We start from the raw sequence: 65,308 nt of genomic DNA, 5'->3' as shown, positions 1-65,308 counted from the left end.
TTTGGACACATTTTGAACACTCTTCAGTAAGAATCAGCTCACGTCCTTCACCAACAGCATGTCAGAATTCGCCTTCATGCCTCTTTCAATGAAAAAGAGTCTCATTTATGTGATACACAGTGTGTAAGGATAACAAAAGTTATGCTTATATTTCATTTCAGATTGTTCGTTTGGAACTTGTAGCACCATTTGATTTTTCACTGAAATACCTGCCATTAATTTATTCAGACAAACAACCTGGTTGAGTATCGTTTGCATGGAATGACATCCTGTATATGTTGTGTATCCTTTGCACGTAGTTACATCCTGAAATTTGTGACACATAGATACCCAATTCAGGGTACCTCTATGAACTAAAATATAGTATTACACTGTTGATATATTGCAAAATATGAACATAATAATATTAAATTAATGTATTTTAAACATAATATATCGTTATATATTTTCTGTGTATTGCTTTTTGTATGTTTGCCTTCCTCTGTACTGTTCTGGCAGGCATGTATTGCAGCTTTACATAGTCCTGAGCTGTTATGGGATGAGTATCTCTGACAATTCCTTGCTATCAACTTCCCCCTAAAGCAGAACTCTGCTGTTTTTTTTTCTCAAAATATCTGGAATTTGTTTAGATGTACACAAAGTAATTGAGAATGATTTGATGAGCAGAATCAGAATTGCTCACATTGCTGGTGATAGGAACTAGACATCTGAAGCATTTAAAGCCTCACAACAAGTTTTTTACACTAAGATAAACTTTTGGCCTAAAATGTACTAGGAGCCATTCATGGTGGAGAGGTACATGCTGGCTGTTCTAAGGCAAAATAGTCCCCATAGAAAACTTATTTTTTCAGATTTATTTTACTATTAAGATCATTACATGACACATGTTGGTTCACCGGTCATTTTAGATATTAAATAAAATGACTACATTCATGTTGTGGAAGTTAAATAAACATCTATCAAAGTTCCCTTTATGTTCATTGGATTTGGTAATTTTGTTATTTTGCTGTGTGCTTTCACTGTTTCATTATACACCAGTCTCAGTGGCAAACAATCATGCCCAAGACACAGGATCTTTCTTACTGGAAAGCTAAAACATATCCGTGCATAAATTTAGCATGTATAGGATATTAACAAATCTATGCACAGTTAGGCAACATTAACTTAAAAACAGCAGTCATTTATGTTTTTATAGCACAAAAAAGAAAATCTCTTCAGAAGACTTCAAATAAGTCCTCCTCGCAAATCTTGTGTCAATTTGCCATCCAGGTTTTACAGAATGTGTGATTTAAACGTCAAATAATTTCCTTGCATTTAAAATGAGTTATAAAGCACAGAACATGAAAAACATTCTATTTTAAAATTATATTGATGTCCCTATTAATTAAAATCTTAATAATCTCGCTTAATTATTATGACAAGAGTAATAAGTAGTGATAAATAGTAAAAAGAAGTAATAAGAAGAAGTAGTAGTAGTAGTAGTAGTAGTAAGAGTAGTAGCAGTAGTAATAAAAGTAGTAGTAGCAGAAGCAGTAAAAGTAGTAGTAGTAGCAGTAGTGGAAGTAGTACCAGAAACAGTAAAAGTAGTAGTAGTAGCAGTAGAAGTAACAGTACAAGTAGTAGTAAAAGTAGTAGCAGTAGTAGTAAAAGTGGTAGTAGCAGTAATAGTCACAGTAATAGTAGTAGCAGTAATAGTGGCAGTAATAGTAGTAGCAGTAGTAATAAAAGTAGTAGTAGCAGTAGTAAAAGTAATAGTAGTAGCAGTAGTAGTAAAAGTAATAGTAGTAGCAGTAGTAGTAAATGTAGTAGCAGTAATAGTGACAGTAATAGTAGTAGCAGTAGTAGTAAAAGTAGTAGTAGCAGTAGCAGTAAAAGTACTCGTAGTAGCAGTAGTAGTAAAAGTAAATAGTAGCAGTAGTAGTAAAAGTAGTAGTAGTAGCAGTAGTAGTAAAAGTAATAGTAATAGCAGTAGTAGTAAAAGTAGTAGTAGTAGCAGTAGTAGTAAAAGTAGTAGTAGTAGCGGTATTAGAAAAGTGATAGTAGTAGTAAAAGTAATAGTAGTAGCAGTAGTAGTAAAGGTAGTAGTAGTAGCAGTAGTAGTAAAAGTAATAGTAGTAGCAGTAGTAGTAAAGGTAGTAGTAGTAAAAGTAATAGTAGTAGCAGTAGTAGTAGTAAAAGTAATAGTAGCAGTAGTAGTAAAAGTGATAGTAGTAGCAGTAGTAGTAAAAGTAGTAGTAAAAGTAATAGTAGTAGCAGTAGTACTAAAACTAGTAGCAGTAGTAGTATATTAGTGGTATATAAAGTATATCGTAGTAATATAAAAATAATATATTTACAAAAACATTTATTTTATAGCTATTTTAAAACAAATATATTTTATAACAAATGCATGTATCAGTACTGTCCATTCACAAACAATTAGAGTGACTGACCCCAAAAAGGGAAATAAATCCAAAGAATGCAGTGATGCAGAATAAATTTCAAAATTAGTTACTTTGTTGTTTCTTCTCCCAAAATTACTATATACTTTTAACTAACAGTAATTTCCCTAGAGTGAAACAAAGCCTACAGCTATTTACATTAGTTAGATTAACTTTTTATTTTATTGAGTAACAATTCAAATCTGTTTTCAATATGAGGCATGTATTAGAAAACAATGATAAATGGCAAACTAATGATTAATATATATATATATATATATATATATATATATATATATATATATATATCTATATATATATATATAATTATATATAATATATATATATATATATATATATATATATATAGATAGATAGATAGATAGATGGATAGATATAAAATACATATATTTTTTTTGGTGAAATATATATATATTATATATATTCAAACAAGTATAAATAATGATAGCTTGCTTATTTACTACTACAGCTTCATCCAAAATGGCATCATAATTGAGCAGCATTTATCCCACAAAAACAAACTGACCAAACAACTTATCAGATTTGAGATGGAAATTTCAGTCTACCCCTTAAAAAAAGTGAAAAAAAATTAGGGGGACATTTATTGACAACATGCTGCATTAAGAATATATGAGCAGCCTTGAACACCATTTTAGAGTTGCCAGTTTATGACGTACGTTATAGGTTTACAGTTACTGACTATAGTCCACCTGTCGCTGCACAATATATCAGCCACCGTCTACTCTGTCCATCAATGCCAAGAGAACACCACTGACCAGATATTACTAGAGTGGTGGATCATTCTCAGCGTAGAAGTCACACTGACATGGAAATGTGTATCAGTGTCACAGCTCGGTTGAGAATAGACCACCACCCAAAAATATACAACAGATAAGCTACAAGTGTACATACTGCATGTAAAAGCCTCAGCAACTCCTCTGTGTCTGATACAATCATACCAGTGCAATACTCACTATCATGCCACCATGATGGAGGCAATGTTGTGCTGAGAATGGTCCGCCACCCAAATAATATTCGGTCAGCAGTGGACACGTTCCATTGATGGACGACATAGAGGGGGGTCAATAAAAGTATGCTGGTTGGACAGATGGGTGACTGAGTAGGTGGTTCTGAAAAACTGGACACTCAGTGTATCTTGTGTTCATGAAACCTAATTTCTGTTCTTGTATTCTTAACAGAATATTATCAAAAGTCGACTTATATTTTTTTTAGTTCAACATTCTAAATATAGTTTGTTGAACAAGATTTAACTGAACACAAATCAGTGTATTGCCTAATGGCTCCTCCCACCAATTTACACGGGATTTAGACAATCCGTTTTCTACACTAACAAAAATTTGGTTTAGCGCGTTTTTTAATGCGCCTTACTGCCATTTGTTTGGTTGTTGTTCAAAGCAGCCATATTACAGCATGTGTGTTTCCAAAAGAGATTATTGCTGCTTTATCGGCAGGATTTCCAGAGCTGTGGTGAGAGGTTGATCTGAGTTGAACCAGAATGGCCATATAAACCACACTTATTATACAGACCAACCAAGAGGGCACTTGTACAGTCTGGGGGTGAAGGGCAGGGACTAAAACCCTCCTTTAGGTGCCTATGCCTGCATATGCCTGCAGGCGGGGTGAGTTCATTCCACTTAAAAAACACTGCACATTAAACCAGCTGAAAAAGATGTACATGCACTGTTGCCTTTTGTTTCTAAGTAGGTCGAATTCTTTATGAAAGAAAATCTTCCCACTCATAGAAACAGTAAAAATCACAAAAAAATATATCAATTAAATGACACCAATAACAAAGCAGATTATTCCAGTTCAGGAAAAACTGTCAGCACCTCAGGCATGATCCAGTTACATGTTGGCCAGTATTGTTGCCAGATTGGGTGGATTTTGGTTGGATTTGGCAGGGAAAAAGTGCTTTGGCAGGTGGATCAAATTTGGGCTGGTATGTTATTATTTTTGGTGAGTTTTAAAAAAAATTATATGTAATCATTAACTAATTATATAACTAATTATTAACTAATCTAAATCCAATCAGTTATCATAGCTTCGATTGACAGATATTTTAGAACAGATTATCTAGTACACTCTGCATTACTGACTGTACAGAGTTCTATAGTTGGAAACTGGAATGGCCCATGATCAGTTCAGCATAGCCTATGAAGATAAGCAAGTTTTAAATAAGAATAAGATGCACATACAAATTGAAGTGTTGATGTTGTAACAATAAAAGAACCCTTTTGGGTGCTATATAGAACCATTTTCAAAAAGATTCTATCTAGAACCATCTACAGCACATTCTCCATCAATCTGAAGAACAACCCTTTAATCATGCAAAGGGTTATTTGAGTGTTCATTGTTCTATACAAAACCATCTTCATTGCTGAAGAACCCTTGAAAAACTCTCTCTTTTTAGGAGTGCATGTAATGTAGGACTAAAGGTAAATACATTAATACATGTTGAGGAATGTATGTACATACAGAAACACTGAAACATACAGAAATTTAAACAAACCTAACCAAACATACATACATAGCCTTCTAACACTTATTCATCATTGCTTTCACAATACAACACGCCAGCTGTCCTTCACACTGTGTAAACTCTTCATGATTAATGGTCTAGTGGAAATAGTCCAAAATTCGGGGCTGGAGTAGTTATACTTTGCTACCATGCTTGAAGGGGAATCGCACTGATTTTTCAAAGATGTAAACAAATACATGGCCTGATGTATAACATTGTTTTACAATAGTTTTAAGTCAAGGTTTTGGCCTAAAATTATATGTTCCTATTTTGCCACAGTTTCCCATTATCAACATTACATATATAAACTCAGAAGACATGTAGGTTAGTCTGTTTATAATCAGAGTCTGGTGCATTTCCTCCTAAACATGTCCAAGAACTGGTGATTTGTAGGGGCAGGCAATTTTCAAAACAGGGCTACAGTCAAACATTGTTATGCGATGCCAAACATGAGAACATCTTAAAAGCTACTGAATGCTTTAGAAAAAACTATTGTATGACTTTTATAGATGCTATGCCTTCACAATAACAAACATTTTTTCAATCCAGCAACTACATCTTGTTCTAAAAGGCTAAGTAATGGTGCGCAGAGCAGGTAACTGCTTGGAAAAGTCTGCCAATCAGAATGCTCTGGTAAAACTAATCCAGCTTGAATAGGGTTAATGTGGAGGTTCACTGGTAGTTTTGGATATACACTGTTGCTCAAAGTTTGGGGTCCCTTGTCATAATAGTAATTGTCATTCAATAACTCATACAGTGTAGACTGAAATGCTATAAACTAGACACCAAAAGATAAACCAATACTTTATTCACAGTTCATAGTATTTTTGGAACAACATAAAGTTAGGATATGTGGAAAAAATAGAAGTTTTTTTAAATAATAAGCTATAATTTTCTGTTTATTGGAATTTGGTGTCACAAAAATTGTTGTTTAATTAGCTAGATTTGGTTATCAGTTTTCAAATATGAAGCACTGTGGATGTCAGTTTCTTTATAAGTTCATTTTTAATCTCAGTCATTATGAAATCACTTATAGCTCTGATTATCATCGAAAATCTTTTTTTTTTTTTCCATTCTGTTTATTGGGTATGGAGGAAGGAAAAGGCTTACAAATGTGAAACAAGATACATGCATAGATTTTGTTGTTTATTCTCGACAATTAACCAAATAAGCCATCCCAAATCTCCCAATCAACCTAAACAACATACAAGACAAGGTAGCTGGAGCTTGGGAACATCGATCACAAAGATCAAGATCTGGATTAAGTTTAGTGAGTTTAACCTTTGTCCAGTAAGTTCGATGAACCAACTTCAACTGAATAAGACTATGTTTAGCACAGATTGAAGAGCTATGGATACGGCGAATTATCTTGTCCCAATCATTTTCCTCAAAAGTGAACTGTAGTTCTTTTTCCCACTGTTGTTTAATAACAGTACCAGGGTTAGGGGCTGAAGAGAATATGAGGTTATATAATTTTTATTTATTTTATTTATTTTTTTTATTAACAACAAATATATTGTACAAGACACAGACAAGTACGTTGAGACAAGACAAGCCACAAAGAAAAAAAAAGAAGGTATAGTAATAGTAATGATATTAATAATGACAGACAGGCAGTATACGAAGTAAATAAAGTGGTAAGATATATGTATACACATATATACACACACACCCATTCCACATTTTTGTACATAAAATACAAGTCTATTACATCAATAATAAGTACGCAATATTGCTTTGCTGTGCAGAAGAAAAGGAGAGCCAGGGCGCCCCCAAGGACCCCCCACCAACCTTTATCTGTCTCCTCCATACTCTTCGTCTCTGTCTCCCACCCCCCCAGCCCCAACCTGCTTCCCAGGCTGAACATCGCATCAGAGCCACTTTCCGGGTCTTATTTAAAAGCCCACTTTGCACAGGATTCCTTTGAAGTGCTCATGTGGCCTTACTGAGATGGCCACTACGCACAGGATTCCTTTGTTCTGTGTTTATCAGTGAAAGCTGCTGATTTTGCTCTCTCTGAAGAGGCATCAGAGCTCTGCCGTAACGGGAGGGGGGCAGATGGTGGTAATGGTTGTCCAGGAAGGCGATAGGGCATAGCAGACAAACAGGTCTGGAGGGGAAGCCCCCTAAGGACCCCGCAGCATCCCACGCCCTTGCACAGCACCACACTGATGGTGTGTTGCATTATACAAGATGTCCTTATAACATATGTGTATATATGTATGTACATACATATACATATATGCATACATTCACACACTCTCAAATAAGTAAAGGGGAAAAAAAAAAAACTTTCAATATCGGGGTACTACTACTCATGTCATGTTACATAGTTTTAGTAACTTGGAAAAGTTTAGATTAAATTCATCTATTTTGTTGTGGCCTGCAGCTGATGCTTGTTCACAAGATAGGTGTTTTGTTAATAGATTAGTCCACTGTGTTACAGAAATATTTTTTTTATCTTTCCAATTTAGCAGTATTGTTTTTTTTGCTATAGTTAATGCTATAAGTAATGGGACTTTGACTGATGATTCTACTTCTGAGAGGTCTCCTAGGAGGCATAGGGAGGGTGACATTGGAATGCTGCTCCCCAGATATAAAGATAATTTTGAGGTTATATTTTCCCAAAAACGGTGAACTGGTGTGCAAATCCAGAATGCATGAAAATAGTCATCTGTTTTGTTAGTTATACATTGTGTACATATGCTTGAATTGGTGAATCCCATTTTAAACAGGAGGTTATATAATTTAGAAATAATGCTTCTGGCATTAGCATCTATTTCCAGAACATCATCAAAGGGTGATTTTGAAGGAGCGCTAGGGAAGTCTGTAAAAAACATTTCTAACGTAATTCCGAATTTGCAAGAATCTAAAAAATGAGATTTAAGAGGAGGAAATCGATTACCAAGCTGTGAGAAAGTACAGAGTGTGTTATCAGCATACATATCTTTGATCTTCTTAATACCAGCTCTGTGCCAGCTAAGAAAAGCGGAATCTATCATCAAAGGTAGATGGAGATTGAAGACCAAAATGTTGCCGAAACTGGCGCCAAATACGTATTGAAGCATTTAAGCCACGGAACAGTAAGCCACATAATTGTTGTTCCAAATAAAATCAGATATATATTGGTCGATAGTTTTAAAAAACAATTTGGGCAAAAACAAGGGAATTGATTGAAACAATATATAAAATTTGGGGAGTATATTCATTTTAACCGAACTTACTCGGCCAGTTAAGGACAGGGGAAGGGAGGACCTGCGGGATAGATCTTCCTTTACCCGAGACAATAACGATAGAAAGTTACATTTAAAAGGTTCGGAATATTTATGAGTCAGGATAATACCAGTATGTTTAAAACTGTGTGAGATAATATGGAAGGACAAGGCGCTCTGAGGTACATCATTAGCTGTAATATTAACAGGCAATAATTCACTTTCAGCAGTGTTTAATTTATAACCTGAGAATAAACTGTAGATATTAATGACATGAAGAACATGTGGCAAAGAGATCTCAGGTTCAGTCATAAATAAAAACACATCATCCGCATAAAGGGTAATTTTATGCTCAAGTCCTCCAAGACTAATCCCCCAAATCCCAGGATCTGTACGAATAGCGTTTGCTAAAGGTCCTATCGCGATAGCGAAGATCAAAGGTGAAAGGGGATCACTCTGACGTGTCCCACGAAAAAGAGGGAAAAAACTAGAACAGAGCCCACTGGTGTACACTGAAGCTAAGGGGAACGTATACAAAAGCTTAATCCAAGATATATATACAGGGCAAAAACTTGGCTAAAATAAATTCCTCTTTAGATATAGGTGAATCTAATTCAGCTTTGGCTGAAGTATTTATAGTAGGAATTGGAAGGCCTTCAAAAAATGTCTCCATTTGCTGTATGTCAGGAGTAGAATCAGATTTATACAATGAAGAATAAAAGTGTTTAAAACAATTATTAATTTCCAAAATGTCTGTAGTGAGAGTACCACACTGCATACAAATCTGCGATATGAAATTTTGCGCGGTTTCCTGTTTAAGATGGAAGGCTAAGATCTTACTAGGTTTATCGCAATGTTCAAAAAAGGATTGTCGTGAATGTAAAAGCATTTGTTCCACATGATGAGTGGAGACTAAATTAAATTCAGATTGCAGAGCTGTTCTTTTCTTAAAAGTATCTGGGTCTGGGGAGAGGGCACAGAGCGTGTCCAGCTGTGCAATCTCATTGGTCAACTTTAGTAGTTTTTCTTTATGCTGTCTATTTTGAAAAGACAAATAAGAAATGGTCCAACCTAAAATCACTGCCTTTAAAGCTTCCCAAACAGTAGTAGTATTGAGGCTAAAAAATATTTGAGTATTGTCAGCAAGGTGCTGTGTAAAAACACTATCTGAAAGCAAGAGGGAAATAAGACAATTTTGAAGTAAAGGGCTTGTCTGGAAAAATAAGTGCCATAGATATGGTGGCATGATCAGAGATAATGATACTGCTGTAACAACAGGATTTTACTCTCGATAAGACAGTAAAGAGAGTATAAGGAGATTGACTACATCCATGATACATGTGTTGGTTTACATTTGATCTGGGAAAAGCTTAGTCACGTAGTCGTTTCACCCCCTTGTTGGCCGTGAGATGTTTTCCATTTGTTTACAGCGAACATCAAAATTAAGATAGTAACAAAGAGAGTAACCACTGTTGCTATGGCCGTCCTATTCCGTGAAGTGAAGGGCGTCGAACAGCATTCTGGAAAAGAAAACATTCATATTGCTCAGCTGCATATTTCTTCATTCAATTTCCTTTTCCAACCTGTTTGACAGCTTAGATACATCATGATTTTTAATGAACGTCTTGTTTGACCTTGTTCTTATGATGTATGTGTGGAGGTGGTGGAAGTTTAAGGATGCTTTTTCTATTAAGCTTCTGCAAATGTTGTTCTAACACATTCGCCTACTGACAACCATGTAAGGCCCCAAGTCAGCTGATGGTGAAACTCAAACAGTTATGTTCAGCAAGGGATAAGCAAATGTGAGTTCAGGATAAGCAAGAATGACAGTAAAAAGACTGCCTGGTGTGGTACAGTGTATATATATATATCGAAGAGTAATTGCTTTGTAGGAAGCAGTGTTTGCTCAGCTACCTTACTCAAACGTACAGTCACGGTATTATGAAGTGTAAAAGTTGGAGTTTTACATGCTGTATTTATCTACTGCCCGACTGATATGAAAATATTATCACTAATGCTGATACTAATTTTAGGGACCTAAAAATTCTGTTAATTGATAATGTTAGTGGTAATCGTTTTTATTTCATTTGTATTTTTTTTATCATCTGAAACCAAAAAGACCACACTCAATATTAAATTGACAAGATGAAAGCAAAGTCATTCAGAGTAGCTTGATGGTAAATGCTCAAAAACTTAACAGTTAAAGTTGTTCACAGTGGTGGTGATGACATCTGAAGAGTTGAATGCCTCTAAAAGCTCCCTCACAAAAAGTTATTTTTGCCTACACTATATTTTTAAAATACTTTCACAGTGGAGAGGTATATGCAGGGCACTATTAGTCAAAATAGCAAAATAGAACCCAAATACACAAAATAGCTGTCATCAGATTATCACCACCATAAGTTTAAAAAACATCCAGGTCAGGGAGTTTCTCTGCAGTCATTTCACACCAAAGCACTCAGAATTACTTTAAACTACTGATTTTTTTAAAAAATTAATGGAATACAGTGACTGAAATATTTCCCTGGTTTCATTCATTTAAACATGGTTTACAAGTTTGTTTTTTTGCTTTAATTTGCTCTACATTCTTAAACATGTACTGTATATCTGCACTGAACATTTTGTAAAGCTAGTTCATTTCTGAATAACTGAACAGTTAAGGGAGTAGTTAAAGGAGAGGCTTTTCATGGATTTAATTCTAACAGTTATCATGGGTTTACAATGAGCTATTACTCACTGTCACTCTGCCAGGTCTCTAACAGTAATCATCAGTCATCACTGTTAATTATTGGTTGATTTGATGGTTACTTTAAATACTCATGTAATCAGTTATCTTTGGTCAATCTTAATGATAATCAGTATCCCACTGGTCAATGTACATCTGTCATCGGTTATCACTGGTTAACCTAATACTTTTGGTTAATCTAACACTTCCATCCTACTTAAACCAGTAACAGCAACTGTTCCTTGCTGTTACTGGTTTCCTTCAGATAATTATTCTGTTAATATGTTTCATAAAAAATGGCTTATTTAATTTAAATGAAGTTCTGAAAATTCTCAATTTTTGCCTGCTTCAGTCCACTACTACTCCCATAATCCCCTGAGCAGGAGTCCAGTACAACACTGATGCTAAGCTTAACACTCGCAAACATGTCCACTACTGAAGAGATTACTAATTTCATCATCCATCAAAAGAGCTCAGTAACACTAAGACAAATAACGGATCATCACACTGATTTATCAGTCTACTCAGGCTTTAGCAGAGCTCAGTAGCACTGAGTTTAATAACTGATCATCATATTGATTTATCAGTCTACTCAGGTTTTAGTGAGAGATTTAGTGTTTGCAAAGAAGCTGTTAATTAAGGTTCTCTTTAGAATTCACATGTTCGCTACATGCGCTGCACTGATTCTAAATTGTTAATAAATGTGCTAATAATTTATGGAGTTTTTGATAATGTGTTTTTGTAATTTTGTGGGTACGTATTTTAAAAGTATTCTCCTAAAAATATAAGAAGTAACTATTCTGAATACTACCTTTACAAAATGAAACTTGGACTGAATAAAGTTGTGAAATTTCTTTATTCTGAATATGCATACCTGATACTTGTATTCTGTTACATCCCAACCTTGTTCATTGTCAGTGATTTATTCTTTATTTATATTGCTATGGTTATGTTATTGTTTTCCCATCTGGGGCCAATTAGAGGATGCATTTTTGTCAAGTTTTTTGTTATTTTAAATCTTTAAAGTCCCAGGTTTAAGTCTTGTGCGTATGTACAACAATGCAAACTGTCTGAGTTATTCTTAAGTTAAAGAAGTGTTTAATACAAGTTTGGACCTGCTGGCAGCTCCTGGCCATTTATAGGGGATAACGATGTTGGTGCTTTGTATTGACGTTTACTAGTTTGTCATGTATTGCTTTACTAGAGACAAGCAGCTTTGCTCATTGTAATATCAATCAAAAAAATGGTGCTTTATCATTGGTATTTTCACCCATACCGATCCGTGAAACCTTAATATTAGCCAACCTTAACAAACCAATATCTTTCAGATCCTATACTCATCTCATGTGGTCACCAACTGACCTTGGCAATGGTCTGGAGGGGGGTGTAAGAGCAGCGAACGAGTGAAGCTCTGATTCAGAGCTTCTAACTTCATTTCCATGGTGATTGTCTCTATGGCATTTAGCCTGAAGCTGATGGTGCTAGACACCGAATAGCGCCCCCTGGTGTCCAGCTGAACAGAGGATGACTGAAGAATGTCTCTACCAGAGGAGTCAAGCCATCTGATTTCAGGCTGAGGAAAACCATTGGACAAGGTGGCGGTGATATTGATGCTGTCACATGTAGGCTGCAAAGACAGGAGGGGTTCATCAAAGAGTGCTGAAAAAAAGAAAGAAGAGATTAAAGGAGAATTCATTCAAAGGCATCATTCAGAGAGGCCTGAAGTGAAAAGTTCTGTTCTCTAGTCAGACGTCTTCACGGTGATGGTGATAGACATCTGGAGAGTTTCATGCCTATTAAACTCTAATGAGAGTTTAAAACTCCCTCGCAGGGAGTTATTACATGGAACATTCACAAATACATTGCCTGATGTCTGTTGCGTAGTAGTATTTGCTCATATTAGACACTGTAACCTCTGGTTCCTTTCATCACCACTGTAAAGAGCTGGTAAGTTTTTCAATGCACCATTTCATATCAAATTACTCTGAATGACTTTGTTTATATCTCAATAATTTAATCATGTAGAAATTTTAAAAAAGGTTTCATTCCACTTTAAAATACAAAACAGTTTTATGATTACTGTTACATTATGATCACTTTTAACCCATGATTTTAGACATAGTCTGCTCCCAAAATCCTTTTTTGCCTCCTTTCATTGTTTCCTTGATCAAACTTAATCTAGTGTTTGCGCTGCTCCCTTAGTCAAATACAACGTCAAGGTACAATGAACAGCAAATGAAGATGGCATTATGGTATTATGTGTTCTTCTCATCATATTTAATCACCAACTGCTCTTCTGGGAAAACTTTCCAATACATGTTAGGAAATTTCTGCTGGAGTTTAAACCAAAAGTCAGTGAACTTTATCTCAAGTGAAGTTTATCTCAAAGATGGAATGTGGCCCTAGAAGTTATGCCCAAGAGTGGAGCAACAGAGTGCTCGCCTGAGCAGGGAATGACAGTGATAATGTCTTATATACTCTGTTATCTTGTCTCTTACATTAAAGACATACATGCACACACTGTTCAAAATGAGAGGTCAGCTCAACTCAAAATAATATAGTAACTAATTACATGGCTTTTCTTTAGCTGATTTAACTAGGACACAAGAGTTCACACAACTCAAACTTCTTGGTTGAGTTGAGTTCTGCAATGGTTGCAAACTGACTTGCAGGCACTGATGAAAGCTTCAATGGCAACAGCATGCTTGGTTTAACATTTCTTCTTTTTGAAAGGCTCTGTGCTATTTTGGTAATGTAGTCTTCCAAACATTAACTGAGATCTTACACATCTTATACAGATCTCATTTGTCTTCGGTTTGAGAAATGAGCAACAATTCGTTCTTTCCACCTGGGAAGTTTTTCAGAGTTATCCTGGACGTAGATAGAAGTGTCTAGGCTATGAAGGACCAACTGGGTAAACCAGTTTGCTACAGCACCACCCTGAGGCAGATCATTACTGCATCTCTAGTTAGTTAAAACCAAAAACAGCAGCTCACCGATGGTGGGTGAAGCGGCTAAACAGTGACCTCTCCCTGAATTTGTATATGAGCATCTATTTTTTCTAACAGACAGCATAACTGCATAAAAGTTTTATTTTCATAGACCCACGAGAAATTAGACTTTGAGATATTCAGGGGGTCCAAAAGTTTAATTAGGGGGTCCCAGACCCTCCTGTACTTCACACCTTGGTAACAGCACTTGATACAGTGCATTTGCAAATACCTGTATGAGAGGTCTGCTACCCAACCCGAGCCTGACGGGGCCTGTCAAAATATCAGGCTTTAGGCCAGTTGTTCATGTATAGCATCAGGCGTGACAGGCTCAGGTGTGCGTTATACCGAGTAGCAGTGCCAGCTCTACAAAATAAGCTGCTCAGGGCTCTGAGGCCGCCAGGGGGGCCCCCATACTACTTTTGAGTTATTACTGTACCATGATGTTGTCTAAGATGCTCAAGTGAGAGAAACTGGCTGGTATTTCTCAAAAAAGAACATACACATCTGGAGCTGAAAAACAGAAAAGAAAAAGAGAACATCAAGGGAAAAAGCTAAAGATAAAAATATATTCTGGGTTTTTATCACTGGTGTGTCATTATGCTGTTTGCTATCCGGTGTCTACCAGATGAGGATGGGTTCCCCTTTTGAGTCTTGGTTCCTCTCAAGGTTTCTTCCTTTTGCTCTTAGGAAGTTTTTCCTTGCCACTGTCGCCATTGGTGACGCTCATGGGGGCTTGGACCCGGATTTTTCTGTAAAGCTGCTTTGTGACAACACTTGTTGTAAAAGGAGCCATATAAATAAACTTTGACTTGACTTGACTTGTTTGGCTGTTAGTTGGACAACAAAGTAGTCAATCAGGGATCTTTCTCACAAAGCAGATTCAGTTTAGAGTTGTTTTAATGACTTTCTCTATTAATTCAGGTTTACATACTCAGGCTGTGGTTAATCCTCGTGCGTGTGCTCATGAAACATGATGTTTATGACGTACACCATTTATAATGGTCAGAAGCACCGTATTAGTGCTATAGTGATGTACCCCTGTAAAATCATAGAGAGAATCCAGGGTTAGAATGAATTTACTTAGTAGAACCCCAAATGGGCATTCATTAGCATCAAATCATCAGCAGTACACAAACTGGCTAGTTTTTCATAATATTAGCTGTTCGTGGTAGTCACTGTTACTAACAAGTCACTACATTTACAGTACATCAGCTAACCGTTTGTTAATTTATCTATTTGTATATATGGAAATGGGCTTAGTGTTACACTAGTGCTTAGTGCGGGCATGTAGAAGTGGTAGCAGCAGCAGTAGGAGTAGGAGGCTTGTGTTTAACTAAAGAAATATGCCTTTGACAAAATAAAGGAAAATCACTAAAAAGAAACTATTCAACAGTCGAACAAATCAAGGGCATCTTCACTGGTGAAACCTTATAAACTGGTCATTACATTAAATAACAACAAAATGATCACACACAGTGTAGCGCCTGCTTCACAGCTGCAGTTCGGACTCCTAATTTGGCAGTACCTGTCAGGCCTGAGTCTCAAAGTCGCTGTTACAGGTCGAATTCGGCCTTTAATTTTATGCCTGTGCAGACCAACGAGCTGTCTTTCCATGTCAGACCAGGAATCAAGGAGGAGCGTTCAAATTTGTATTCTAGGACATGGGATTATCAGATGAGTGCTGATAATCCCATGTGCTAGAATAAAAATTTGTATTTTGATTGTTGGTACAGAACAAGAGGCAAAAGAAAAGACATCAAGTTGATATTCACCAGAGGTGCTCAGCATACTCACCGGCCAATATGACCTTTAGCCTTCTGGTTGTACTATTCTGCTCATTGTTGACGTAGCAGGTGTACTCTCCCTCGTCGTCTGGCTGCATCCTGATTAACCTCAGCGATGCATTTCCTTCCAGTAACTGGTCCTTAAACAGATGTGTCCGCCCTCTGTAAGCCTGTCCCTGCCTGTCTAGCTGGTCTTGGCCAAGATAAAAGCTGTGGACCACCGTCTCCCCGTGCTGCCAGTTAATGATGAGGTTTGTTAGATTGAGGCTTTTGCTGGTAGAGAAAGAGCACTCCAGGGTGGCATTACCACCAGGTGCTGCCACAGCTGCCGGGGAAACTGGATGCTGCACTCTTCTAACTGTTGTGAGATTAAAACATCTTCATTTAAAAACAGCCAGAAAATGTCATTCTTTTAAAATTTGTACATTTTAAAATGTATAATTTATTATTTATAAGTACATGTTCAAGCAGGAATGCCACTGCTAGCACAGTAAGAGTGATGATTCTACTGTAAAATGTAAGCTGACTTAAAAAGTTTATTCTGATTAGTACTTTTACTATTATTATGAGTATCACCCACCATTGGGAGAGGCTTCTGGAATATGTGAACTCTTCTCTTGTAACTATACAATCTAACGGATGGAAGAAATTAAGCCTCCCTCCACACCCAATGGGAACAAATCCAGTATTGCATTACTGTGGATGTGGGTAGCTGTGACCAGAATTTCAACCCCATTCTCAGAGACAGAAGCCATTTTTCTGTGTAGAAATACAATGATTGCTTGTACAGTTTGCATAATCCTGAAAATCAGTTAAAGTTGGTATGGGCCCCTCTATGGCCTTGCAAACATATTTTTTATTTTTTGTTGGCCATTGGCTTCTACTTTAAGCATGTTTGAGGTCAGCAAGTTTTCTGCCCTTTTCTAAATACATAGAAACGCTTATGTGTGCTACAGATACAGTGAATAGAGATTAGGTTGAAAAATGTGGGAGTATTCCTTTAATGGATTTGCTTAAGAATTTCAGAAACAAAATCAAGTCTCGGTTCATTTTCACTTTGTTAGCTTTATGAACCCTAACAAGATCACATCCTCTGATAGCCTGAAATCTCTACTGATCTTGGCAAGTGTTCCTTCCCTGATCTTTTTGTGAAGGCCTTGATCTGTGGCCAAGAGTCCAAGACAGCATAACTGCACTCCCTCTCCCTCATCACCGAGCACGATGTTAGCTGAAGTAACAGAATTAGCAGTTAGCATGTTGAGCTGTCCAATGTTAGCGGCAGTCTGAAAAAGATAGGGTGGCTGGATTCATGTGACTCTGTGGAAGCAGGTGTTAAGGCTGACTTATACTTCTGAGATGATGCATGTAAACGTACCTGTGTTGCAACGTAGAGACGCAGTTCATGGGTAAGCATACTTCTCAGAGATCACATCATGTACATCTGAAAATTTATAGTGAAGACTGCAGGGTTGCCAGATTTCATTTCCAGCTAAAAAAAATTTTCAAAACCCACCGAAACACACAAAAAAAAAATCACCAAAAAATGTACAGTGTAAGGTAATTTTAACCATAATACAAAATAACACATCATTTAACCAACATGTTATCAGTAATAAGCATGTGAGAAAATAGAAAATGGGCAGGATCCTATTAAACAGGATCCTATTAAATCTATAAGCCCTGCTTATCTGCGGAGCTGCATGTCAGTCGAATGCTAGTTGGTTGTCCGGGTAGCGTTGGGGGCAGGACGAGACCCAATACTTAATACTCAACCTAAACTAGAATTAATGAGAAATGGCGGAGCAGAGCAGTTTGAGGAACTAATAGCAAAAAAAAGGTGAAGTTTCATATGGTCATACGCCCCACCTTTAAAACATTACCAAAAAAGTGAACTGAGTATTCATTCTTAGAAAAAAAGAGGAAAACGCAAGACTAGGACAATGTGACCCAAATTAAATTCAATTCAGATTGCGGAGCTGTTCTTTTCTTAAAAGTATCTGGGTCTGGGGAGAGGGCACAGAGCGTGTCCAGCTGTACAATCGCATTGGTCAACTTTAGTAGTTTTTCTTTATGCTGTCTATTTTGAAAAGAAAAATAAGAAATGGTCCGGCTTCCGGTTCACTGTGGGCTTGAGAACAGTCGTGTAACTCGAGGGCTCCCTGACAATTTGAAAATAAAACCCTAAAGACATCGAATATCAACATGGAAAGAGTGACCTTTGAACTATGAATAAGGGGGTTGTCACCAGAAGCAGGAGTATTGTGTATTCGACCCAGAATACTGAAACAACGATGCGACAAACTAGCCAAAGCAGAATAATTTTATATATTCTCCTAAGACCCATGAGATTTCTAAACTCTATACTAGACTGCTAGGAACTAAAAGGCCTCTCTCTTATTTTGGTCAGTGTTTATTTGTTAAAGGAATAAAGCACAGTCCAAAAAAGGAACTGGGTAGTAAATAGTACAGAGTGCAGCTATATAACATAGGAAACATCACAGAAAAGCTCAGTATTATTATTTGCCTTTTTCTAAATGCCTTACAAATTCCAATATCAAATTTGACTGAAATGACACACTGAGAAGTCTGTGCCACCTTAATGAAGACATAGATGTGGTTTGAAAGGGTTGAAAGATGTTTTCAGGAAGTATTTACAGAAATGATTTAGGTGAATATTAACTTCTAGTGTTTGTTAGAAATGTTAGCTTCACAGCTCCATTGCTAAAGACACAAAATTTGGATACCAATTATGTCTTGGCAACAAGAATACAATGGGGGGTAAGCAGAAAATTGTTTAAATTTTATATTTTGCTGAACCATTCCTTTAGATAGGTTCTTAGTCATCAAATGAGTATGGCAACTGATAACCAGGAAAACTGTACATAAATTGTCAACACATTACGTTCTATTCTGTTTGCGATAATACTTACTTTTTTAACTTGTGTGCATTATTTGACTACTGCCAGTATGTTGTTGTGGCACACAGACAAATCCAGTCAGGTTCTGGAACAAATATTTGTTTGCAAAAGAAGATACAGCTACAGTTAATTTAGTAACTTATCTAATAGAACATTTCATTGTCTAATAAAAACTCACTAATGATTTCAACTTTTGTAACCAAAGCTAAAGAACAAAGTATTAGAATGACTGCCACATTTTCCCCTGCCTACCAACATCTAGAAACACAGCTGTAGCTTCTGCAGCTGTATAAAAAAATAAGCTAGCTAGCTAGCGTTAGCTACTCAAATGACCTAGCTGCATAAGCTAGGTTAACTACTTTCAAATATTGTAAAATAATCATTAATTGTGGTACTTCGTTTCAAAGTAAAAATATGCTCCTGGCAGTTTTAAAATGAGCCTCGAGCTATTCATGTATGTGACTACAAGCTTAGATAAATATAGCTAATGTAGCTCAACATAGCTAACAGCTAACTTTTACAAATGAGCCCGCGCAAAAATCCAGGAATAGCTAATGTCAGAAAACGTGTGTTGTCATGATGAACCATCAGCATTAGCTAGCGAGCTTCGCTTTAATCAGGACCTTCACCATCAATCACACTGAACTGAGGAAAATAAAATGACCATTACCTTCGTTAATAAGGTTTTAATTTGCTATATTCAGCAATACAGACAAATCTTTAAATCTAAGTTAATGACGTGCAGCACCGACCGCTATGTTTCACGTAGTTAGCACGACTGTAACGTTAGCCTTAGAGCAAGACGGCTTCAGCAGCTGTATAAAATACTACCTAGCTAGCTAGCTAGCTAACATATACTCTCTGTTCATAAACAAACGATAATACTAAAATTTAAGATTTGTTGTAAGCTTAGTGACTCGTATATGGCAAAAGGTCTAACCTACCTAAAACGGCCAACTAACGTTTACTCACCTGGATCAATGTGGACAGGAGCGCTGTGTGCTGTGGGCGGCTCGCTGAAGACTTTCTCAAACGAGAACCTTCCAAATATGGAAATCCAGCCAAAAAAGAAATTAAAATTAAAACAATAAAATGTAAATGCAAACCTCTTTTTGCCATTTCTTTTTCCAAACATCTGTGCAAATATCCTGCCAAAACTGAAAATGAAATAAAATACCTACATTTGTAATTTCATTTTTCACATGAGCACGGGCCATTTGTGACAAAAATAAAAATTTAAAACAGCTATTTGTCATTTCATTTTAGTCCTTATTCTGGTATTTCATGGCCATATCTAAAATGGGAAAGCTAATAGAGAAAAATCCAAGCTTCACTTTGGCTTTTCTTCGTGAAATGCAGAATTAGTCAAACACCGTCAGACCAAACGGCCTCAGAGAAAAGGTATCAGACCAAACGCAGACTGGTCGAGCATGTAGTGGTTCGTGTAACTTAACAAACTATTATGTATCTCGATATAAATATCAGTATAACATTTCCAGTTTTTTCTGACGGTGTTTGGTCTGACGTTCAGTTTCACCAGATCTGAGTCATCACGATGGTTTTTCTAGAGACGTCGTTTAGCTTGAGGAATGATGCCGTTCTGACTCGGAGGTCTGAGGATGTCCTAAAATGTACCCCGTAGCCCCACCTAGTGCTAATTAACATATATTTGCATGTTGGTCAGTTTGAAAACGAAAACGAAAAGTCGGAAATGTAAAGTAAATCTCCAGCAGATGGCGCTGATGTTCGTTTGCCTTTTCATTCTGACACCTTTGCTGTTGATTTATCAGTTTTGCATTTTCATTTTCATTTTGTCAGATATGCAGCCGATTGCTGTGAAAAAGAAATAAGAACGTGAACACTGCATTTTGATTTCAGTTTTGACTAGTATTCTGCATTTCATGAAGAAAAGCCAAAGCCAAAGTGAAGCTTGGATTTTCTTTTCTCTATTAGCTTTCTCATTTTAGATATGGCCATGAAAAAACAGAATAAGGACTAAAATGAAATGACAAATAGCTGTTTTACATTTATTTTTATTTTTGTCACAAATGGCCCGTGCTCATGTGAAAAATGAAATTGCAAATGAAAATATTTCATTTCATTTTCAATTTTGGCAGGATATTTGCGCAGATGTTTGGAAAAAGAAATGGCAAAAAGAGGTTTGCATTTACATTTTATTGTTTTAATTTTAATTTCTTTTTTGGCTGGATTTGCCTCCCATATCCAAAGGGGCAGTGACTGGTGTCTGTTCAAATTGATATCGCGTCTTCTTTTAACCCGTTTGATACATCCCCCAAACCCACAGCGCTTAAATGACAGGACTGCCTTGCTGACAGTGGAAATGCAGTTGCAAACAGGATTGCAAATACAGTTTCATTTTGGCAGAGCCGGAGCGTCATGATGACGAAATACAATAAAATGGGTGTTTTTTTATGTCAGAGTCAGACCATATTAAGATAATGAAACGCTGCTTTTCTGTATTAAACGTTTCCAGTTATTATACACTGAAATTAAAACGCAAATAAAGTTGCATTCAAATTCGAATTGTGTCTTAAATGATGCACACTGCTATGAGATATGCAATTGTAAATACACCATTTAGCCCTTGCATTTAAATTTGAAAAAAGTCCAGAAAATATAGAAAAGCTGATGGCACCATGTGAAATAATGACAACCACACTCCATGTTATGTCATATGGCATGATCTTTGCACCATAAAGACAAGTGAAATATTATCAAGCTTCAGCAATCAACATCTAACATAACAGTAAGCCAAAACTATCTATATTTAACGTTTGGTATCTTTGAGAAAAGAAACATAACACCTCTGGACTGGAATACAGCTTTCTTTTTGTTTCTTCTTCTTCTTATTATTATTATTATAATAATTATTATTATTATAAGTAGTAGTTGTAGTTGTAGTAGTAGCAGTAGGCTAGAAGCAGTGGTACTGGTACGGTTATTATCACGATCGTTATCATTATTATTGCGCTATAGTGAAACGTCTATTGACGTTATTAACAGGTCACCAATGAACTGACTTTTTGAAACTGATTTTGGACGTCTGTTGACGCTCATTACATGTCCCCGACTGACCGACTACTTTTAAACACATTTTGAACGTCCACGGACATTCAACGTTTCAAACGGCCCTTCCCAGCTGAACTGCGAGTCTTCTACGAGGATGGGTCTCGGCTATACCAAAGTGCAGCGGAGGCCACAAAGGATATGATCAAGCGAGGATTTCAAGTAAAGCTGGTGGAATCACCCCCTGCACTGAAGGATGATATTGAAAGCCTGTCTTTCTGGCAAGTCATTGAGAAACGGAGTGGGCGAGGGAAAGGCAGACTACACAACCAATCGGAGGAGGACACACTTCCCCAATACAAAGAGAAACTGGAGAGCTTCAGACGGAGGTCACCAGTGCATGAGTGACTGAGTTTGTTAGTCGCTGCTGTTTTCTTATATACGTAAACATTTCGAGATATACTCCTCTGTGTTGTTTTTTTTCACTTGACATTAGAAATGTCGGGATTTTCTCTTTTTGCGGTAAAACCGGACAGTTGAACGGTAAAGTTGTACTGTTCTCCTCAAGGGTCCTCTCTCTAACGACGAGGGGTTTTCCCCTTACGAGGGTTGTCCTACACCTCAGAAGGTTCTTTTAAAACGAACCTCAACATTGGAAGCCATTGTGTTGACAGAGCTTGTGTGATTAATGATGTTCTCATCAATGTTGTTAGGTTATATTGCTTTATTGTTCATGAAAGCTAAAGGGGAGATGCCTAATGGTTTATTTTGGCAAACTGTGTTTCAGAGAAGGGGTGTTTACGATATTATAGAGGAGACTTAATGGCTAACACAGAATTGAAAGTTATTTCTTTTAATGTTAATGGAGTACTCAACCCTACTAAGAGGAGCAAAACTTTGACCAAAACGAAGAAAGGAGCATCAATTGTTTTTTTGTTTTTTTTTGCAGGAAACCCACTTGAGTGCTTCTGAACATGAGAAAATAAAACGAATGGGATTTTCAAAAATCTCTTTTTCCTCATATAAATCTGGTCACAGGAGGGGTGTGGCTATATTAATATCTCACTGTATCCCCTTTGAACAATTTATGGAAATTAAAGACAAAGAAGGGAGGTTCATTTTACTTTCTGGAAGAATAGAGGGTGTTGAATTAACATTATTGTATGTATATGGTACCCCCGGGTAGCAACCTTAAGTTTTACCAGAAAATGTTTGGACTAATGGCTGATGCATCAGGTATTTTGGTATGTGGAGGAAACTGGAATATTCATCTCAATCCGAAATTAGATTTCACAAACACATCCCAAAGAATAACACTACTGCACAAAAAATAAAAATGTTAATGGAGGAAATGGGAATAGTGGATCTTTGGAGGGACTGTTATCCAACTGGGCATGACTACACTCATTATTCATTCCCACACTTTTTTATTTATAAAAGAGACAGAAACAAAATACTACAATGTGATATAGGTAACCTCTCTCTTGACCTCTCTGATCATGCACCGATTTCATTGTCTATACTGCTTAATAACAGCCCTAGAAATAAAACATGGAGAATAAATGTAAGTATTCTCAACAGTCCCCAGTTCAAAGAGCAAATTAAACAAGAAATAAAAGTATTTCTAGAAGAAAATGATAATGGTGAAGTTGAACCTGAGATCTTATGGGATGCTTTAAAAGCAATTATTAGAGGCAAAATTATTAGTTACTGCGCTCTTAAAAAGAAGATACAGCAATTGAAACTAGTAGAATTGAATGTTAAAAGATTTAGAGATTAAACATAAAGAAAAACAAGACCCAAATATCATGTCAGAAATTCTTAAAATTAGGAATGAAATAAATATATTATACACTCAAGTAATAGAAAAAAGGTAGTATTTACTAGACAAAATATTATGAATCAGGACCAAAATCAGCAAAACGTTTGGCAAACTACAGAAACACCGGGCAGACAACACCATATATAAAATAAGAGACCCCAAATCGAAAAATGTGCTACACAAATAGGATGAAATTCAAACTGCCTATAAAAAATATGAAAATCTATATACACAACCACATTCCAAAGATGGGGAACAGATTGATGCATTCCTTAACTCTTGCCAACTACCTACTCTAACAGAAGAACAAAACAGAGATTTAAAAGCTAAGATAACAGCAGAGGAGTTAAGTGCAGCTATTTCACACCTTAGGTCAAATAAATCTCCTGGTACAGATGGATTTACAGCTGAATGGTATAGAGTTTTTCGGGCAGAGTTATTACCAAATCTTCTTTCAGCTTGCAATTATGCATTAATTCAAGGGAAAATTCCCCCAATCATGGAGTGAAGCAATTATTACTGTTATCCCTAAGGAAGGAAAAGATGTACTCGAATGTGGATCATATCGATCAATTTCAGTTCTTAACGTAGACTATAAATTATATGCAAGTGTTGTAGCCAAACGACTAAACGACTACGAGCCAAAAGATTTTCCCCCAGATAATAATTTATGACCAAACAGGGTTTATTCAACATAGACAAACACATGATAATATAAGATGTACCTTGCATATTGTTAATTATATAAAACGGCACAATCTGGAAGCCTCTCTGATAAGTCTAGATGCAGAAAAAGCTTTCGACTCAGTGAGCTGGAAGTATCTATGTAGAGTCTTAAATAGGTTTGGGTTTCATGAAGAAGTTATCCAAAGTATCCAAGCACTGTATAATAGACCAACCACGCGAATCAAAATAAATGTTAATTTGTCCGATACTATTATTTTGGAACATGGAACAAGACAAGGTTGCCCTCTGTCTTCCTCTCTTTTTGCTTTGTACATAAAGCCTTTGGCCCAATGGATACGACAAGACACCTTGATAAAGGGTATTACCATAAAGGGTGATGAACACAAACTGGTGCTATATGCAGACGATGTCTTATTGTTTTTGAGTGAGCCCTCTGGTTCATTCACTGAGTTAATGAAAGTGATAGAACTTTACAGTGTATTCTCAGGATACAAGTTAAATGCTCAGAAACCTCAAGTTTTGACATTTAATTATAATCCCCCAAAATATCTTAGACAAAAATATCATTATAGGTGGGATTACAATTCATTAAAATATTTAGGAGTTAATCTACCCAAAGACCTTTCTAAATTGTCAGAGACTAATTTTGGACCCCTTATTGCTAAGACTAAAACTGATATTCAAAGATGGAGCTTGATTCCTTTTCTTAGCCTCAACTCAAGGGTTGAATCCATAAAAATGAATGTGCTTCCACGTCTCCTTTTTCTATTTCAAGCACTCCCCATCGAAATCCCTCCAAACATTTTTTCAGAATGGGATAAAATCATTTCAAGGTATATATGGCAGGGACGGAAGCCAAGAATAAGATTTCGGATTTTGCAGCTTCCAAAGGACAGAGGAGGCATGGGTTTACCAAATTTCAAAAAGTACTACTTTGCAGCTCAGACAAGACCCTTAATTCTCGCATGCAACCCTGCTTACCAAGCAAGATGGATGGATATAGAATTGTCATTGATAAAGAACCCCCCTATTCAGGCAATAATAGGAAATAGTGATTTAGTTAAAAAAGTAGACATCATAGAGAATCTTTCTATAAAAACCCAATTAAAAATCTGGACTTAAGTAATAAAAGAATACAATTTAAGTGAAATGTTGAAAGTAATTAGATGACTCTGAGTTCATACCAAATAGGCTGAATAGTAGGTTCAAAGATGATACACTCAACAGTATTAATGATGAAATACTAAATTTGTTTATCAGAGCTTATCAGTCTGAGGCTCACAAAGGAATCCAAAATGTGTAAAGGCTTAACAGTAAAGGAAGGAAGTTCGACAGAGTATGTAAAGCAAAAATGGGAAAAAGAGCAGTATTACCATTTCAAGTGAAATATGGGTTAAGATATGTGAACTTCAGTGTAAATGTACTAATTCACATGTTTGGAGAGAATTAGGGTGGAAGTGTGTTACTCGATTTTTTATTACCCCAAAGCAAAAACCTGTGGAAAATCAGGGATGTTGGAGGATGTGTGGGGAGCGGGAAGCCAGTCACTGGCATGTATTTTGGGAATGCTCAATATTAAGACATTTTTGGACAGAGTTGCACAAAGTACTGAAAAATATATTTAGTTTAAAATTTCCCTGTAAATTTGATACACTTTTTCTAGGGGTACTGGGTTTTGATGTGGCAAGATCGGACAAATATTTATGAAATATTGATTATAAGAATATTGATTGCAAGTAAAAAAGTCGTAACAAGGAAGTGCCTGTCTCCTGATCCTCCTACACTGGATGACTGGATAAACCTGGTCAATGAAATATATCAAATGGAAAAAATTACTTTTTCTGTTAGACAAAATTTGTAAAATTCTGGTTAAAATGGGTTAATTATATAAAGTCTGTAAGACCACAGTGTGTAGAGATACAACGTGATTGTTATTTTAATTTTTTTTTATTTATTTATTTTTTAAAATTATTTTTATTACCCCCCCCTCCCTTTTCTTCTTACCTAACCCCTTTATTTTTTACCCCAAAGCATCTCCTCAGGTTTTAATGTATATAGTTATTTATTTATTTGTACAGAATGTCAAAAAGAAGGGGGAAAAAAAGATTTTTTAAAGAATAAAAAAGATGGAGAGATATAGATCACAAGGTGTATGAAAGGATATATATAATTGGAAATTAACATGTGCATGGAATTTTATGTTGTCATTGCATGCTTTTGAATGTCTCCCCTGGAAAAAATACAATAAAAAGAAAAAAGAAATAGTCTGACCTAAAATCACTGCCTTTAAAGCTTCCCAAACAGTAGAGAGGGAGACATATGGAGTATTATTGAGGCTAAAAAATATTTGAGTATTGTCAGCAAGGTGCTGTGTAAAAAAACTTTCTGAAAGCAAGAGGGAAATGAGACTCCACAATTTTGAAGTAAAGGGCTTGTCTGGAAAAATAAGTGCCACAGATATGGTGGCATGATCAGAGATAACGATACTGCTGTAACAACAGGATTTTACTCTCGATAAGACAGTAAAGAGAGTATAAGGAGATTAACTACATCCATGATACATAACATGTGTTGGTTTACATTTGATCTGGGAAAAGCTTAGTCACGTAGTCGCTTGACCCTCTCGTTGGCCATGAGATGATTTCCATTTCTTTACAGCGAACATCAAAATTAAGACAGTAACAAAGAGAGTAACCACTGTTGCCATGGCCGTCCTATTCCGTGAAGTGAAGGGCGTCGAACAGCATTCTGGAAAAGAAAACATTCATATTCCTCAGCTGCATATTTCTTCATTCAATTTCCTTTTCCAACCTGTTTGACAGCTTAGATACATCATGATTTTTAATGAACGTCTTGACATCTGAAGAGTTGCATGCCTCTAAAAGCTCCCTCACAAAAAGTTATTTTTGCCTACACTATATTTTTAAAATACTTTCACAGTGGAGAGGTATATGCAGGGCACTATTAGTCAAAATAGCAAAATAGAACCCACAATTTTACCATCATCAACACTGCATATAAATGACTAGGTTTACTGATGGTTTTAGGTAGTACATAAAATAGCTATCATCCTATTATCACCACCGTAAGTTTAAAAAACATCCAGGTCAGGGAGTTTCTCTGCAGTCATTTCACACCAAAGCACTCAGAATTTTTTTTACTTACTGATTTATGCAGGAGGTTCAAAAAATCGATGGAATACAGTGACTGAAATATTTCCCTGGTTTCATTCATTTAAACATGGTTTATAAGTTTGTTTTTTTGCTTTAATTTGCTCTACATTCTTAAACATGTACTGTATATCTGCACTGAGCATTCTGTAAAGCCAGTTTATTTCTGAATAACTGAACAGTTAAGGGAGTAGTTAAAGGAGAGGCTTTTCATGGATTTAATTCTAACAGTTATCATGGCTTTACAAAGAGCTATTACTACTGTCACTCTGCCAGGTCTCTAACAGTAATCATCAGTCATCACTGTTAATCATTGGTTGATTTAATGGTTACTTTAAATACTTATGTAATCAGTTATCTTTGGTCAATCTTAATGATAATCAGTATCCCCTGGTCAATGTACATCTGTCATCGGTTATCGCTGGTTAACCTAATACTTTTGGTTAATCTAACACTTCCATCCTTTTTTTACTTAAACCAGTAACAGCAACTGTTCCTTGCTGTTACTGGTTTCCTTCAGATAATTATTCTGTTTCATAAATTATTATGTTTCATAAAAAATGGCTTATTTAATTTAAATGAAGTTCTGAAAATTCTCAATTTTTGCCTGCTTCAGTCCACTACTACTCCCATAATCCCCTGAGCAGGAGTCCAGTACAACACTGATGCTAAGCTTAACACTCGCAAACATGTCCACTACTGAAGAGATTACTAATTTCATCATCCATCAAAAGAGCTCAGTAACAGTAAGACTAATAACGGATCATCACACTGATTTATCAGTCTACTCAGGCTTTAGCAGAGCTCAGTAACACTGAGTTTAATAACTGATCATCATATTGATTTATCAGTCTACTCAGGTTTTAGTGAGAGATTTAGTGTTTGCAAAGAAGCTGTTAATTAAGGTTCTCTTTAGAATTCACATGTTCGCTACATGCGCTGCACTGATTCTAAATTGTTAATAAATGTGCTAATAATTTATGGAGTTTTTGATAATGTGTTTTTGTAATTTTGTGGGTACGTATTTTAAAAGTATTCTCCTAAAAATATAAGAAGTAACTATTCTGAATACTACTTTTACAAAATGAAACTTGGACTGAATAAAGTTGTGAAATTTCTTTATTCTGAATATGCATACCTGATACTTGTATTCAGTTACATCCCAACCTTGTTCATTGTCAGTGATTTATTCTTTATTTATATTGCTATGGTTATGTTATTGTTTTCCCATCTGGGGCCAATTAGAGGATGCATTTTTGTCAAGTTTTTTGTTATTTTAAATCTTTAAAGTCCCAGGTTTAAGTCTTGTGCGTATGTACAACAATGCAAACTGTCTGAGTTATTCTTAAGTTAAAGAAGTGTTTAATACAAGTTTGGACCTGCTGGCAGCTCCTGGCCATTTATAGGGGATAACGATGTTGGTGCTTTGTATTGACGTTTACTAGTTTATCATGTATTGCTTTACTAGAGACAAGCAGCTGTGCTCATTGTAATATCAATCAAAAAAATGGTGCTTTATCATTGGTATTTTCACCCATACCGATCCGTGAAACCTTAATATTAGCCAACCTTAACAAACCAATATCTTTCAGATCCTATACTCATCTCATGTGGTCACCAACTGACCTTGGCAATGGTCTGGAGGGGGGTGTAAGAGCAGCGAATGAGTGAAGCTCTGATTCAGAGCTTCTAACTTCATTTCCATGGTGATTGTCTCTATGGCATTTAGCCTGAAGCTGATGGTGCTAGACACCGAATAGCGCCCCCTGGTGTCCAGCTGAACAGAGGATGTCTGAAGTATGTCTCTACCAGAGGAGTCAAGCCATCTGATTTCAGGCTGAGGAAAACCATTGGACAAGGTGGCGGTGATATTGATGCTGTCACATGTAGGCTGCAACGACAGGAGGGGTTCATCAAAGAGTGCTGAAAAAAAGAAAGAAGAGATTAAAGGAGAATTCATTCAAAGGCATCATTCAGAGAGGCCTGAAGTGAAAAGTTCTGTTCTCTAGTCAGACGTCTTCACGGTGATGGTGATAGACATCTGGAGAGTTTCATGCCTATTAAACTCTAATGAGAGTTTAAAACTCCCTCGCAGGGAGTTATTACATGGAACATTCACAAATACATTGCCTGATGTCTGTTGCGTAGTAGTATTTGCTCATATTAGACACTGTAACCTCCTTTCATCACCACTGTAAAGAGCTGGTAAGTTTTTCAATGCACCATTTCATATCAAATTACTCTGAATGACTTTGTTTATATCTCAATAATTTAATCATGTAGAAATTTTAAAAAAGGTTTCATTCCACTTTAAAATACAAAACAGTTTTATGATTACTGTTACATTATGATCACTTTTAACCCATGATTTTACACATAGTCTGCTCCCAAAATCCTTTTTTGCCTCCTTTCATTGTTTCCTTGATCAAACTTAATCTAGTGTTTGCGCTGCTCCCTTAGTCAAATACAACGTCAAGGTACAATGAACAGCAAATGAAGATGGCATTATGGTATTATGTGTTCTTCTCATCATATTTAATCACCAACTGCTCTTCTGGGAAAACTTTCCAATGCATGTTAGGAAATTTCTGCTGGAGTTTAAACCAAAAGTCAGTGAACTTTATCTCAAGTGAAGTTTATCTCAAAGATGGAATGTGGCCCTAGAAGTTATGCCCAAGAGTGGAGCAACAGAGTGCTCGCCTGAGCAGGGAATGACAGTGATAATGTCTTATATACTCTGTTATCTTGTCTCTTACATTAAAGACATACATGCACACACTGTTCAAAATGAGAGGTCAGCTCAACTCAAAATAATATAGTAACTAATTACATGGCTTTTCTTTAGCTGATTTAACTAGGACACAAGAGTTCACACAACTCAAACTTCTTGGTTGAGTTGAGTTCTGCAATGGTTGCAAACTGACTTGCAGGCACTGATGAAAGCTTCAATGGCAACAGCATGCTTGGTTTAACATTTCTTCTTTTTGAAAGGCTCTGTGCTATTTTGGTAATGTAGTCTTCCAAACATTAACTGAGATCTTACACATCTTATACAGATCTCATTTGTCTTCGGTTTGAGAAATGAGCAACAATTCGTTCTTTCCACCTGGGAAGTTTTTCAGAGTTATCCTGGACGTAGACAGAAGTTTCTAGGCTATGAAGGACCAACTGGGTAAACCAGTTTGCTACAGCACCACCCTGAGGCAGATCAATACTGCATCTCTAGTTAGTTAAAACCAAAAACAGCAGCTCACCGATGGTGGGTGAAGCGGCTAAACAGTGACCTCTCCCTGAATTTGCATATGAGCATCTATTTTTTCTAACAGACAGCATAACTGCATAAAAGTTTTATTTTCATAGACCCACGAGAAATTAGACTTTGAGATATTCAGTGGGTCCAAAAGTTTAATTAGGGGGTCCCAGACCCTCCTGTACTTCACACCTTGGTAACAGCACTTGATACAGTGCATTTGCAAATACCTGTATGAGAGGTCTGCTACCCAACCCGAGCCTGACGGGGCCTGTCAAAATATCAGGCTTTAGGCCAGTTGTTCATGTATAGCATCAGGCGTGACAGGCTCAGGTTTGCGTTATACCGAGTAGCAGTGCCAGCTCTACAAAATAAGCTGCTCAGGGCTCTGAGGCCGCCAGGGGGGCCCCCATACTACTTTTGGGTTATTACTGTACCATGATGTTGTCTAAGATGCTCAAGTGAGAGAAACTGGCTGGTATTTCGCAAAAAAGAACATACACATCTGGAGCTGAAAAACAGAAAAGAAAAAGAGAACATCAAGGGAAAAAGCTAAAGATAAAAATATATTCTGGGTTTTTATCACTGGTGTGTCATTATGCTGTTTGCTATCCGGTGTCTACCAGATGAGGATGGGTTCCCCTTTTGAGTCTTGGTTCCTCTCAAGGTTTCTTCCTCTTGCTCTTAGGGAGTTTTTCCCTGCCACTGTCGCCATTGGCGATGCTCATGGGGGCTTGGACCCGGATTTTTCTGTAAAGCTGCTTTGTGACAATACTTGTTGTAAAAGCAGCCATATAAATAAACTTTGACTTGACTTGACTTGTTTGGCTGTTAGTTGGACAACAAAGTAGTCAATCAGGGATCTTTCTCACAAAGCAGATTCAGCTTAGAGTTGTTTTAATGACTTTCTCTGTTAATTCAGGTTTACATACTCAGGCTGTGGTTAATCCTCGTGCGTGTGCTCATGAAACATGATGTTTATGACGAACAGCATTTATAATAGTCAAAAGCACCGTATTAGTGCTATAGTGATGTACCCCTGTAAAATGATAGAGAGAATCCAGGGTTAGGATAAATTTACTTATTAGAACCCCAAATGGGCCTTCATTAGCATCAAATCATCAGCAGTACACAAACTGGCTAGTTTTTCATCATTTCAGCTGTTCGTGGTAGTCACTGTTACTAGCAAGTCACTACATTTACAGTACATCAGCTAACCGTTTGTTAATTTATCTATTTGTATATATGGAAATGGGCTTAGTGTTACACTAGTGCTTAGTGCAGGCATGTAGAAGTGGTAGCAGCAGCAGTAGGAGTAGGAGGCTTGTGTTTAACTAAAGAAATATGCCTTTGACAATATAAAGGAAAATCACTAAAAAGAAACTATTCAACAGTCAAACAAATCGAGGGCATCTTCACTGGTGAAACCTTATAAACTGGTCATTACATTAAATAACAACAAAATGATCACACACAGTGTAGCGCCTGCTTCACAGCTGCAGTTCGGACTTCTAATTTGGCAGTACCTGTCAGGCCGTTACAGGTCGAATTCGGGCTTTAATTTTATGCCTGTGCAGACCGACGAGCTGTATTTCCATGTCAGACCAGGAATCAAGGAGGAGCGTTCAAATTTGTATTCTAGGACATGGGATTATCAGATGAGTGCTGATAATCCCATGTGCTAGAATAAAAAATTGTATTTTGATTGTTGGTACAGAACAAGAGGCAAAAGAAAAGACATCAAGTTGATATTCACCAGAGGTGCTCAGCATACTCACCGGCCAATATGACCTTTAGCCTTCTGGTTGTACTATCCTGCTCGTTGTTGACGTAGCAGGTGTACTCTCCCTCGTCGTCTGGCTGCATCCTGATTAACCTCAGCGATGCATTTCCTTCCAGTAACTGGTCCTTAAACAGATGTGTCCGCCCTCTGTAAGCCTGTCCCTGCCTGTCTAGCTGGTCTTGGCCAAGATAAAAGCTGTGGACCACCGTCTCTCCGTGCTGCCAGTTAATGATGAGGTTTGTTAGATTGAGGCTTTTGCTGGTAGAGAAAGAGCACTCCAGGGTGGCATTACCACCAGGTGCTGCCACAGCTGCCGCGGAAACTGGATGCTGCACTCTTCTAACTGTTGTGAGATTAAAACATCTTCATTTAAAAACAGCCAGAAAATGTCATTCTTTTAAAATTTTTACATTTTAAAATGTATAATTTATTATTTATAAGTACATGTTCAAGCAGGAATGCCACTGCTATCACAGTAAGAGTGATGATTCTACTGTAAAATGTAAGCTGACTTAAAAAGTTTATTCTGATTAGTACTTTTACTATTATTATGAGTATCACCCACCATTGGGAGAGGCTTCTGGAATATGTGAACTCTTCTCTTGTAACTATACAATCTAACGGATGGAAGAAATTAAGCCTCCCTCCACACCCAATGGGAACAAATCCAGTATTGCATTACTGTGGATGTGGGTAGCTGTGACCAGAATTTCAACCCCATTCTCAGAGACAGAAGCCATTTTTCTGTGTAGAAATACAATGTTTGCTTGTACAGTTTGCATAATCCTGAAAATCAGTTAAAGTTGGTATGGGCCCCTCTATGTTTCAAACATATTTTTTATTTTTTGTTGGCCATTGGCTTCTACTTTAAGCATGTTTGAGGTCAGCAAGTTTTCTGCCCTTTTCTAAATACACAGAAACACTTATGTGTGCTACAGATACAGTGAATAGAGATTAGGTTGAAAAATGTGGGAGTATTCCTTTAATGGATTTGCTTAAGAATTTGAGAAACAAAATCATGTCTCGGTTCATTTTCACTTTGATGGCTTTATGAACCCTAACAAGATCACATCCTCTGATAGCCTGAAAGCTCTACTGATCTTGGCAAGTGTTCCTTCCCTGATCTTTTTGTGAAGGCCTTGATCTGTGGCCAAGAGTCCAAGACAGCAGAACTGCACTCCCTCTCCCCCATCACTGAGCACGATGTTAGCTGAAGTAACAGAATTAGCAGTTAGCATGTTGAGCTGTCCAATGTTAGCGGCAGTCTGAAAAAGATACAGTGGCTGGATTCATGTGACTCTGTGGAAGCAGGTGTTATGGCTGACTTATACTTCTGAGACGATGCATGTAAACGTATCTGTGTCACAACGCAGACATGGAGTTCATGGGTAAGCACAGCTCTCAGAAATCACAACATGCACACCAGAGAATTTACAGTGAAGAGTACAGGGTTGCCAGATTTCATTTCCAGCTAAAAAAAATGTTCAATCAATGTTTTCAGGGTATTAATATTTTTGATGTGCTTGTATGAGATAGGACCTATAATGCCATGCAATCAGAAATGCAAATGAATAGCAATAAAACTGCAAGCGTAACAGTTCCTCATACACATTTTTAAAACATGCTTACTTTGATAGGCCCTGTCGATCAGATCATGGGCCGTTCCAATTTTTGTACTATTACAGAACTAAAATGACTGAAATGTTTGTAAAAGTTTTGACAACTGATTGGATGTGGGGAGCCTATTAAAAAATTGTTGAAAATCACAGTCTGTAAATGTTAATCATTTTTTATTTAAAGAAACGCACTCAACACTTTCTTTACACAGAACAACATTAAATATTTCAATACAGCTGTCATGTGCTTGAAGTAGTTACAGGTCTTTTACATTGCCTTATGTATATTCATGAGGTCACTGAGCACAAATCACTACTCAGCCAATGAAGTGATCAGCTCAATGACCAGCATTCAGCAGCAGTAAAGCTAGCTTTTAAAGGCCCAGGACCTGTTCACTAAAGAAAAATGGACAAATACTGGTACTTTTTCTTGGTTTTTTTAATAGAATATATTCTTCTATTTTTTTCCAAACTTAAAGTAAGTTCCCACATAAGTGGCAAGAAGTGTTTATTTTTTAATTTTTAGTTGTTCAGCTCCATTTACACACATTCATTGAGGACTCACTCACGGGCGCCCTCTGGTGTCTGATTTTTGATATAATGTGAGAAATAGAAAGTGGGCAGGATCCCATTAAACTGGTTCTGGTGCATCTCTAAAATCTATAAGCCCTGCTTATCTGCGGAGCTGCATGTCAATCGGGCGCTGGTTGGTTTTCCGGGTAGCGTTGGGGGCAGGACGAGACCCAATGCTTAATACTCAACCCAAACTAGAATTAGTGAGAAATCAAACAGAGCAGTCTGAGGAACTAATAGCTAAAAAAAGGGCGATGTTTCATACAGTCATAGGCCCCATCATCAAAACATTACCAAAAAAGTGAACTGAGTATTCATTCTTAGAAAAAAAGAGGAAAAAAGCAAGACTAGCACAATGACCCCTAGCACAGATGTGCTGACAGACACCTATGCGAAGGTCTGTGCACCACACTTACATACAGACTGTACTCACAGAGACACAGACGCTGAAGCATAAATCAGCCTTTTTAGCCTCCACCCTTCCAACGTCATGTGATGGGGAGACCTAGCTAGATGGTGGGAACTGTCTACGACCACATTGAAGGGAACAAATTGGGAAGAAAAAGAAGGCATTGCTTATAACGATTCCTGTGTAAATTAAGATAGCATGTTTAAAAAGGTTACCTAGGATTGCCACAGCCGTCCAAAATAGAAGACGTCTCATTCTGAAACATCTTGATTTCTGTGGAAAAAAATAAAAACCAATTATGACATATATTCAGACAAGTCATGTGTGGCTCCTTTAGGAAAATTGTAACTAGCTGTAGTTTGTCCAACTACAGTATGTATCTGATATTTATTGTGGTATGCTTTTGTCATCTTGTCTGACACACATATTTCACTACCCTGGAGTCTGTTTCTATTGTATCATGTAGTTGTACTTTCATTAATTACTTTCTGAATTACTTGGAAAAGCTTTCCGTTATCCTGTAGCATCTGCTCTATGCGCTATGACAACCCAAACATCTTCTATTTAACTGAACTGAAGTTTAACTTGTTCTAGCTGGTGAAGAGCTGTTTGTCTGAACCATATTTGCATTCTGAGCCACATGTTTGCATTTTGAACCATATGTTTGCATTATATACAGTCAGGTAATCATAAGCCATATTCAAAGTTCACAGAAAAATCTAATTTACACAATTTAGACCAAAACGTTGTTGTTGTGCAACAATACAATGCATAGTATCATACTGTATCATATTGAATCATATCATATCGCTGCATCACAATGGCAAACCATATAATATAATATAATGAGAAACAACACATTTCAAAACTCATTAAAAAAAAAAAGCATCCCCACAGGATTCTTGTAGTATCACTAAGCTAATGGCAATTCACATTAACATATTTTGGCCATTCTACACTCATTGTCCAGTTTATCAACACCACTTACCATATAGTTCTACAATTACAAGTTGTAGTCCATCTCTTTCTCTGCATACTTTGTTAGGTACTGTTTGGGGGTGGATCATTCTCAGCACTGCAGTGACACTGTTGTGGTGGTGGTGTGTTAGTGTGTGTTGCGCTGGTCTGAGTGGATCAGACACAGCAGTGCTGCTGGAGTTTTTAAACATCTCAATGTAACTGCCGGACTGAGAATAGTCCACCAACCAAAAATATCCAGCCAACAGCATTTTGTGGGCAGCATCCTGTGACTACTGATGAAGGACTAGAGGATGACCAACACAAACTGCAACAGATGAGCTTTAGATGAGACTTTACATCTACAGGGTGGACCAACAAAGTATGTGTCTAATAAAGTGGACAGTGAGTGGACACAGTGTTTAAAAAAATCCAGCAGCACTGCTCCTGCTAATTTAGCTGTATATTATTATTTTGAAATGTTGGGCGGATGTCACTTCCCCGCCTCTGTTTTCAACATGCTGTTTCTATAAACAAGTGGAATCCACAGACCTGGGTGTGGATCCATCATGTTACTGAGGGATTTTGTTCTGCAATGCTTGCAGCAGATTTACATCAAATATAAAAGACATCTGTCAGTTGTTTTGTTCGGTGCTGGTTGAGAATCGAATTGATCTATTTCAAGATAGTTTAACTGGGCAGATTAGAATGTTTTAATGAATTATTTTTTTATTTTTAAATAAATGTATGATGTTTATAATCAGTTGACCTTAGGTATTGATTCTGAATCAGTTTTAGAGTAGAAGGGACAGAGAAGAACCTCAATATCATTTGACTCCAAAAGTTATAATGCAAAGTTTGACTAAGATTCTGATATTATTGCAAATAATAATACTCTCAGGTCATACATTATTTAATGTAATATTTTACAAAATAACCACACTGTACATTTCATTTTCACCCTTTTTTCATATTGTCAAAAAAAATGTAATCTGGTCTCGGTCTTGACATGGACTCGATGTGTCCAGCTCTCAGCCTTGACTCAAGCTAGTGGACTTCACTACAACACTAATAGCCTCATAATGCTGGATCCCAAATTTACCTGAGGAGCACAAGACACATATTGGTCATTCTACCGTACCGTGGCAGTAAGCGAGATATGAATGTTGATATGCAATTCAAGTGTAAAATGTAGTTTGTTATATTGAACATTAGTGAAGTAACACCACTAACAGTAACACCTGATGAAACTACTCAAATCTGAGCTTTTCCACAATACAGCCCACTGACACTTCAGTTTCAAAGTCACACTGTATGTAGAAAATTACAAATACTGCATTCCCCCTGTTACTTTTCTGCAATTTTAAAATCCCTCAACAATTCACAAATACCCCTAACACAATCTTTCTGTGACACATGAACGCTGTCAAAACTTTAGCCAAATTTGTTAGAAATGTAAAAAAAAATTTCATTAACTGTGAATTTCCAAGTGTCTCCTTTGAGATATCCATACAAGAATAATTCAAAACCTTCTTTTTTACAAAAATGTTGCTACAAAGAATCCTTTTTGGCACCTTTTATGTTGAGAATGTAGGCAAAATATAATGTCAACCTGGTGCTAGCTTATTTTTAAAAAGAATTAAAATTATTACAAGTACTGAAACTTGGAATACTGAAATGTTTGCAGTATTGCAGTACTGAAAAAGCATTGAACGTTCGACACTCTAACTGACTATAAAAGCAACATCAGTCCTCACATTAAAGGTGTACTGGTTACCAAGCCGCTAAATCATTTACTGCATAGGGCTTGATCTGAGGATGCCAGGAGATGCAGTCCCAAATCCCAGTCAAATAAATAAATAAATAACCTTGACATTTATTTTACAATTCAAACACTGCTAATGTGTCTAGGGGATTTATCAGCTGTGTCAAAGAGCCCACATATGCTATGCAATACATGCCGAAAAGCTATAATGCAGCAAATAGAAATGCCAGTCATAAGTCAAAACTGAGTAAAAAACAAACACCACAAAACATAAAATGACCACACTATTGAATCACCACTGTGATCCAGTCTCAACAAAAGATCTACCATAAGCTCCACACAGCTGACATTTATGAACCCTCTCAGAACCCATTTATATCAAAGGCCAGTGAACAAAGACCTGCTAAAAGGAGAACAAAACCTCTGCCTTGAGCAAAGGAAGTAAAATAAGCTCTACTGAGTTGTGTTTCATCGCTTTTCCTACACACAGCCGTGCCTTTATTTGGAGAAAGCCAAACCTGCCTTCCATCTGCCACACCTATGAGCACGTTCTGCCTCCATCTGTGTCCTGTCTCCAACCTCAACCTGCCTTACCTCTCTGGGTTTCCTCTGGGTGCTTCTCATATTTTTATATGTGCCTCCTTGGCTCCTTTTTTTTAACATGTCCTCATCCTCCTCAACTCACCACTTGAATGTGGATCACACTTTCGTTTCACAAGTGTCCACTTGTGGCAGAAAGGGAGGAGGGGACAGTGAGGAGAGGATTATTCAAGTAGAACGAACTCACCCTCTACAGGTTACCCTAGCAAGCTAATAAGATAGCCATGCAAACTTTGCAATGCAATACATGTTTTTGGGAAATCAGAACTGAACACATAAAGCTTGTGAATAACTACTTTGTCTGGATAGAGTCGTGGTGTAGTGCCTTTGTTTTTGTTGTTGTTAGCTGTGTCTCCTTTAGCATGCTAACTGGCAAGCTATCAGAGTAAAGTGATGAAGTTGTATCATGTACGGGAAAGCAGGGCATGACCTAACACATTTTGGCTTTTACTTAAGCCCAGCTAGCACTTGCTGTAAGCTTGTCACCTGCTTCAAAATGGTGCTATGTTTTCAGCATCAAGATGGTGAGTAAAGTAAAATAAGGTCGGATTTTGTGATTAACAAAAACAGCTCAGTAACCTAAAATAATTTGAGTTTGAGAAAAATATTACTTACATACCCTGAAAACACTCTCTGGCTCAGATCTCTTTAAGACACTGACAAATTGCTCTGAATTTTCACAGGATACTGTGGCTAGGAAATGTGTAATGTGGCCAGAAGCACAAGCTGCCTGACCTCGTATAACAACATAAAGTTTGTGTTAAATTGTGCCCTGCGTTAGGTTAGGTTGTTCCCCACGCTCCCTTATGTAAAACAGATGGAGTAGTTTCCAACCTAAAGCTCAGCAAATTGAATGTTATGATTTTGAAATATGAAGCATTTTATAGTAGCTTTACTGCTGTAGCTTATAAACAGCTAATTAGCCTGACAGTTAACGTCAGGCTAATGTTGATTAATCCCATCAAACAGATAAGGAGCTATTACTGACTTTTCTGATCATAACGGCATTTGATGGTCGACATTAATTATAGAAGTCCGGATATGTCATCGCAGGCAATAACAGGACTCAAGGACAATGCATCAATTTGATGTGGATCAACACCGCTAATCAAATTTACTTTTTCTTGATATCTTGATTTGGAAGCCACAGCCGGCACTGACTGCTTATAAACATTATGATGACAGAATATCAACAACGTGACCGCCTTTTCCGTGTTTGGCGAACACTGTCTATTAAAACAGGCAGTTTGGTTCATTTCCCTCACAATTTAGTTCCTTCCTCTGAGTTACAAGGATAAAATGGGAGGATGGAGGAATTGATGCCTTAAGTTAGGGAAGCTCATTCTGAATTATCTGAAAGCGTCAAAATAAATGAATCAATTGCTCTGATCTGATTTGAAGTTTAAAAACCGAGGTTCTGCACGTAACCAGAACATTATCAGGAATGTTGCGGTGATGTTAATCAGAAAGCAAAATACATTCACTCCTGCGCATTACATACTTAGGCCTGTGCATCGATTAGAATACTTTTCAAGCTATAAGCAAAATAATTAAACCACTATAGAGAATTCGAAACATAAAGAAGATTTCTGTCTTTTCTGCTTGAAGAACGGCCCAGTGTCCACTAGGGGGGGGCGCTCCAAAGCCTAGGCTGCAGCCGAGGTAAGCTGTATTTCTTGGTTGCTGCGTCATAGAAGGCCATTCCAAAGTGAAGTACCCTTCATATACAGCCTAGAAATGCAGCCTACATTCTGAGTGATTTCGAGGATGCAACTAATGTATCCTTCCAGGCCTTTGGTTACCCACAGTTCTGTGTGCATGAACAACATGAAGGAAAAAAAAATCAACATGAAAATGTCGGAAACTAAGCCGTTGGAGCAGCCTTTCTTTAAAAATGTAAGTTGTTCACGTCCTTGAATTTGTCTTCGTTAACTTATAAAATGTAAAATGATGTGTATTGTATATTTCGCTGTTGTCTGAAGAAAACCTCGTATCTCCATTTTTGACGTTTTTCAGTTTTTGACATAATTTGAAAGTACCTGTTAGCCTTTACTTTGTATGTATATTTATGATGAATGGACTACAGGAAATGACCCCTAAATGACTTGAAAAAAAGTCTGGTTCCATTGACTTACATTAAAAGTTTTTCCTTCTCCTGTAAAGTTACCATTTTGGAGATACAAGGTTTTCTTCCGACAACAGCGATATGTAGTTTATCATACTACTAGGAAACATCTCTCCATTTCCGTGAAGAAAACAGCAACAAACACAGTGCAATGGGCTCCATTTTTTTGCACAAGTTTCCCGCCACAATTGCAAAACGTAGGACCATTGTGGTGACGTCACAGCGCAGCCTTGTTAGGACCGTTCCACTTGTGTGACCATTAGTCTAGTAAGTCTTCATAGGACAGTCCTACCGAGGACCTGCACTACCTCAGCTGCAGCCTAGGCTTTCGAACGCAGCTACTGTCGTAATATTTTGAGTGAAAAAACATTATCAACACATGGAGCCCCAGGTGATGATATTTCATTCTTAAACTATGAATATTGGTAATATGAATTCAACTCAGTGGTAAACTAATATGACACCAAAACTTTATTAAGTAGAGAGAAAATGTTCTGCTTTGGGCACAATTTCAAAATCACAATATACGGTGCCCGAATAATTTGAATACTCAATTATTTGAGTATTTGTTCATTGTGTTGGTGTTCATTTCATTATTTATGATTCAGCAGCTTTTTCTTTCGACCCAATGAAATCCGAGGACACTCTCATGGATTCCTGACAATTCAGAGTGATGCTGCATGCACATGTTGGCGGTAGAACGAACAACAGCAAACCAGACGTTTCATTGTTTTCAATGGAGCCGTAATGGAAACGTCTGTCACCACCAGCAACAACGTTCCACAGACTGCAGCTGTAAGCGAGGGAGCCATGGATGCCAAATGTCTTGTTCCAGAGTACAGAGCATCATCCTGCCTTTTTCACCATAAATAAACAATTTACAACACTAAAGCTCTGCTCAGACAATCATTCCATTTTTTGCAGTAAACTAAACGTCTATGTCAAGGAAAAATATTTGGCTTTCAGCAAAGTTTGCATTTCTTGTTTAACAGTTACAAAAAACTTTGCAAACGCTAACAATATCAGTGTAATGATAAGCATGCATGAATGCAGATTAGTTCTGCTTCTGACATTACTGTAATAGGAAAAGCAGAGATAGTTTTCCTGTTTCCTATCAGTTTAACAGCACGTTTAGAGGTGACTAACTGACCTCACAAATAATGTTCCCACTCCTTAATCTTTAAGAGTAATGACCATGACTACAGCAGTGCTATTATCACAGCCTTAGGAAAGTACCTGGGTGGGAGTGAAGGGTATTTCCAGTCTCTCAGAAGGCCAGACTGAAGTAGGAGGCTTCTATTTCCTAAAGCCAAGATACACACTTCACTGCCAGCCAGAAAGAACAGCTCAAATACTGTGTTTTTGTAATCTGACCACTGATATTCCAAAACACGAATGGAGTAACTACAGCATGAGAAACATCTGAGTGTTTAGTGTTTTCAGGATCTTGTGGGTCCTCCTCCCTAACCACTTTACACTGCATACATCCATACCCATTTCCTCCTCCTCAAACCTTCCCTCACTTGACAAGAAATAAGGCAATTTACATTTTCTTGTTGGAAGACTTTTTTTTTTCCTTTGAAAGTACTCTAGTTGATATTTTTCTTGGCCAACACAAGCTGGAGATATATATTTATCTGTTATGTATATGTATGTACACAAATATATAATGATCAAAAAATGATAAACATGATCAACCACCTGTTTAGATTCTATATAACATTAGATAACTGTTGCCAATGATGCAATAGCTGACTAACTCAATGCGTCTAAGCCAGGGGTCAGCACCCTGTGAATGCGGCTCTTTTACTGCCCTGTTTGCAGCAAAATAAAGCTCTTTTTCTCACAGTTTTAACAATAAATGGACTTAAATGCTGGAGTTAATGTATAACTGCTAATTCACCCTTTAACCCTGAAGATCAGTGCAAAGACTGCTGGTCACCATAGCAATGCAGACAACAATCTCGCCTAGCTAGTAGCTAACGAAAAGGCAAAGAGAAAGAATTAAGACGAACATCGATAATTTGGAGACAAACTGACTTATTTGCATTTATAAGCACTTGTTTTACATTGTACAAGAAGCTGTTACACTTTCGAGGAAAAGTTTCCTATCAGAGATGTGAGAAAAGCGGCTATAGCTGAGCTAAAGCTTAAAGGAGCAAAGTAAGTCTGCGTGGTCGTTTATATTGCCTTTTTTTAGTCTATACTAGGACATAAGATAGCATTTATTAAGACATATTTTCAGACAAGATGGCAAAACATTACTTACTGTTTTTTTAATTAATGTTTAATTACTTAAAATGTTGTGGCTCCCAAGGTGGTTTTATTTTTGTTGAAAGGACAAAATGGCTCTTCTTAACATTTAGGCTGCTGAGCCCTGGTCTAAGCTGTAGCCAATGAGAGTGAACATATATAAACTTATTTAGCAGTATAATCACTGTCACAGATACAGTTCAACCACATAGCTAGTAGTGTTGTACTCCAGTCGTGGTCTCAAGACCATAAATCTCTTTCTCGTCTTGGTCTCGACCTTATTTGGACTCATTTGGGGTCCGAGTGAGGTTGTTGTCGAGAACAGCCAAGTGCAATGCCTTCGTCTTAGGTAAATGAAAACTGAGTTATTAATGAATATCAACAAAGCCAGGATAAACTGAATAAAACAGTCCTTTCTCTGCATCAGGGGTTCTCAAACTTTAGCAACTCACAGCTCACACAAACAACCACAAAAGCTTCCGCTGATTTAAGCAATCTGATGGCCTTTTTCTGACTCACCTAATGAGCTGATTTGGCAGCTACAGATGGATGTCAGACTGAAGAGAGGAAAGCTGCAAACGGAGTTCTGCTTCAACTTGACAAGTTTAGATCCATATTCGATATGTTTAGTGTCCAAGTGATAATATCAGGGTATGAGCTCATAGGACTATAAGCATAAAAGAGTCATCACTTATGACAAGATTCACTGTAAAACTGCAATATAAACATCACTTGAATGACTTACAGGCTTCAAGCGTCTGTGTTTCAGTCAGAAGTAGCATCAAATCCAGTTTGAAACTCAAATGGCTCTGTAATTTCATAAATAAGCTGCATATGTTTATTTAGGGAACTGTTCTTTCTTATGACAACTGAAAAAAGCTACCGCAGTATTCGGGCCCTCGCAGCCTGACTGTGCCACAGTTTCTTTCCACAAGCCACCACATTCTTCAACTCCCACGGACACACACACACACATATACATAACAACATGGGACTAACTTTTCTTGCAGTTTGAAACTATGTCTGGAACACTGTAAATATAATTAAATATAATTAAATATAATTACTGCATTTCACTGAAATACTTCATTTGATATGACTGTAGATCTGAAGACTTGCATTTTGCACATTTTATTTCCTCAACAATATCTGACTTGCATTTTTGCACATTTTACTTTAACAATGTTAACAATTTTAACAATTTAACAATGTTAACAATGTTAACAATTTTACTAACAATGTTTACTATCCGGTGTCGACCAGAGGAGGATGGGTTCCCCTTCTGAGTCTTGGTTCCTCTCAAGGTTTCTTCCTGTTTCTCTTAGGGAGTTTTTCCTTGCCACTGTCGCCACTGGCTTGCTCATGGGGGCTCGGACCCGGACTTCTTTTTGTAATGCTCATTTCCTTGTAAAGCTGCTTTGTGACAACACCTGTTGTAAAAAGCGCTATATAAATAAACTTTACTTACTTACTTACTTACAATGTTAGCTGCTAGAATTGCTGTATCAACCAAATACTGAATACCATTGCTGTTCAGGTTGCTACCTCAGTGACTGCTATGCTCCTATGTGCTCTCAGTACCGTGTACTGCCTGTGTTCTGTTTTGTATTTATAGTAAGTCTTTCGTATTTATTGTACTGTACTGTCTGGACTGTGTATATTGTATTGTTTTGCACTTGGTCCTGTGTTGGTCCAGGAGGAATGTTGTTTAGTTTCACTGTGTACTTGTATACAGCTCAAATAATAAAGCCTTGACTTGACTTGAAATTCTATTCTATAGCTTGTGGCTGGAACCCAAATTAATATTCTTAGCTAAATTATGTGTATTTTATTTGTGTATTTTATACAATTTTTTACGTTGGCTGCCATTTTAAAAAGCAATAAGCCACCTGAGGCCGTGCGTTAGCCCGCTTTGCATCGTGCCTAACATCACCCTTCCCCGAGATAAAATCACAGTGACGCACGGCCTCTAGTGGCTTATTTAAGCAATAGAACACAAGAGGAAGTGTGTTATCGCGAAATAACATCACGACTGTGATGTGCACAAGCCGAAGGCGAGCACCATAGATCATCACAGCCATGATGTTATGTGCAATAACACACGATCTCGAGTGTTCTATTGCGTTTATACAACAGTTAAATAAATAAAGTAAGAAATGAATAAACTGGGCTGTGAACGCGGCATTTAATATGTTTTAATGTTACCAATTCTTACACCAAATTATAGTTCCTTAACAAACAGCTCGTTGCTACGTCAGAGTAACGAGCTCTGCTCACTCGCTGCACAGCCAGCAGTTCGTTCTCCAGCTCCTTACACTAAATTCCGAAACTGTCATCACCACTGAGCAGCTTTTTTGTTTTTTATTGCGCCAGTTTTACGGCTCAGTCCGATTTTGTCAGAGGTTATTTCAGTCTAACCTCACAGATACTGAGTCTGCCATGTCAGGGATTCCAGTAAGAACCCAGACATTTCTAGGTCATAGTTAACAATTTCACAAACAAATTTGGTCAACTAACCATATCTGTGTAATGACATACATGCATGAACCCAAAAAAATAGTTCATGAGATTATGAAATATAGTGACATTCAGGGAAAAATGTACATATACAGAGCTGAGCAATATGACAATATTTATCATTATCATGATAAATTAGATCACAATTTTTCATGATATGTTTTTCTGAGCATGTCGTGGATATTATCAGTACTTATACAACAGTTCCAGCTACACAAGCTGATTGGTTGAGAAGCGTTCTAACTGTGCTGTTATTTCGCTGTAACATCACGGTTTTTTCCCTGTATCACTCCACTGAGACACTGTTGCTAGACAACGACTTTGACAGCTGTAGGAGACGCTCAGGCCATTTGAACGTTTTTACTTCTTACTTTGCCACAAACCGATTTCGTCAGACTCTGAAGATGAGACTACACTAAATTCCCAAACTGTCATCACCACTGAGCAGCTTTTCAGTCGGCAGTTGTGACAGAAGAACCTGAACAACCTGGAATCAGCCAGAAATGAACTGAACACCATTCACCAAACTAAATGGGCTGTGAGATGCTTTACAGACTGGCTGGAACAAAACAACATTAATATTGATCTGGAAAAAATTTACAACACTGAGCTAAACTTGATATTGAGGTAGTTTTATGGCTCAGTCCGATTTGGTCAGAAGAAGATCAGACTACACGTTTGGCGAATGGTATTCGGTTCATTTCTGGCTGATTCCAGGTTGTTTAGGCGTATGACATTTTGCCATTTTGCCCACCTCCAACCACACAGCAGTGATTTATCGAAAATGAAATTAATTCCTCCCCATAAAAACAGTGTTATGACTCAGAGTTCCTAACGTGGCAGATACGACATCATCCAGTTGTTTAGTCTCAATCAAGCACCATGAGGACACCACGCAGGTCACACCAAGCATTGTTCGGGCTGATTCTTTTGGCACAGTGCAGTGGTTTGTTTCTGCTGTGGTCAGGAAAGTACCGTGATTATACTGGAAGATGATGAAAGGTATCAGACGAGCACTAGAGAGGCTTTTAGGACAGTGTGGCTGGAATATCTATGCATTTCTTTGCATTTTGTTCCAAAACAGGAGAGATCCCCCAAACATGGCCCCAGATATCCGCCATACGTGCGCGCCTGAGCTGCTACATCCGGGGTATAACCAAAAACACACACTGGTTTAACTGCTCTTCTAGCGACCTACAGGCGCATCAAACTCACTGCAAGCGTCACATTTCCACGTTTACTATCACAACAGTGAACAAAGCGCATCTCCCGAACATCAGTCCCGTTTATCCTCACCCAGCATCACAGCTCTTTCACTCTGCCTAACAAATACGTGCAGAAATGAACGCAAATTCGCCGTTAAGCCTGTTTTGTGAGGGAGGATTCTGGTAAAATAGTTAACTAGAAGTGATATTATTAGCGCTGCTGCCCAAACTGGAGCTTCTGTGAACGTAAATGATCCTTTCCCGTTTCTTTATCATCAGCTGCACCGATGCGTGAAAGCAGTAAACAAAGACAAGATCTTCAACACCCCCTCAGAAGTGTTATAAAGACCCCCGAGGAAAGGGCGCGTCGTAAATAAACCTGCAGTGAAGCTCATTATTATGCCAGAGTTTAGCCAGAAAGCTAACAAGGTGTTTTAAAGCGTCTCTGCAGGGAAACAAACCTGGAGCAGAACTTCATCCAGCTCAGCATCCCTGAACCGTTAGCCACACAGACCGAGTCTAACCCGCTGAACTAAACGGGACTTTTGTCATTAGCATACGAGACACACAAGAAACACTGAATGCTGTGAAAAAGACCTTATCAGGGTTTGATACTTACACGAAACGAGTCGAAATAACTTGGCCTGGATGAAGTTCTCACTAAAGAACCACAGTGTGTAGAAATAAACGGCTCTACTTTCACTTTTTCTTCAAAGAGAAAGTCCCTCAGGAGATGCCAACAGCCGCTGCGCACAGTTACGCTGGATTTTCTAAATGCAGTTTTATAAACCTTAGGGGGTTTCCCGTTCTGCGAAAGGACACTCCAACCAAAATGAAAAATTTACCCATCACTGCCATCTGCTGTATACATGCCTACCCGTCTCTTGCAGTGGTGCTGCAGTGATCTTTAAAGGGGCTTTTCCTGATTTAAAGACTAAAAAAATCCCTGATAATGTATCTTGAAGGAGGAAGTATATTTTGCTGGTTACTTGGGGGCAGGGTATTTTATTTTTTGCAAGCTGGCTTATTTTTTCTGTTTCACAGAATGAATAGCTCAGTGTTGTTTTTAATCCATTTGCCTGTGTTTGTGATACACTATGTGGACAAAAGTATTGGGACACCTACACATTATACCTACATCCCTTTCTAAATCCATAGGCACTAATATGGAGTTGTTCCACCTTTGCAAGCTAGAACAGCTTCCACTCCTTGTAGAAGCTTTCTACAAGATTTTGGAGAGTGTCTGTGGGAATTTTTGCCCATTCATACAGAACAGTATTTGTGTAGGACAGCCTTACTCAGCCAGGCCTTTATGGACCTTGCTTTGTGCACTGGGGCTCAGTCATGCTGGAACAGAAAAGGTTCTTCCCCAAACTGTTCCCACAAAGTTAGAAGTGTACAATTGTTCAAATGTCTTGTTAAGCTGAAGCACTAATGTAGCACCCCCTCAGACCCATTACCTGGCTTTAGGAGTGAGGTGAGTTCTTCACGTTGACTAGTAATTGTAATTTTGAGCAGTTAGTAAGCTACTGATTTACACCTTTTAGTAATTACCACTGTAATTAAATTACAAACTCTCCCTATGGTATCACACCTCCGCTATGACACCCCCTTACAAATTTGGTACTCTATTAATGTACAAGACCCCACTCAGTAGTGTGTACACTGAAATAATCAGATGTAGAGAAAATAAAAAAAAACCAAGTGACTGGAAGTACTATTAGCTGATATATTTATTAACACCTTTCCCGCAAACAAATCACTTAGTTATGCTGTATGAATTATGTATTTTTGTTTCTGCTGCTGGGCGGCACGGTGGCGCAGTGGGTAGCGCTGTCGCCTCACAGCAAGAATGGCCTGGGTTTGATTCCCGGCCGGGTGACCAGGGTCGTTTCTGTGTGGAGTTTGCATGTTCTCCCCGTGTCTGCGTGGGTTTCCTCCGGGTACTCCGGTTTCCTCCCACAGTCCAAAGACATGCAGTCAGGCTGATTGGACACGCTAAATTGCCCCTAGGTGTGTGTGTGTGTGTGTGTCTGCCCTGCGATGGACTGGCGACCTGTCCAGGGTGTATTCTGCCTTCCGCCCAATGACAGCTGGGATGGGCTCCAGCGCCCCAGAAGGATAAGCGGTTTAGATGATGTATGTATGTTTGTATGTTTCTTCTGCTTGTTTACGTTCACTGGGAGAGCAAACTCCTAGGCAGTAGGCTCCGATGCTTATGCTAACCAGCTGCGCCTCGAGACCAAACTGTTTACTTCGAAGGGAAGTTTCTCATGGCTCGTTACCTTCCGCCGAGGCAGTAGCTAGTGAAAGTTCTCAGTTCGACAACCAAGTACTTCTGACTTAACAAACATATATTAATATAACATGCTTTATGTTACATCCCAGGATGGAGCATCTGCGTTGGACTTTCAATATATATTCAAGTATAGCCCACAAAAATGTCCCTAGGGCTACACTAAGATTTCCCTTCACTGGAACTAAGAGGTCTAGGCCGACCCCTGAAAACACCCTCATAGCATTATCCCTCCTCCACCAAACTTTAGTGGCGGCGTGCTTTCCAGCACTCCATCCAATGCTGGTGATGTAAGGCTTGCATGCAGCTGCTCAGCCATGGAAACCCATGACATGAAGCTTCCGGCACACAGTTTTTGTGCTAATGTTAAAGCCAGAGGAGGTTTGGAACTCAGATACTGAGTCAGCAGAGCGTTTGTGATTTTATGCACTATGCGTCTCGGCGTCCCGCTCTGTAACTTTATGTGGTCTGTCATTTTGTGGTTGAGTAGCTGTGGTTCCTAAACCCTTCTGCTTTTCAGTAATACCACTCACAGTTAATCGTGGAACATCTAGGAGGGTAGAAATTGTGCCAACTGACTTTTGCAACAGTGGCATCCTCTTACAGCACCACACACCAATTCAGTGAGCTCTTTAGAACGACCCATTCTTTACAAATGTGTGTAAAGCCAGACTGCATGGCTGGGTGCTTGATTATATACACCTGTGGCAATTGACCTGAATGGAGCACCTGAATTCAATGATCAAGAGTCCCAATACTTTTGTCCATATAGTGTAGCTAATCCCAACTGGTTAGCTTCACAGTAGCAATTGTAGCACAGTGTCATTCGCCTTGGCAACGCACGTCCATGAGTTTGGGGAGTGGAGCCTCTGAAGGAGCACTGAAGGGAGGGGCTTGTTTGATTTGCTGTTAAGCTCAAATATCAACAAGATAAATAGATACGTTCATTGCTGTATGACAAAAAAGTTAATGAAATGTTCACAGTATACAGTGATGGGCGACTCTTGTTGTCCATTAGCAGTCCATGGTTGCTCACCAACAATATCATTCTCTAAACAAACTTTAGTTGATCGTTGATAATTATTAATAGTTCATTATTATCAACTTTCCTGAGAATATTCTAAAGCAATCTTTCCTGAAATATTTTATAAAAATTTGTGTATGTTATCAAATTTTACGTTGGCCATCATTTTAAAAAGCAATAAGCCACCTGAGGCCATGCGTTACTCTGCTTTGCACTGTGCCTAACAACATCCTTCCCGTGATAAAATCCCAGTGACGCACGGCCTCTAGTGGCTTATTTCTTTATCAAACAGTATTAAAGACCAGCTGCTCAAACTGTTTCTACTGCCAAAGCAGCTTAACCAACATATTTGGCAAATCTTACTGGTTTATTTTGGTGAGGATGCTGGTCTTGGGATGTCCGTTCAATGCACAACACTGTTCCCATGTAGCAACATTCACTAATTCAACTCTGTACTGACCTCATAATTCAGGAGGGTTATTTCAGTCTAACATTGTGTGCTAGTTTATAACTTTTTCTCAGGGGAGCCAGAATTTCTGCACACAATGGAGAAGACACAACTGACTGTGAGATCTATGAGGAACAGCCAAGCAGAATTTCTCAGTATGTTTTTAAAGGAGAATGAATGAATATCTCTATGCTCATTAAAATAAAATGCAGTATGTATGTAGATTCTGTAATTGGCACAACGGAGTCAGACAAACCTCACAGATACTGAGTCTGTCATGTCAGGGATTCCAGTAAGAACCCAGACATTTCTAGGTCATAGTTAACAATTTCACAAACAAATTTGGTCAACTAACCATATCTGTGTAACGACATACATGCATGAACCCAAAATATAATTAATGAGATTATGAAATATAGTGACATTCAGGGAAAAATGTACATATACAGAGCTGAGCAATATGACAATATTTATCATTATCATGATAAATTAGATCACAATTTGTCATGATATGTTTTTCTGAGCATGTGGTGGATATTATCAGTACTTATACAACAGTTCCAGCTACACAAGCTGACTGGTTAAGAAGCGTTCTAACTGTGCTGTTATTTCACTGTAACATCACGGGTTTTTCACTGTATCACTCCACTGAGACACTGTTACTAGACAACGACTTTGACAGCTGTAGGAGACGCTCAGGCCATTTGAACGTTTTCACTTCTTACTTTGCCACAAACAGAAAATGGATACTTTTAAGATTACATTTGACCGACAGCCGATTTCGTCAGACTCTGAAGATGAGACTACACTAAATTCCCAAACCGTCATCACCACTGAGCAGCTTTTCAGTCGGCAGCTGTGACAGAAGAACCTGAACAACCTGGAATCAGCCAGAAATGAACCCAATACCATTCGCCAAACGTGTAGTCTCATCTTCTTCTGACCAAATCGGACTGAGCCATAAAACTACCTCAATATCAAGTTTAGCTCAGTGTTGTAAATTTTTTCCAGATCAGTATTAATGTTGTTTTGTTCCAGCCAGTCTGTAAAGCATCTTACAGCCCATTTAGTTTGGTGAATGGTGTTCAGTTCATTTCTGGCTGATTCCAGGTTGTTCAGGTTCTTCTGTCACAGCTGCCGACTGAAAAGCCACTCAGTAGTGATGACAGTTTGGGAATTTAGTGTAAGGAGCTGGAGAACGAACTGCCGGCTGTGCAGCGAGTGAGCGGAGCTCGTTACTGTGACGTAGCGCAAGCTGCTTGTTAAGGAACTATAATTTGGCGAATGGTAACATTAAAACATAGTAAATGTCACGTTGTCAATAGAACACTCGAGATCGTGTGTTATCGCGAATAACATCACGGCTGTGACGATCTACGACCAAATCACAGCTGTGATGTTATTTCGTGACAACACACTCCCTCTCGTGTTCTACTGCTTAATTAAAAACACTTCCCAACTGCATGTCTGATTAAAGAGAGCATAATTAGTCCTGTTTATTTGGATTTAGTGCAGCACAGTGTGTAAAATGTTCAAAACAAATAAGTGAATTCACCATTTTTGGTAGTGTTTTTTAAATGTGGCCGTACTGTGTGTTCTAACTTATCAGATGTCAGAAAAAATAAATACTGTGACATAAAGTACATCTTAAAAAACTTACTGAAGGATCGAGATATGACATTTTTCCAACCACACAGCAGTGATTTATCGAAAATGAAATTAATTCCTCCCCATAAAAACACTGTTATGACTCAGAGTTCCTAACGTGGCAGATACGTTCCAGTTGTTTAGTCTCAATCAAGCACCATGAGGATACCACGCAGGTCACACCAAGCATTGTTCGGGCTGATTCTTTTGGCACGGTGCAGTGGTTGTTAAGCCTGTTTTGTGAGGGAGGATTCTGGTAAAATAGTTAACTAGAAGTGATATTATTAGCGCTGCTGCCCAAACTGGAGCTTCTGTGAACGTAAATGATCCTTTCCCGTTTCTTTATCATCAGCTGCACCGATGCGTGAAAGCAGTAAACAAAGACAAGATCTCTAACACCCCCTCAGAAGTGTTATAAAGACCCCCGAGGAAAGGGCGCGTCGTAAATAAACCTGCAGTGAAGCTTATTATTATGCCAGAGTTTAGCCTGAAAGCTAACAAGGTGTTTTAAAGCGTCTCTGCAGGGAAACAAACCTGGAGCAGAACTTCATCCAGCTCAGCATCCCTGAACCGTTAGCCACACAGACCGAGTCTAACCCGCTGAACTAAACGGGACTTTTGTCATTAGCATACGAGACACACAAGAAACACTGAATGCTGTGAAAAAGACCTTATCAGGGTTTGATACTTACACGAAACGAGTCGAAATAACTTGGCCTGATGAAGTCTCACTAAAGAACCACAGTGTGTAAAAATAAACGGCTCTACTTTCACTTTTTCTTCAAAGAGAAAGCCCTCAGGAGATGCCAACAGCCGCTGCGCACAGTTACGCTGGATTTTCTGAAATGCAGCTTTTATAAACGTTAGGGGGTTTCCGCGTTCGTCCGAAAGACCAGTAAAAGGACACTCCAACCAAAATGAAAAATTTACCCATCACTGCCATCTGCTGTATACATGCCTACCCGTCTCTTGCAGTGGTGCTGCAGTGATCTTTAAAGGGGCTTTTCCTGATTTAAAGACTAAAAAAATCCCTGATAATGTATCTTGAAGGAGGAAGTATATTTTGCTGGTTACTTGGGGGCAGGGTATTTTATTTTTTGCAAGCTGGCTTATTTTTTGCTGTTTCACAGAATGAATAGCTCAGTGTTGTTTTTAATCCATTTGCCTGTGTTTGTGATACACTATGTGGACAAAAGTATTGGGACACCTACACATTATACCTACATCCCTTTCTAAATCCATAGGCACTAATATGGAGTTGTTCCACCTTTGCAAGCTGGAACAGCTTCCACTCTTCTGGGAAGCTTTCTACAAGATTTTGGAGAGTGTCTGTGGGAATTTTTGCCCATTCATACAGAACAGCATTTGTGTAGGACAGAATGTTGGACAAGAGGGCCTCATTCCAAAGGTGTTGAGGTCAGGGTCTCTAGACTCACCCAGCCATACCTTTATGGACCTTGCTTTGTGCACTGGGGCTCAGTCATACTGGAACAGAAAAGGTTCTTCCCCAAACTGTTCCCACAAAGTTGGAAGCATACAAGTGTCCAAAATGTCTTGTTAAGCTGAAGCACTAAGATTTCCCTTCATTGGAACTAAGAGGCCTAGGCCAACCCCTGAAAACAGCCCCATAGCATTATCCCTCCTCCACCAAACTTTACAGTTGGAACAATGCAGTCAGGCAGGTAACGCTCTCCTGGCATTCCCCAAACCCAGACTCGTCCATCAGACTGACAGATAGAGAAGCGTGATTCATCACTCCACAGAATACATTTCCAATGCTCCAGAGTCCAGTGGCGGCGCTTTACACCACACCATCCAACGCTGGTGATGTAAGGCTTGCATGCAGCTGCTCAGCCATGGAAACCCATGACATGAAGCTTCCGGCACACAGTTTTTGTGCTGATGTTAAAGCCAGAGGAGGTTTGGAACAGGCAGTTACACTGTACAATGAAATTCTTACTTTGCTGTTCCTCCATTCGCCAATATAGTCTTAGAAAAAAACAAAAAAAACATTATATATATATAAAGTATAAGAATATAAGTATAAATACACTAAAAACAAAAAAGTAAACAAGTACAGTTATATGTGCAAAGTTCAAAGAAAAATTAAAGTTACATGTGCATATGTGCAAGTATGTAGAGCAGCAGTCCAGAAAGTGCATGTTGCAAGTAACAGATGTAAACAGTAGTATTCTCACAGCAGCAGTACAGTGTATGTAAGGTGCAGTTATTGAGTGCAAAGTCGGCCAAAAGTTAAACCAGTTCAGAGTGGGAGGGGGGAAGAGGTAGTGAGTGATGTGTTCACAAGCCTGATGGCCTGTGAATAGAAACTGTTCATCAGTCTTGTAGTCCTAGACTTCACACTCCTGTAGCGTCTGCCTGAAGGTAGGAGTGTGAAGAGGCTGTGCTGGGGGTGTGTACTGTCCCTGATGACCCTGGTGTGATAAATGTCCTGTAGTGAGGGAAAGGCTGCTCCTGAGATGGACTGTGCAGTTTTGATCACACGCTGGAGAGCCTTTCTGTCCTGAGCAGTGCAGTTTCCATACCAGACCGTGATGGAGCTGGTAAGAACACTCTCGATCGTACTCCTGTAGAAGGTGCTGAGAATTTTGGCTGGCATGCCAAATTTCCTCAGCCTTCTCAGAAAGTACAGTCGCTGCTGGGACTTCCTGATGATGAGGTGTGTGTTGTGAGACCAGGTGAGATCCTCACTGATGTGAACGCCAAGGAATTTGAAGATTTTTACCCTCTCCACCTCTGTCTCACCTATGTACAGGTGTGTGTGCAGCTCCCACTTCCTACTTTGATCAACAATCATTTCCTTGGTCTTGTCTGCATTCAAGGAAAGATTGTTGTCATGACACCAGGCCACCAGCTGTCTCTTCCCCACCAGTGATCAGTCCAACGACAGTAGTATCATCAGCAAACTTGATGATGCTGGTGTTGTTCTGGGAGGCCACGCAGTCGTACATGAAGAGCGTGTACAGAAGGGGGCTCAGCACACAGCCCTGGGGGACCCCTGTGCTCACTGTTCTTGTGTTTAGAACTCAGTGCCGGCAGAGCGTTTGTGATTTTATGCACTATGCGTCTCGGCGTCCCGCTCTGTAACTTTATGTGGTCTGACATTTTGTGGTTGAGTAGCTGTGGTTCCTAAACCCTTCTGCTTTTCAGTAATACCACTCACAGTTAATCGTGGAACATCTAGGAGGGTAGAAATTGTGTGAACTGACTTTTGCAACAGTGGCATCCTCTTACAGCACCACACTCGAATTCAGTGAGTTCTTTACAACGACCCATTCTTTACAAATGTGTGTAAAGCCAGACTGCATGGCTGGGTGCTTGATTATATACTCCTGTGTCAATGGGGCTGAATGAAGCACCTGAATTCAATGATTAAGAGTCCCAATACTTTTGTCCATATAGTGTAGCTAATCCCAACTGGTTAGCTTCACAGGAGTAATTGTAGCACAGTGTAATTCGCCTTGGCAACGCATGTCCATGAGTTTGGGGAGTCGAGCCTCTGAAGGAGCACTGAAGGGAGGGGCTTGTTTGTTTTGCTGTTAAGGTCAAATATCAACAATCTTTTCCCAGAAGATCCATCCCCGCCCTTGATCGGTATGGGCCTCAAAAACACTGATCCATCTCTAACTAAGAACAAGTTATTCATTTTTAAAGAAATATCTATGTAAGTGGAGTCCATTAGAAGATACTCCACTTACACAAAGAAGGAGAAAGTCAAGAAAAGAGGTGAAAATAGGTGGAGAAAACAGTTTAAAACATTCATTTTTTTGTGCTTTCTTTTTTCATTTCCTTTCAAATGCTCGTCTCGTCAGCCCCGTCCACTCTGACTATTTTACCCTTGGCTAATACGCTCAGCTCATATTAGAAAACAACTATGGAGGTAAGCTTGCTATTCCCCTGGCTACTCACTGTCATTAACTCTCATTAATGGAGGTTTACTTTGTTTGTTTTTATTATTTTTATTTTGTCTTGTTTTAGAATAAAAGCCCTTTCACAATCAAATAATACAGTACCATATATTTATTTTTAATCCCAGGGATATTCAAACCTGCCCTGAGGGCAGACGTTATTATTACTTTAATGATTTAATGATTATAATTTAATGATTTGGTTTACGCTCAGTTGACTTTTATGTGGTGATTCTGAATACATTTTAGAGAAGAAAGAACAAAAGATAAATCTCACCATCATTTGCTGATGTTTTGAAATCCAAAGTTTTTCCCAGTGATGAGCTTCTTTGCATGGAGCCACAACTTGAGGAGACTGATCTCTCTGTGTCAGCACTAAAAACCAATCACGCAGAGAAGCTTCATTAAACATCAGTGTCACATTTTCCAATGAAATTACCACCATTTACATTCAAATCACAGCCTTCCTGTTAAATTTGATCTCTTTTTGTTGTGCATCACTTTTTAGATTTTTTGCTGGCCTCCTGATTCTCACACTACATGCTGAGATTTCAGAAGAATGGCTGATCAGCGATCACCTCTTATGAGTCACATTATGACACAGACTCTAAACTTGAGTTCCAATATTCTGTGGAATCATGGAGATAACAAAAAGAAAGCATTTGCACTGGAATACAAGCTGCAATAGTCAAAGATTTGAAACAGGGTGACAGTGTGGGCCTTGGTACTCATGTTTATATTTTAACAGGGCATATAGCCACACTTTTACCATTCAGCAAAACTGTATGTGGGGTTTGATTAATGGACAAATTCTTGGCCGGTCTCTCAGACAGTGGTGGCAACTTTTTATGTTTTGTGCTTTTAAAGTTCAGCATATTTTGCAAATAAGAAAAATGATCCCTATTAAAAAACAAATAGGTAAACTTCATAAAGTGTATTATTGTGTTTGTCTTACACTTCTGCATCACAGACCTTCTGTCAGTGCCTTTTTGGCCTTGGTCAAAGCCGTTCTGGAACTCCATCACCTCATCCCTCTAATCTAATAAAATTACTGAAAACATATCACACTGTCCACATAAAGACGCAACAACAACAAGACAGGACATTTACCACGCGCACCTCTTGGGCCACACGCCACAGTCATGCTGATAACTGAACTCTGGTCATGTGAGCTGTCATACTCTACACTACAATAAACTATTAATATTTTTCTGTCACTGTTCCCCTTTTTTAACATCTTATATGATGCGCTTTTAATGGATGTATGAACTCAAATAATCATGAACTTATGACAAAAAACACAAAATGAACATGTAAATGAAACATGTCTGAGACGGTTACAGAAAAGAGGAACATTATTGTCTTAAGATGTCAACTTTTTAGCTCAAATGGCTTTTTATTGAATTATGGTGAATTCCTGGCAAAATAAAATAAATAAATAAATAAAATGTATGATTTGAATGATTTGGAGGTGATGCATATTACAGGCTGTACAACATAATGTGTCGCGTCATCCCAACACTCAGTAATATATGACAGTACATCAATAATCATAATGATTCATCTTACAGTAAAAGACGGAATACTACTAATACAGTTTCTCTCACCAGCTGTTAAATATGGTGGTGAAATGGGTCGTTCATGGAAATCATGAGATCCAATAATTTCATTTTTGTATTACTGCCAAGGAATATGAGGCCATTTTAGGGAACTGGATTTGAGTCAAGGGACTTCTTACATAAACAAGAATGAAGTCAAACAAATGCTCGTGGTCTTTCCAAAGAACAGATCTAAACATCACTAAATCTTCATGGAACATTCTGGAGAAAAGAATGCCAAGGGGATTTCTATCTTTTCGGAGGTTTTTCTATGTGAGGAAGGGACCAGTGTCCACTAGAGGTGGGAGACAAAGTCGATACAACATAGTATCAATACATGGACACCTGTGTGGACATTTTATTATTTAATTAGTAATATTGTAATATGTATTAAGAAACAGTTTAAGACTTAAGTGCCAAGGCTGATCCTAATCCACATTAGGAACCTTATGTTAAGTTCCTGACCTTATGTTAAGCATGTTTTCCTTTACTGTTACATGCATTTTTAACTTTTTATATTTTCGACTTATAAACAGACATTCCTTCCTGCATTTGTTTCAATCCAGAAATGTATTTAAAAGGCTATCTAAAGTAAAAGATAATGGGGCATCTTTGGGGTCCATCTTGGGGCCAGGTATATGCCAGGGATTATAGATGTTATTTTAATCTAACATAATTATGATTATGTTCCCCGAATTATTTGGGGAAATAACTAATTGTATTTTTTCGACCAATATTGAGAACGCTAAACACAGTGCGCAAGACAGCCGGTTAGTTGTGGTTATATTGTTGTGTGCATGGAATACAGGTGTGTGGTTGCGTCTGATTGGTCTGATTAGACTCAGACAGTTCATAAGCTCAGTATTATTAAGTTAAACTTCCCCACTCGAAACTAGGGATCAATCTTAATTTCTATACAAAAAAATGACTCTTTCCACTCTACTAGCGTTTACGTAAAAAGGTTGGTCCTACGCTGATTGGTCCTATCACTAGAACCTAAGACCAGCTATGTGAGGGAAAGTAGTTTTGCTCTGATGGGCTTCTGGCATTACTGTAACGGAAAAAGGAGGAGTGTTCCTATCAGTTCACCATGACAGCAAAGTCAAAGGTGACTAACTGACGCCAACGATCATCTTCCCCAGCAATGCTAACAAGAGCAGTGACCATGACCACAGGCGAAAATAGCTGATATGCTTTCTCGTGTCTGAATGATCACAGCCATCACAAAAAGTACAAATGTTCAGATATAAAATAACATAAAAAAAAACTTCAGATATAAAAAACGTAGTTTGTTTTAAGACATACATATGAGAAGGTTTTTTTTTTTTTACTTATCTTTAAAAAATGTAATAATGCATTCAGCTTGGGCATATATGTATGTGTGTATATCCTGGCAACTTGTTTTTAAGCTGTTGCTAAAAGGTTCTGTTGAAAATAAACATAACACAAATAAACATAAACAAAATAAAGGTTTACAGCCTTCATTTGAAGGCCCACAGCAGGCAGACAGCAATATATTCCTCTGAGGTTGTGTATGTTTGTGTAGTGGGCATCATCACCAATTTAGAAGCTCCAGGTCTGAGCTGTTTTTTCTCTATGGGAAAATCGCTGCCATTGCAGCTTGTGGTAAACAAAAACTGTTTCAAACCTGACACGTTTTGTCCTGACGATTCCCCAACGTGTTAATGGATCATCTGAGTTACGAGGTCGTTTAGCAGTCGAAATTGCAACGTAAGAGAGATTTTAAACACACTGTGAAAAATAAAATGTTATTAACATAAAAAAAATCTAACATGTCAAATCCATCATCTGTTTTTAGCACATAAAACGTCTTTAAATGTTTATTCTTCCAGAAAAATTCAACATTATTAATTTGTTTACGAGCTATAACAATGCTGGGTGTATAAAACATGACAGCCCTTCTGCTTTGGTTAACAGGACCCTACCTAGGAGCCAATTATTGAGCATTAGCTTTAGATTTCTTTTAAAATATGATCGCTATAAATATTTGATAGTTTTATTATTTAAAACTATTATTGTGAAGTTACACATTTGGGGATATTCAGTCTCAAACCAGAAGCCTTATAGAGAATGAATTAACAATTTACAATGTACAATAGATTTTTTTACATTTTTTTTAAATTAAAGCAAAAAAGTACACATCATAATATCCATATAACGGTGTACACATACATGAAGTACATACATGCTTTAACAGTTTCAATAGCTTTCTGTTTTAAAGAGGGCTGCATTAATTCCAACGTATGACAGCTACTAAGCCCCTCGAACACCATGTGACATCATCCCTGGAGCTGACAATGCGGTACTGTGGCCCTCGAGTTACACCCAGAGAACTACCACTCTGTAATGTCTTCTGTTTTTCTCAAACGCTAGAGGGCGCTCCCGACCGAGTCCCAAACGAAAGGGTCAATATGGAGCATTTGAGCAAAATTGAGCATTTAAACTCGAGTTATAGGAGTTTAAAACGGTGCCTCATGTATGTCCGTGACATCATTGAGCGCAAACAGCCAATGAGCTGCTCCACTCGCTAACCAATCAGCACTCAGTAGCAGTAATGCCCGCCTTCTGCTGCCCAAAACCCGTTTGCTGTAGAAAAAAGGAAACATACAGTTTTCTTTGCCTTTTTAGTGAAATACATCCTTCTACTTTCTAAAATTAAAGAAACGCTCTGGGCGAGTGATTAGAAACTATTTTAACTCCATTCACTCCCATTCATTGAGGACTCGCTCGCGGGCGCCCTCTGCTGTTCTGCAGTCTTGTTTTTGATTTAAGAGGAAATAGGAAGTGGCCAGGTTTCTCATGAACTGGCATTTTTTGTAATTGTAATTTTGTCTTGTATTAGAGGAGTTAAGTTACCTTTTTTGTTTCCAGTTTGTTTTGGGCATTAGCTTACCCCTGGAGTTTTTGTCAGTAAGATCACAAATGCCAAATGCACTTGACCGGTTTAAGGCTCGACTTACAGGCTAAGCACTTTTTCCCCCAGATGCTGCCTTTAAATTTCACAAGTTAAAAGAAACGCTGATAATTTGTTATTTGTAGTTTGTGGTGTCTTGGTCTGGCAGTTGGTTGGCACTGGCAAACTGTATGGCCGTAATTTATAACTATTATATATTATATGTCTAACACTTGTTTAGATGTTTTAATAACACTGAAATAGCTGGCTTTCAAAAACTATTTACCTAATGACTATAGAAGAAACACACTGGGAAAAATATAATTAAGGCAAGCATCCCATCGTTTTAAATAAAAAAAAAAAACTAAAGAATGAAAAATCTAAACAAAATAAAAGAATATTAAAAGTAGACATTCTGTTATTAGTTAGCAAAAAACTACAGAATGAAAAACAAATCTCAATAGAGGAAAACAATAATTAAAAAAGCATTCCGAATTTTTAATTATCAAAAAAAAAAAAACCCTACAGAATGAAAAATCTAAACAGAGGAAAACAACATTTAAAAAAAAAGCATTCCAATTTTTAACTATCCAAAAAACTACAGAATGAAAAATCTAAAAACAGAGGAAAACAATAATAGATAAAAAAACTACAGAATGGAAAAACTAATCTAAACAGTGGAAACAATAATTAAGAAAAGAATAAAAAACTACAGAATGGAAAACTAATCTAAACAGTGGAAACAATAATTAAGAAAAGAATAAAAAACTACAGAATGGAAATCTAAACAGTGGAAAACAATAATTAAAAAAAGAATGAAAAAAAATACAGAATGGAAAACTAATCTAAACAGTGGAAACAATAATTAAGAAAAGAATAAAAAACTACAGAATGGAAATCTAAACAGTGGAAAACAATAATTAAAAAAAGAATGAAAAAACCTACAGAATGGAAAACTAATCTAAACAAAAAAAACAATATTAAAAACATTCTTTTTTTTAATTATCAAAATACAGAATGAAAAACTAACCAGAGGAAAACAATCTTTAAAAAAAGCATTCTGTTTTTTCTAATTATCAAAAACTACAGAATGGAAAACTAATCTAAACAGTGGAAACAATAATTAAGAAAAGAATTAAAAAAATACAGAATGGAAAACTAATCTAAACAGTGGAAAACAATAATTAAAAAAAGAATAAAAAACTACAGAATAGAAAACTAATCTAAACAGAGAAAAAGCAATATTAAAAGCATTCTTTTTTTAACTATCAAAAAAAAAAAAAATACAGAATGAAAAACCAAACAAAGGAAAACAATAAAAGCACAAACTCAGGTTTTTGTTAACAAATAAACAGAATAGAAAATCTGAACAGAGAAAACTAAATGTAACAGATGCATGCATTTTGCTTTTCTTATCACTCATAAAACTACAGAATGAAAAAACAAATCAGTTTTTGAATCACTTAAGTGTTGTGAAAACACATTTTTAGCTTCGTATCTGTTGAAGCCTTCCAGCTTCCTCTGCGGGAGGATAGTGATCTTAAAGTGGGATAAATAAATGGTCAGACTGGACAGAACAATGTTAAAACGTTAACAAGAATAAAAAAATAATTCAAATTAAAATTTCTCTCACCTCCACAGTCATTACTTCTAAAACAAAGGATATAATTCCTTAAACTTGCTCTGCCACAATTTAGGACCTCTCTATTAAGTCCTCTGTATGATGGACGGCCTCAGCCTATAAGAAATAAAAAATACTCTTATTTATACACTATTAGATGTAAACATGAACAGATAGTAAAATCTCATAAATGATGGCTGTGTTTGACTTCTAATCAAGACTTATAACTTGAGCATCATATCCTTTCATTAAACTAGTGTTCTCAAGAAAGGTGAACCTACAGGAAGTATAAAAGGTCATGTTATTTCAAAGGACATTGTTCCCAACCCTGGACTTTTACCACATGTATATATCCATTAGCTCTCCAGGCATGGCGAGGATGCTGAAGCAGGCCAGTGCAGCGAGCCTGTGGAAAATATCGCATGAAAGGAACAAAAAAAGACTAGATGAATTTGTCATGTTAGCTGTGGTCTAAGTGTAACAAACCGTGGGAAAGTTCAAAGAGCCAAACAAGTGTTTTAGATGACATTCAGAAATCAGAGTAAAATATTAAATATGGGACTAGTCTCAGCTGTCTGGTCGCAAGTCTGAGTCAAGTCTCAATGTCTGACCAGAGCACATTTGAGTTATTAGTGATGGCAAAATGAAGCAGAAAAGGGTGCATTACTCGAAGCCTTTAAAACCAGTGCACATTAATGACACCTGGTGGTTAAAATCATGAACAGCAGCTATAAATCTACTCTGACCTGGGGATTTTAGGATGAACAGTGTGGATTGAGGTCTGTACACTTGTGTGAATGTACAGTGGCTGTGTTCGGAAGGTGGAAATCCTTCTTTGCGTTTTATTGTAAAACACTTTGGTATTAAATGTGCTATATAAATTAAAATTTACTTACTTTATCTTTTAGTGATTTTAACGTCTTTCGTTTCTAATAATAATAATAATAATAAAAGTAATTACTAACAAACACAAAGACTGTTGTTACATGATTCATCCAATCAGAATTATTTGTGCCCCTACTACTTTTGCATATAATATTGGCTATATGTGTCTTACTTATACAGTTTGGGAACGAGAGAGAGAGATTTACTGTTCGACTAAGTGTTTCAATATTTTTCTTTGTTCACCCATACTGAAGATTCACTTTTCAGGATGAATCTTTAGCAGTAGCTGAATGATGTGAACCAGAACCTGTTGCGTGGTGTTTGGATCTGTAGCCTGATCAGCTAACTTGACGTTAGCTTAGTGAGCAGAATACAGACCCAAACAGTGCCACCCACCACAGTACAGATTGAATTCTGACTAACTGGTGCTCTGCTCAAACAAGTGTAGATGGTAAAAACTAATGTCTGACAGAGTAAAAGTCAATTGACTGGTGTTAGAGTGACAGAATACTAAAATCAAAGCTGTTCTGTGGTGGCTGGGAGAGCAGTTGAGGTAACAATAGCTTAGTCAGCAGTCCAAACATGAAAAACATCACAGCACAGGCTTGGTTTCAGCTACCTGCAGCAAAAATGGCACCTGTTTAGGTGGTATCCTAGAGTGCAAAGTTGAGTGACAAAGCCAACATCAGACATTCTGTGGTTTGCTGATCTACTATCATGCTTACTTTTTCCTGGCTCTGATTTTTCCCTAGCACCTGATAGCTTGGTGAGCTTCCACACCATCAGTGTGTCCCTCTAAAATAGAAATGGATGGAATTTGTTTCTTCTGCCATTTAGATGTGGAAAAGAAATCTGACGAATATTTTAAAATACCGCAGCATACTGTAGCATCCCGCTACTGACTGCACTGCCATTGGAGCACAGGAGGTGTGGCCTTTCAGAGCAGCCGTGCAAGAAGACTTTTGAAAGTGCCACATCTGCAGTAGGAGAGACATTTAATGTATATAAGTTGTTGTTCGTAAGTTAAAGATGTGTACGGTATATGTGCCATGTGCTGGGCTGTGGGGTAGTTTGTGTGGATTTACTGTGTACCATGAAGGAGGGCTGTACGGTTAAAAGTGACCTGCCTGCAATCTCGTTTGTTTCTGTAGCACTGAGCAGCGATTCTAACTTGCTGTCTGTTCAATAAAAGAGCATTCATCTTTAAGTGTAATGTCACCTGCATGGTCATCCTTGCGGGTGCCACACTGGTGTCTGAAGTGGAATAGTGCCCCCCCTGCGTTCACGGTAGGAGACACTTATTGTAAATAAATTGTTGTTAGCTGAAAGATCTGTATATGTGTTATTTGTGTCGTTCTGTGCTGGGCTGTGGGGAAGTTGGTGCTGTGTTAGTGCCTACCCTGAATGGAGACTGTATGGTTTGAAGTGACCTGCCTGCTATCTCAGTCATTTCAGCAGCGCTCAGTAGCAGTTCACTCTTGCTGCCTGTTCAATGAAAGTTCTTCATTGATGCTACAATACCATATTACTATTATAACCCCCGACCTTAATTTGCTGACAGATTTAATGTTGTTAAGTGTAGCTACCAATATGGGCTGACATCTAGGGGGTGTAGACACAGAATACAACACCCAGTCAGCATCCTGCAGTGATGCCAGGGTCCAGTGAAGTACCATTCTTGCTAGCCTTCATTTTCTGTCAATGATACACATACAAAAAGGAACAAAAGCACTATTTACAAGACAGACAACACATGTATTCATTCTGCATTCTATTTTTTATTGACTTACCATTAGATGGAAATAATAACAGAGCTATTCAAGAATACTGCATTAGTATGCTGTATGTCTTGTGAAAGACTATGGAAGGAAAGTTACTTACGTTACAAATACAACAGGAAACAAACAAAAAGACTACCAGCATTGGCTCATATTAAATAATAAATTTAAATAATATTTTTCCATTTCTATTTTTTCTTTCCTCTGTATTTGGTTTCTTTTTATTCACTCTATAAAGTACTTTACAAAGTTAAAATGTCTCTTTTCATTGTGGCACTGCAAATAGGAAAATCAATGTGTTTTCTTTTCTTACTTTAAATCTTTATTATTTAAATAACTGATGGTTTAGTAAATTGCGCTATAAACTATGGCAACAACTACTGCTCTGTGGATTTTGCCAATTTATTGATTCTCTGAAAATAAGTTCACACATCTTCTACAGGAAACAAACTTAAATATGGAATTGTCTGCAAAGCTAATGCACAACTTTTTTTATTTGCTGAGTTTAACATACTGGGAAAAAAACTTATTTTTTCTATTTTCTATTTTTGCACATGCCACATCTTACATTTTTTTCCTCAAAATGTTAAATTCATAAAATAAACAGTAATTGTGCATTAAAATGTTCATAAATGTGTTCCCTGTAGTAGATGTTCAAAATCAACAAAACAGTTTGACCACCCAAACTTTTGCAAATGACTGCAGTGAGTGAACTGCACATATAACAAATATATGACAAATAATAAAAAAGAAACTCCTCACCTGCTTCTCCTTCAGACTGCAGGCAAATCGGATTT

General features: G+C 37.8%; 1 protein-coding gene and 1 long non-coding RNA gene across 6 annotated transcripts; both read right to left on the bottom strand.

Annotated features, from left to right (window-relative positions):
• Positions 1-15,920: 15,920 nt before the first annotated feature.
• Positions 15,921-18,854, bottom strand: LOC118798828. Its single transcript, XR_005006081.1, has 3 exons — positions 18,625-18,854; positions 17,070-17,183; positions 15,921-16,052 (listed from the first exon to the last, which is right to left on the bottom strand). It is a non-coding gene; the product is annotated as an uncharacterized LOC118798828 (long non-coding RNA).
• Positions 18,855-26,177: 7,323 nt separating this feature from the next.
• On the bottom strand, positions 26,178-47,125 carry LOC118798827 (CD276 antigen-like). Of its 5 annotated transcripts, none has more exons than XM_036558398.1 (6): positions 46,991-47,007; positions 35,165-35,222; positions 34,974-35,067; positions 32,347-32,694; positions 28,945-29,241; positions 26,178-26,896 (listed from the first exon to the last, which is right to left on the bottom strand). In XM_036558398.1, exons 3-6 carry the CDS (start codon positions 34,993-34,995, stop codon positions 26,751-26,753), a joined length of 813 nt encoding a protein of 270 aa, XP_036414291.1. In that variant the 5' UTR covers positions 34,996-35,067; positions 35,165-35,222; positions 46,991-47,007; the 3' UTR covers positions 26,178-26,750. The 5 variants fall into 5 exon arrangements, with proteins under 5 accessions (XP_036414291.1, XP_036414292.1, XP_036414289.1 ...); XM_036558399.1 differs by lacking the exon at positions 46,991-47,007 and adding an exon at positions 46,833-46,870 and having other exon boundaries at positions 34,974-35,063; XM_036558396.1 differs by lacking the exon at positions 34,974-35,067 and having other exon boundaries at positions 46,991-47,125.
• Between the last annotated feature and the right edge of the window lie 18,183 nt (positions 47,126-65,308).

The sequence above is a fragment of the Colossoma macropomum genome, unplaced genomic scaffold, assembly GCF_904425465.1.
Source record: "Colossoma macropomum unplaced genomic scaffold, Colossoma_macropomum, whole genome shotgun sequence".
In the NCBI taxonomy this organism is placed as follows: domain Eukaryota; kingdom Metazoa; phylum Chordata; class Actinopteri; order Characiformes; family Serrasalmidae; genus Colossoma; species Colossoma macropomum.
The sequence above is the reverse complement of the archived record's forward strand: the minus strand, read 5'-3'. Positions and strand labels throughout refer to the sequence as shown.

What these genes read in the sequence shown, in the direction of transcription:
- LOC118798827 (XM_036558395.1), bottom strand. Translation starts at nt 38,295, where the DNA reads ATGAGAAGCACCCAGAGGAAACCCAGAGAG. An exon ending in CCCAGAGGAAACCCAGAGAG is followed by an intron (nt 35,223 to 38,265) that starts GTAAGGCAGGTT and finishes TTTTTTCCACAG; the next exon opens with AAATCAAGATGTTTCAGAAT. An exon ending in GACGGCTGTGGCAATCCTAG is followed by an intron (nt 32,695 to 35,164) that starts GTAACCTTTTTA and finishes ATCTCACAACAG; the next exon opens with TTAGAAGAGTGCAGCATCCA.